The 72,089-nt window shown below is 46.3% G+C and overlaps 2 pseudogenes; both read right to left on the bottom strand.

Moving 5' to 3' along the window:
- Nucleotides 1–43,219: 43,219 nt before the first annotated feature.
- On the bottom strand, nucleotides 43,220–48,742 carry LOC136479137 (probable LRR receptor-like serine/threonine-protein kinase At3g47570; annotated as a pseudogene).
- A 14,837-nt stretch (nucleotides 48,743–63,579) lies between these two features.
- LOC136483343 (putative disease resistance protein RGA3) lies at nucleotides 63,580–68,610 on the bottom strand (annotated as a pseudogene).
- Nucleotides 68,611–72,089: the final 3,479 nt, after the last annotated feature.

Below are 72,089 nucleotides of genomic sequence, written 5' to 3' on the forward strand. Positions count from 1 at the left end.
ATCTAGCTAAACTACAGAATGATGTGGTTCAATGTCTCAGTCAGCTTTGAGTTGGTGTTCCCTCCTTCCTTCTTTGATATCATGACACACCTCCTAGTTCACCTAGTCAAGGAGATTTTCATTCTCGGTCCTGTGTTCCTACACAACATGTTCCCCTTAGAGAGATTCATGGGAGTCCTGAAGAAATATGTTCACAACCGTGCTCGCCCAGAAGGAAGCATCGCCAAGGGCTATGGAACAGAAGAGGTCATTGAGTTCTGTGTTGACTTTATTCCCGACCTTGACTCGATTGGTGTTCCTGAATCGAGACATGAGGGGAGACTAAGCGGAAAGGGGACACTAGGGAGGAAAACATATATTGGTACGGAGGATGATTATTTCAATAAAGCGCACTACACAGTTCTACAGAACTCCTCTTTGGTAGATCCGTATATTGAGACACACAAGGATCTCTTACGATCCGAGTTTCCAGGGAAGACTGAAGCTTGGATTACGCGTAAGCACATGGAAACTTTCGGCGGTTGGTTGCGAAAAAAATGTCAAGGTGATGAGAGCATCCATGAGCAACTGTATTTATTGGCTATGCAACCATCATGGCATATCGTCACATACAAAGGGTACGAGATAAATGGGAACATATTCTACATAGTAGCCCAAGATAAAAGGAGTACCAACCAAAACAGTGGTGTCCGCATAGATGCCACAGACCCGAATGGGAATAAGCAGACATATTATGGCCGCATAGATGAAATATGGGAACTAGAATATGCACCTACTTTGAAGATCCCATTGTTCAAGTGCCAATGGGTCAAGGTGACCGGAGGCGGGGTAACAGTAGACAACGAGTATGGAATGACAACAGTAGACCTTAGTAATATTGGGTACAAAGACGAACCATTCGTCCTTGCCAAGGATGTGAATCAGGTGTTCTATGTCAATGATATGTCTACCAAACCAAAAAGAGGGAAAAACGATAATGACTCAACCAAAGAGCCAAAGCGCCACATAGTTCTTTCAGGGAAAAGAGTCATCGTGGGAATTGAGGACAAGTCGGACATGTCAGAAGATTATGAAAAGGATGACCGAATTCCGCCCTTCAAAGTGAACAAAGACCCTAGCATCTTGGTAAATGATGAGGACACTCCATGGTTACGACGCGATCATAACCAAGGGACATACATAAAGAAGAAGTTCACTGCTGTGCCCACTTGATGATATAGTGATTTAATGTAGTGTGTGTTTGAGATATTATGTAATAATTGTGAATTCAGATGTTTATTATGTCGTGTTTCAAATTAAATCAATGTTTGATTTGGTGGGATTTCTCTCTCGAAAAGTTAAATTAGGATATTGAGTGATGAAAAATTAAAATATTAACGTTAAAATGATGTGAAAACAAATTTCCTGTCCAAAACCAATAGTTTTAATAATTTTAATTAAACACTACATTTTTGCATTAACGAAATAATAAATATTAGTTACATTATGTTTTATAATTATAACAAAAAATAAAAAAAGTTAGGTTATAGATTTTTCCTATGTGCAATAAAGAAAAAGAAAATCCATATTTTTAACAAAATAATTTTATGCCTTTTATTTAATTTACTATGTATTTAACAAGACTATTGCATTTCTATTAAAAAAATTTGCTCAAAACAGGCGGGAAACGAAACTGCAGCCCACCTTTACTCCCGGGTGGGAAGCCCACCCGGGAGTAAAGGTGGGCTGCAGTTTCGTGGCCCGCCAAAAAAAACCTTTGCTCCCGGTGCGTGTTACCAACCGAGAGTAAGGTATACCTTTACTCCCGGTTGGTAACACGCACCGGGAGCAAAGGACCTTTACTCCGGCTGGTGGCTGGCACCGGGAGTAAATCTCCCTGGTATATAACCGCCAGTGCCTGGCGCAGATCGATCCCCTCTCTTCTTCCTCGTCGAACACCGCCGCCCTTTCTTCTTCTTCCTCGCGCCGCCGCCGATTCGTCTTCGCCTGCGCATCAGCCACCGCCGTGACAAGAGCCCGCCTCGCCTCGTGCGGCCCTCCACGCGCGCCATGCGGCCCTCCACCGCCGACGACCTCGCGCCGACGACCTCGTGCGGCCCTCCACCGCGCCCGCTCGAGGTGAGTGAGTTCTCTCGGCTTTCTCTCTCCTGCTTCCCGATGTGGAACGCGATGTCCGATTTCAGCTGCTTCACCCGTCCGCCATACTCGCTCTGCACCCACGTACGAGCGCCACATCCCTGATGAAGGATGAGGAGGTGCACCACCATGGCTGCGCAGCGGCAGCAACCAGCGGCTAGTGCCGCCCATAACGCCTGTCGGTCGCATGCCGCCAGTGCGCTTGCAGGCCGCGGGCCGCCCCTTATGCTTGCCGACGACGCCCTGTCCTCACGGAACGCACGCCGCTCGCTCGCCTCGCCGTCCCGATTTGCTGGCCGTGCGCAGGCCCTTCCCTACCCTCGCAAAGCGAGAGGAACACAATGCGCCACGACGTCCTCAGTATCCTTGGCCTCTTCCTCCTCGCCTCTCCTACCGGCCGCTGCATCCGTTGTGCGCGTCAGCAAGTGGAAGGAGCGGGCGCTATGGTAGGAGCGTGAAGCTGGTGGTGGCTGCAGGCGTGGTATGAGCGTGAGCAGCGGCGGCGGCAGGAGCGCAGGAGCTGCGTGTGCGGTGGTGAAGCATGTTGTCCTCGCGGTCGTGGCTATGGAGTTTCGCAATTTTTTTTATTTTTTTGCCAGTTTGCAATGCTATATATTGACGTTTGTACTGTGTTTTGCAAAAAAGAAAAAAACATGTGGACATGCATGCATGATATATAATATACTCCTTTTGATCACAGCCCCGGCCCGACGCACGGGCCACACCCTCCAGCGCATTGACCGCAGCCCCGGCCCGGGCCGCTCCGCGCCGACGACGCCCTCCACCGCACCGACACCGCCCCGGCCCGCCTCACGTCGTCGTCGTCAGCACGCCGGCCCGCCTCACGTCGTCAGTCGTCAGCACACCGGCCACCGTGCCGACACGTATATATACGTCATTTGTATTCATATGCATGTATATATACGTCGCGGAGCACCGCCGCCCTCGTTCGCCCATGCGTTTCTATGTATACGGCGGAGCACCGCCGCCCTCGTTCACCCATGTGTACAAACATATATACGGCGGAGTGGAGCACCGCCACTCTCGTCACACCGCCCTCTCTCGTGGCCTAGTCGATCAACATTCGTATTATCATTATCGTTAACGCTAAACAATCACACTAGGGCGAATTGCGTCGGTGACTAGGGCGAACCGCGTTGTTGATGTCACCGACGTGGTTCGCCCTAGTCACCGACGCAATTCGCCCTCGGCCGTTTATGTATAGCCCTAATTCGCCCTAGTACCGACGCAGTTCGCCCTAGTGTGGCGAATTGCGTCCGTGACCGAGGGGCAAGATTTAATAATGCATATTGTTCGTAGATTTTACGCATGTAAGCAAAGATTTGACGTACTATATATTGGTTTTGTTTTTTGAAGCTAGATGGCCGACCCGAGAAACATGGATGAGGAGGAGTTGATGATGAATTTGATCAACACTGGCACTCAAGTTGCCGGCGATGATGGTGCTAAAAATAACGTGCAAGAGGATGCAGATGACGGGAGTCAGTACTTAGCTCTTGAACAAAATGAGCAACAACATATTGGCCAAGTATATATTTTTTATTATTAGCTATTTATATTATCATATGTCTTATGTGTGCTCATGACATTAAAAATAATGTTTATGTTTTGTAGCCCTCTGGATCGACATCAACAACTACAACGAAGAGTAAAAATGTTCGAGGTCCCAAAAAGCCATTGGAGGGCCGCTTCATCATCTCGGAGTTCAATGTGGATACAGGCGAACCGGGGGGGCCAAATAAAATGAAATTCGTGCACCACTGTGGTTACCTTGTACGGGACCGGCTCCCGATCAGTACCCGGAATGGAAGAAGAAGACCAATGCTCCTCATATCAGTTTTGTCTCCGATCGTGACAAGACGTTAATTTGGAATGATGTCTTGGAACATTTCACGCTCCAAACAGATGGTTATGATGATATAATAGATGGTGATGAATTGAAGGAGCGAGTTAGGGATTGGGCAATGAAGAAGATGGCCACCCAGTTTCAGACTTGGAAGAAACACCTATACACGACGTATGTCAAGAAGAACATAGCACCAGATTTCACTGTCCCAGGCCCGATCTCAAAGCAGAGGCCCTATTGGGATGAGTTTGTACAGTACAAGACGTCGGAAGAGGGTGTGAGTCGGGTGATAAAGAACCAACGTAATGCCCAACAGAAGACATACCACCATAACTTGGGATCAGGTGGCTACCCGACTGCCATTAAGAAGTGGAACAAAATGGAAGCAGACCTTCTTGCCAAGGGTATCACACCAGAATCACTCGAGTGGGGAGAGCGTGCAAAGAATTGGTTTTTCGCTCATGGGGGAACACTGGACCAGGAGACAGGGAAGTGCGTTTATGGCGCAAGACTGCAAGAAGCAGCAGAAAGATTGTTTTATGCTCAGAGAGCTACTGCTAGTGGTGCGTTCAGGCCCAACAGAGAGAAGGATGAACTGACATACGCCATCGGGACTATTGAACATGGTGGCCGAACTAGAGGCAAAGGAAGTGTCTCGTGGGAGCATGGATTCCCTCAGGACAGACCTTCCTACAGAAGCCGCCAGAGAAAGAAGGAAGAAGAGGCACAGCGGCTCCAGAGGTTGGAGGAAGCGGTGCGTGAAGCACAGGAGCGGGAAAAAAACCTTGAAGCGAGAATGCAGGAGGAAATCAGAAGGCAAGTGCAAATAGCAGTGAGTGCAAGCAAGCAGGCATCAGAGCCAGGAATCAACATTAGCCAATCTGTTCAGTTGAAAAGCAGCTGCGCTTCCATGGAGATACCAAATCAAGGGGACACAGGACTGCGCTTCCCTGTGGATGACGTCACTGAACCTTGTACATCGTGTGAGCTACACATTCCGAAGGGGAATTCCACAATCAAGGTGGCTATCGGTCTTGTTAATCCTATCGACCGAACCAAGACACCAAGGATTCATGGGAATATAATCCAAGAAGGATATGCTACCATCTCGGTAGATAAAGCTGAAAAAGGTTTTAGTGATTTGCCTCTTGACATTCCTGGAGGTGATGGCGAGAAGACTCTAGGAGAAGCAGAGAAGACATTCATTCTATGGCGCAAGCGCTACATCATCATTCCCGGGATGTCGCCTCCACCTCCTCCTGAACTACCTCACCATAGGTGCGGATGAAAACACTACATCATTAATTTATATTGGCTTAAATAATTAACAATCTGCTCATAATAATATGTCATTCCTTTTTTTGTAGCAGATCCTCCCCCAACCTAAATCCAATTGTTCAATCGCCAGATCATCATAGTGCTCTAGTACGATGACAATGTGTTGGAAGGCGAGGCTGCATCCACACCATCTCCAAGGAGGTCTCCAACGCCGCAGCCGCCACCTCCAAGGAGGTCTCCAACGCCGCTGCCACCACCTCCAAGGAGGTCTCCAACGCCTCCCCCGCCCCCGCCTACCAAGAAGCCAAGTACTAGCAAGAGGCCAGCCCCGCAAACGAAGAACCAGTCCCCGCCGGCAAAGAAAGCCACCGTGAAACCAAGGGCTATTCCCAAAATAATATCTGAAGAGAAGGAAGAAGTAACTGATGCATATAAAAAAGATATGTCCAGATTCTATGACAAACTTAAAAAGGATCAAGAAGCAAGGAGAAACCCGGAGAAACCGTACTTCTTCGTAGCTCCAGATATTCTAAGAAAAAAGGTGGCTTCTTACCAGCAACAACAGCGGGAATCTCGTAAGCCGTCCAAATCAACGTTAACGGACTATGACCGCACTCTCACCAAGTCAATTGAGGCGGCACAGAAAAAGAAGCGGGCAGGGAAAGGAGTTGCACAACTCGGACAACAATCGCACCAATCAGTCCCCCCGCTAGTTGTTGGTAATGAATATGGTTCGAATTTAGGATTAATGCATCAGGCAAACATACCTCCGGATGTCGATTTGGATCACCTTGGTGAATTTATTGAAGAGACTGGTCTCGACCTTTACCAGATGTTTGGTGATGGAAACATTGAGAGTGCGGCGGAGGTTGATATTTGGAAGAAAAAATTTGTACTAGGCCAGAGTCTATACAACCCTCAAGCCTTAGGTGATCTGGGGACGCAAATGTACCTGCTAAACAAGTGGTACATGCAGGCGTCTACCGGTGGAGACTTCTGCGTTGGTGTCAGAATTAGAGACGAACATTGGTTCCGTGGCGATGATGTTATGTATGTTGACTTTGCAGAATTTCATCAACTATGCCACCTGACCTCTCTGGACAAAGTTATCATTAGCTGCTATTGCCTGTAAGTAATAATTCTTTCGATCTATTATTAAACTCATCATATGTGTGTATATGCATATAAATTATCCTAACAAGTACTATATATATGCAGATTTACAATGACAGAGCGCAGAAAGGAAGGCTGCAATGAAATTGGTTTTGTTGATCCCCATATAGTATTCAAAGACCCAGTTACTCCAAAGCCTAATTGGAAGTCTGAGTCAGAGAGTAACCTCATGAACTTCTTAGTGAACCAACGCCACAAGAAGGATATACTCTTTCCCTACAACTTCAAGTGAGTGTTAATAATGTCGATCATCCTTAATGGCTCATATGTTGATTCTAGTTAATTAATGAGTGTTATGCGTTATATCCTATAAACACATGCAGCAATCACTGGATATTGATGGACATCGATCTGGTGAAAAGTCACTTGATAATCTATGACTCGATGAGAAAACCACAACAAGACTACCAAGATATGATAGATATTATCCAGAGGTAATTTCGGTATCTCTAGCAACTATATATACACACAAACATGATGATTAACTATATCTGATGACGTGGCAAATTTTTTATTGGGCAGTGTTTGGAAAACCTTTATTGAGAAGCAACACATGGGAAAATGCAAAGCGCCACTGAATGTAATCCCTTTGAAAGTAAGTCCCCTAAATCGCATCATCTTTATTAATTAAACATATAGCTTTCACCGGATCACCAGATTGGATGACAAATCTTTTTCTCGTAAAGTGGTGTCTGAGGCAGGAACAGGGGAACAACTACTGTGGTTACTATGTTTGCAAGTTTATCAAGGAGGTCTCCCAAAGAACTCCTACAGAGAGACTCAAAGTACGTTAAAAATACACTATATATTCATTTAATTATTATTATTGATTGTGTTACTATGTCTTTATATATATATATATATGTACATATATTAATTTATTTTCCTTTAATTCAAACCTGTAGGCTCGATGGTTGGAGGAAAAGGTCATACGACAAGACCAAATCAAAGCAATTCAAGAGTCTATAGCCGGATTTTTAATGACCAGGTCATCGATTCCAAGGGCGAGTTCTACTTCGACCCAACACTGCCATGGAAGCCAAGCTAGAGGATGAGAGGAAACTTGTTATATCACAACAACTGTAATGCAATCTTTTGTAATATATGCACATAAAATAATATAATGTAAAATACACATATGCATGCATGCATGTAATATATATATATATATATATATATATATATATATATATATATATATATATATATATATATTTCTATGCTTGAATTGTGTGATTTAATACGTTCATTGTGCTTGAACCGAAAACATACTATACGCGCGTATAAATGTATTATTAGCAGCGTACAATACGACTTCGAAAACCTATTTTGAAAAGAAAACAAAAAATGAAAAGAAAAGAAAAAAAACATTTAGTCCACGTTCGTATTACCAACCGGGACTAAAGGGTGCCAGCCTCGTGGCATGTCAGGAGGCACCTTTAGACCCGGTTGGTGTTACCCACCGGGACTAAAGGTCCCCCTTTAGTCCCGGTTCCTGACCCGGGACTAAAGGACCCCCTTTAGTCCCGGATGCTTGCTCCCGGGTGAGGAACCCGGACTAGAGGGGTTCCCCACCGGGAGTAAAGGTCGTCTCTGTACCAGTGCTAGTGGGGTCACCGAAGAGGTCACGAGAGTGTCGCTGAGAGCGGCTGGACTTAACAGTTTTTAGCGCTAACACCTTAACATTAGGTGCCCATTGGAGTGGTGGCACCGGAGCTTCAGAATAGTACTCACAAATCACTCAGTTCAAGCTATCAGTGCTCACCGAAGATGTCTGGTGTGAGCACTTGAGTACTCACCAGGGAGATATTCCAGTGGTGATGTTTTTAGTGTTTTTAGGGTTTAAGTTGACTGAAGCTCTCTGGTGCTAACATCAAAGGTGTGACCGAAGCTTAACTCCATAGGCATTATTTTAGTGTTTTCAGGGGCATTGCACTCACCAGAACTATCCAGTGGTGCACTGGATAGGTGACCAGGGAGATGCACATTGCAATAGCTAGTTTATTAGTTGTTGGAATTCAACCGTTGGATGTCTCTGGTGTCAAATTTGGTGCTGCCACTAGAGGTCTTCTCTGTGTGCGCAAAAGCTAACCGCTGCTTCCGACGACTAGTTCTCGTGTAGGCTATAAATAGACCTTCTGGCCAGCAATGGCCACTCTCCTAGAACCCCTTGCTATTTTCTACACACATGAGCTTGAGATACACACACCACTCACTTTGCTCACTTGAGGTTGCATTTGTGTGAGATTAGGAGTGATATAGTGCAATGTGATAGAGTGTTCTCATCTTGTTGCACTATGAAATCATTCTTGCTACGGTGTTCTTCTTACCCGTTCTGTTGTTGCCGCCACCTAGATAGTTTGGTGCAGTGGGAGATCATCGAGCACTGCATTGTGATTGCGCAGGTGCTCCAATCATTGATTGTAAGAGGTTCAGTGTTCATCCTCATAGAGGCTACAAGAGCAATCCTTAGTGGATTTCTCAAGGCTTGTGGAGTCCCTTGTTGGTAGGAAGGCTCATAGGCAAGCGCCCACATCGAGGCCAAGCTTGAGGGCTTGCTAGGCTTGTAAAGGAGTGGCAATCCAAGAACTCGCTTCAACGAGGACTTAGGTTGTTGGCAAGCAACCGAACATCATGGTAAATCACTGTGTCTTGCTTTTCTTGTGTAGTGTTTAGCTTCTAGCTCATTTGCCTTGTGTAGTCGACTAGCCTTAGTTCTTCATTTCGCTCGGGTAGATTCTCTTGCTTAGTTCGGCTAGTTGTAGCTAGTTGCTTATGTTGCTTAATAGCTTGTGTAGGAGTTGCTTGTCTCTAGCTTAGTTTACTACTAGAATTGTGTAGGAGGCTTGCACTGGGTGTTAGTCTAGGTGTGTAGTGCTTAGAGCATCTCTAGTAGTTTCCAAATACAACCCATCATCCCCATAAAACTGTCGTATTAGGGAGATGAGGTTTTTCTTTGCTCCTGTAGCTCCCCAATAGCCTTCCCTTTTTATGGCGATCACCAATATTCTCTCTATCTCCCGTCAAATAAAGGGGAAGATGGCATCTCCCCCAATAGCCTAGGCCCACCATAACTGTCACTTTCCAACCGAGCGCCACCGTTGCCAAATCCGGTGTGCTAGTCAAGTCCGCATGCCGCTGTGCCTCGGCTTGTCACGCTGCACTGTCCCTCTATGTGCTAGAGCCAGCTACGGCCTGTGCTGGATTCCAAGGGTCTAGCTCAAGGTCGGGGACCTCGCCACACTCGATCCGGGGGTGGAAGTCAAGGCCAGGGACGATGGCGATGGTGTGGAGGTTGGGGCTGGCACCTCATCATGCTCGATCCGGGGGCCGAGATCCCTTGGGCGCGCACTCATCCTCATCGAGCTCGGGATTGGGGACTTCGCTAAGTTCAAACTGTGCCCTCGTGGGTTGCAGTGGAGGAGGAATTTGCTGGGGAGAGTATGGTTGTGCTCTAGCAGGTTGTGGTGGAGGAGGAAGTCACTGGGGAGAGGACAACGGGAGATCGAAGAAAGAAGCATGATGGAAGAGAAGGCCGCACGGTAGAAGAGAATCCCGAGGAGAGAGCCAAACTAGTACAGAGAGGTAGGAGAAGGTATTCACATGTGGACCCTATACGTAAGTGTATATTGGGGTTGATTATTGGTGATCTGCTGCAGCAACTCTCCCAATAATCTTAAAAGGCACCAATACTACTATATTGGGGATAGGTTATTGGTGAGCTGTTGGAGATGCTCTTATTAGGAATTAATTTTGTTACTAGTTTGTGTTCCTAGTTTTGAATTGTGCTTTGAAGGTTTTAATAGGCTATTCAATCCCCCCTCTAGCCATCCTAGCAGTCCTTACAATTATGCCCTTATATGAGAGCTAAACAACATTTACCTTGGTGGTTGAATGGCACTTCATGGATTTGCTAATGGGACAATCCAAGTGGAAGTCGGTCCCCTTCCGATGGGGTTCCCGTGTGTCGGAAGAAATAGCTCCGGCAATACCTAGCAGCTAATCGCATAAGATGAATCAGATGGTAGCACACAAGACACTATATTTATACTGGTTTGAACACGTGGGGTGCCATACGTCTAGTTTAATGGCGAATCTTTGTATTCGTATGCTTGGTTACAAGGGTTGCTGCTTCTCCTAGCTAGGTGCTAGAATGAAGTAGATGGGAATGTATTGGATTGCCTATCGGGGGACCCCTACTCTCCCTTATATAGCCTAAGGGAGTAGGGTTACAACAGATCCGATCGGCAATAGATTGGCTTCCTAGTTTGTTACATGGAATGCGCAATAGATTGATTCTACTCTATCGTCTGGATATGGTAGCACCGGATATTCTCAGAATGCCTTGATCTCCAAGTTGGTGGATTCGCCGGGCCTTCGTGGGCCTCATCCTCCGTGGTCTCCAGCTCGATAGATGGACATGGTCGAATATACGGGCGGTGCAGGTACCCCAGGCCCATATATCCAAAAACCATGCGTGGTCCTACATGTGGCATTCTATAGGACCCTGATTGGCTCTCGAATAGTACTCGAGTCTTTTGATTGTCTTGGGGGCCGATTGCCTTTCCTCAATGGGAAAACCTCGTGCAGTTATGGGGTCAGAACTCGGATAAGGTCTGCATTGATCAGAGCGCCTGTGCATTCATCAATCGATCGCTGGAGACGTCTGAACTAATTATGTTAAATCGATTATGGTCAATGGGTGACAACTTGATCTAGTGTAGTTAATTGGAGTGTTCTCACAAATTACAATGGGTCAAAAAAGGAGTCCTAACCACCATGGTCACAACAACTTTTGCAAAGGTGACTACTGGCAAGTTTTAATAGTCTCAATCACATAAACAAGCAAACATCAACAAGAATAAGTACCAAGTGCATATGAGTTTACATAGATGAATGCCCCTTCATCTGAGGGTAGAACAAAGGCTAGCCCATCATTATATATCTTGATGTTGAGCCAAAAGTCCATGGGTGAAACCCTGGGGTGATCTCTAGTGTGGCGAGCTAGTGAATCAATCATGTACTAGAATCGCTCTATATGTTGAAACTGTTGTATAATGAGATCTGATGGTACTCAACTAATCCTCAAACCAACTAACCAAATCAAAGCACTACAAGTGTATAATGAGATCACCACATTTTGGCCTCCTATTGATCATAATAAGCTTGATTAATTCATAGCCACCAAATATGAATAGATTTCCTTCTCATTTTTCCTCTTTCCTCTCACATTGTGTTGTTGGTGTTCTACACTCACTCTCATTGTCCATTGGCAGTAGGTTCTTGTGCATTTGAGACGAGTTTTGGTTAGCTCTTAATGGATTGGTTCAAAGCCACCAAATCTAGATAGTTTTTTGTCTCCTTCCTTTCTTCTCTCACATTGTGTTGTTATTGTTCAGCTTACTCTCACCATGTAATGGTATCAGGTTCTGTTGCGCAAAGGAGGCTAGGGTTGTGTTTTTCACTATTTCTTAAGAAGTAGTCTCAACTACTGATTCAAGCACCAACTCAACAGCGCACAAGAGCTGAGCTTGTGGGCTATTTTTGCTAGGCTACAAAGCATCATGTGTATGGAGGTACAAAACCAATAGGGAGCATTGTCCTAATCATCAACAAGTTTGAACTATATCAGCTAGCTATGTGTGGCATCGTTACTCACATAATTATTTCTTCAAGCTCTAGTAACTAACAACCCATCCTCATTTGTAGTGACCTCATTTGTTCCTACAATATACATGCCATTCTCTTGAATGTAATTTTCATCAGATTCATCGATCATGTCACTCAAATTATACTCCTTTGCTGCATGAATGCTCTCTAGTGTCATTTCCACTTGTCTCATGGTTGGTCGATCCTTGCTTACAAACTTCACACACATTGCTGCTAATAGAGAGATATCGATAACTTCCCCGGCGCCCTCTCTAAGAACTTGCGGATCCAATATGTGAACTAAATTATGTTCTGATAGTAGGGTGGAAAAAATGATTTACAAGACCATGACCCTCAGGGGATCTATATGAAACTGGCTTATTTTTGGTTAGACACTCAATAAGAATCACACCAAAACTATAGACATCTCTCTTCTCATTAAGATGCCCTGTGCTACAGTATGTAGGGTCAAAGTAGCCAAATGTTCCTTCCACAGTTGTATCCAACCCAGTTTCATCAGTCAGAATATACCTTAAAGCTCCAAAGTCGAACAACTTCACAGTCAAATTATCATCAAGAAGTATGTTAGGAGACTTGATATCCCTATGGATTATTGGCATCGAAACAAGTGAATAAAGATATGCAGGGGCCCTTGCAATTTCGATCGCAATCCTCACTCCGTCTTTCCAAGGTAGTGATACTAAACCATTCACATGAAGATGAGTGTGAAGAGTGCCATTGGAAATGAACTCATAAACAAATAGAGGAACTTCTGTCTCAAGGCAACACCCATGAAGTTTGACAATGTTTCTATGGTTTATCTTAGAAAGGATAACAATCTCGCTTATGAACTCATCAATTTCTCTTTGTATAACTATCTTTGCCTTCTTAATTGCCCCGACATGAAAACTTGATAAAATTCCCTTATAGACTGTACCATGCCCTCCGCCACCTAGTTCACGAGCTTTGTCAAAGTTGTTAGTGGCTTTCTCAAGCTCCTCTAAGTTAAGGATCATTCTCTCACTTATGTCTGCCCTTTGGCATACTAATTGTTGTAGCAATTGACCATGATTTTGCTTGAAGAATCTGTCTCATTCTTTTCTTTCGTGTCACAATTTTGTGAATCATATATGTGGTGCTTAACACTAGACAGAGAAGAATTGCTCCACTTCCAATTGCTAGGCCAATGGTTAGCCCTGAAACTCACCCAAAATAAGGTTGTCAACTTTAGAAACATATATAAAAGAGCACAATGTATATAATCTCGTATTTAGAGGATGTGGCTCAAACATTTATGTGTCACCAAGTGTGATTGCTATTCAACTAATTTGATACGAAATATTTCACAATTCATGGATTATCTCAATACTGTAGGTGATGTTTGCTTTCACCATCGACAACATCAAGGCAAAGGGAACATCTACCTAGTAGCAATGGGAAGGGACAGGGGTGGAGCTAGAGAAATATGGTGGGGGTGCGGCTGTCCAGGCTTCCTTCATAGAAATTACTTAGACTTATATGATGTTCACACTACAAGCGCTAAGGGCAAGATTTTAGCACCGATAATTGAACACAAGCAATAATGATATATAATAACAATGTAACAACAGTAATAGTGCTTACCATTTACCAAAATATAGTTAGAGAATGACACAGTTATATATAAAAAAAAGATTGTTGTGGCAAATGCAATCCTAACAAGATATTCATTGGCATATACAGAAAAGAACAAACCATTCAATTCTAAGCAAAGAGTCAATAGTATGATCCATTGAAAAGTAAAAATCACATCTGCAATGTAGAGGCAAAATTGGTGGCTAGGATCTCTCAAATCTCTGGAGCTAGACGGTCTTTCTAGAATTTTTGGGATCAATATATGCATCATTCATTTCTAATATTACAATCTCCCTGTATGGTGCTTTTCTTTGGGAAAATATTTCCATGTTTTTCCTAACATTCACAAAAATATTTATATTTTAGTTGATTTGGTTGTTTTCGTAAATATCATTACCAGATATTAGAGAAATTAAAGAATAAAAAAGTCAAATCCTAGAATCTGGACAAACTACCAAGAAGGCAAGAACTATAAAATTAAAACCAATTTGGATGTTCTGATTGATGGAAATTGAAAAAATGAAGAACCATTGAAGTTGCTTACTTTGCCTTGTGATTAAGATTGAACGGAAAATGGAGCAGAGCTGCGGGCAAACTGCACTCCTAGTGAACATGTCCTAACTCCTGAGTGCTGGCAGCTAGCCGCCTGGACTTGGTCACTCCATGTCAAGGCTAGAGAATGGGTGAGGCGGAACTAAGAAGGGGAGACGGTTCCATCTTTCCTGCGGAGCGTAGCTGATCTTTAGTAGTTTAGCCACCTGTCGACGAAATATGGTCGGCAGTCCACCGAGGGGGGTGCCCGTGGTGGTAGATTATCGGTAGATGGTGCGTGTAATCAGGAACCAGATGGTGACACAAGGCGCAAAGACAGTGATTTAGACAGGTTCGGGCCGTCTGGTCGACGTAATACCCTACGTCCTGTGTCTTTGGTGTATTGTATTGAGATGTATATAGATTAACATGTCCTCTAGGGGACCCTTGCCTCTCCTTATATACTCCGAAGAGACAAGGTTACAAGTAAAGTATCCAATTTGGTACTATTACAATATCTAGTACAACTTGTAATCTTGGTGTGCACGCCTTGATCTTACGGGCCAGGTCACCTCGGATGGTGCAGCCCATGTACCATCTTGTGGTACCCAGGGGTATATCCCCCACAGCTAGTCCCCGAGCGCCATGTATTCTGATGTGACACGCCATTTCAACCTTCTCCGAACAGTGAGGCTTGAGTTCTTGACATCTCCGACCACCGTTGTCGCTGGAGAAGTAGGTTGTCCGAAGAATGTATGGTGCTCTTAAGAAGAAAGAAAAAGATTTTCCTCTTGGGAAGTGTGCCCACTTGTATTTCTGAAAAGAAATGTAAGTGCGTCTTGAAGCGTAGCGTCTTTGATCATCAGAGGCGTAGGGGTCGAAAAACAAACACATTCACCGCAAGGTGAAGTGTGCCCACTTAGTCCCCGAGCCTGGTAGTAGGTGACGTAGGCACGTGGTGCCAGGGTCTAAAAAGAATTCCCAGTTAAGTTGAGAACCCAATCATCGTACAGGCAATACGAGATGCACCGGCAGGTGCATCGTACCGATGTAATCCCCGAGCTTGCTGGAAGGCGAGGTATGAGCCTTGTAGCAAGGTCTAAGTGGGAAAAAATATCCCAACTGTATGCGAGTTGCCAGTCACATGTAGTTGAGACGCAAAGTCCCCAAGCCGTGGTTAGAGAGTGGTCGAGGCAGTCCCCGAGCACAGGTCGAGGAGCGAGCGATGAAGTCCCCGAGCCATGGTCGGAGAGTGATCAAAGCAGTCCCGGAGCACAGGTCGAGGAGCGAGCGACGAAGTCCCCGAGCCATGGTCGGAGAGTGATCGAGGCAGTCCCCGAGCACAGGTCGAGGAGCGAGCGACGAAGTTCCCGAGCTGTGGCCGGAGAGTGATCGAGGCAGTCCCCGAGCGTAGGTCGAGAAGCGAGCGACGAAGTCCCTGAGCTGTGGTCGGAGAGTGATCGAGGCAGTCCCCGAGCGTAGGTCAAGAAGCGAGCGATGAAGTCCCCGAGCTATGGTTGGAGAGTGATCAAGACAGTCCCCGAGCACAGGTCGAGGAGCGAGCGACGAAGTCCCTGAGCTATGGCCGGAGAGTGATCGAGGCAGTCCCCGAGCGTAGGTCGAGAAGCGAGCGACGAAGTCCCTGAGCTGTGGTCAGAGAGTGATCGAGGCAGTCCCCGAGCGTAGGTCGAGAAGCGAGCGACGAAGTCCCCGAGCTGTGGTCAGAGAGTGATCGAGGCAGTCCCCGAGCGTAGGTCGAGAAGCGAGGGATGAAGTCCCCGAACATAGCTCAAAATTCCTGCAATATAAATATGTAGAATGGTAGTACATAATGTACAAAATAATAAATTATGGAGAAAAAATCAGCGATGAAGAAATAACGCTCAGCAGTCAGGAGCATGATGTGATAAAACAGTTGGTGCTTTGTAAACATCAGTGTTAATGTGAAGTTTGTGTTTATACTTAATATAAACTGCCCGACCAGTTAGTATGTAGCTGAGTCTCCAGCCCTAGCTAGTCCGTTAACCATAACGCGGGGCGTGGAGCCCGTGCACGTGTAGGAAGAACAAAGCGTCGCTAAGGAGCCGCTGCCGACCACCCATAACGCAGAGGGCAGACGCTCGTGCACGTGTAGGGAGGAGCCGGAGACAGGGCCTTTTCTGGAGACATCAAGCGTCAACATGACTGGTCGAGGATTTGCATTAAGTATAGCTGTATGTTATATTTAAGATGGTATACATGGACAAACGTTATTTGAAGAATAATCATGACGAGGACGTTGTGGAGAAACGTCGTAACGAAAATTGTGTTAAATATAAATATTAGAAGTGTACTTATCTTTGGATAGAAATCTGGTCAATGGCGATGAAGTCGTCCGGTCCTCAAGCTTTCTGACCTGTCGTCATGACGGTGGTCGCGATTGTCGTAGCGCCGTTCTTCGCGGCGATCATCATTGCGACGTGGTCTGGTGATCGATGTGGTCGGAGCTCGGTGGAGCCGCTTTGGCGTGGTCTTTGGTTGACGTGGTCGGAACTCGGCGGAGCTGCTCGGGACGTGGTCGACATGGTCGGAGCTCGGCGGAGCTGCTCAGGACGTGGTCGATGTGGTCGGAGCTCGGCGGAGCCGTTTGGCATGGCTCGCTCAGCGACTCGGCGGGGCTTGCCGACATCGTACAGGATGGACGCACGCATACTTCACGTACACATATGAGTACATGCACAAATCGCCTAGCTTTCGTGTCTAGTAGATCGCGGCTGGCATGCGTTAGGCTACCGATTGTCCATGTTTCCGTAGAGGTGATGTCGACCAAGTGATCAAAATATGCCATCGTGGAAGAAATAGCGACGTCCTATCCATGGATTGCTAGAGCAGGAGTCCCGTTCTTGTGCCGTATCTGAATAGGCCGTGTGCCCGACCGTGTGCATCGTCTTGCATGCATGTACGGACTCGTCCTTTTGTTGCTTCCTGATCAGCTTGTTGCCACGCGCCGACCAGACAACATGTGAGCCAGATCCTTGTCGCCGCTTGGTGTTCCCACGGGTCGCAGCCAAATCCTATCATCAATAGTCACGAAGACAAGTACATGTATCTAGAGATACATAATAAAATTACTTGGTCAAACAAAAAACTTGACTCAGCTTTTTGATGTGGAACCGGACTGGTTGATTTCGTGGAGTCGGATCCCGAATCCATGCATGCTTGCTCGATGACGATGAGACAAGGCAGGAGGTACATCACGCGGCTGGGTCGAACCTTGTGGCCCATGTGTGGGGGTCTGCTCTACATGCGTGTGTGCTTGGTATGTAGATGCGTACATACATGAGCCTTATGTGCCCATCGTGAGCCTGATAGGATCTCAACAAAGCGCTGTCACGTAGTTCCGTAGTGGAAAGCATCGACCCGCGAGCGCAGCATTGCGATGCACTCTGAACGCCGCCGCTAGCATGCTAGGCATGATTCCTGCCGCCACGACCAGAGATTCGACTCCGGAGAACCAGCGATGTCATCAATTGCCGCCGCATTGCGGCTGAATCATCCGTCGAGCAGAATATTGTTGGTGAAGAAAAAATCCCATCTGATTCGTCGAAAGATCAGCGCGCACAACCCCTAAAGGGGACCCCTACCTGGCGCGCCACTATCGACGAAATATGGTCGGCAGTCCACCGAGGGGGTGCCCGTGATGGTAGATTATCGGTAGACGGTGCGTGTAATCGGGAACCAGATGGTGACACAAGGTGCAGAGACAGCGATTTAGACAGGTTCGGGACGTCTGGTCGATGTAATACCCTACGTCCTGTGTCTTTGGTGTATTGTATTGAGATGTATATAGATTAACCTGTCCTCTAGGGGACCCTTGCCTCTCCTTATATACTCCAAAGAGACAAGGTTACAAGTAAAGTATCCAATTTGGTACTATTACAATATCTAGTACAACTTGTAATCTTGATGTGCACGCCTTGATCTTACGGGCCGGGCCACCTCAGATGGTGCGGCCCATGTACCATCTTGTGGTACCCGGGGGTATATCCCCCACACCACCTGCTGGGTAATTTGTTGGGCTGCTGTGGGCTTTCTCTGTTGGCTGAGTTGGGTTGTGGGTGCAGACGTTTGAATTAGAGGGGTGCGGATATGGTAGAAACCTGTATACTACAACATATTTCATATTTTTGTGTCGAACATATATGGATCCGCCCCAGCGAAGGGAATCAATGCTTAGGCTCTTTGTTTGGTTCAGCAACGGTAACCGAAAAAACATTAATGGGCATGAGGGTGATCAGCTAATATAAGGAAAATAGACCCTGGGCCCATTTACTTTGGATTTTGGTGTTTGATGACCAACACAACCAAATTAGACTAATGAATTTGCAAGTGATTGTTTTATAGTTCAATAGGGTGTAAGATGTGACTTCGACGAAGGCAACATGATGATCTGATGATCAACACCTTAAGCAAGACCCTAGAAGCACAAGAGAGGATCCAAGATATCAAGCAAAGTCCAAGCACGAAGATAGGAACCAAGTCGGACGCAAGATCACGAAGAAACTAGCTTCACAGGGGTGACCGAACACGGTCCTTAAAGCGACCGGACGCGTCTGATCAAGATGCTCGGCAATAGCAGGTGTCAGCAGCAATGACCAGACACTGAGGACTAAAAGTAATTGGACGCGACGATGGCACTGTTCATCATCTCGGCAACACATTCAGCCCTGATCGGACGTTGGCAGATAATCGACCGAACGCAGGAACTGCAGCGTCCGATCGAGTCCAGAGAGATTCCAGAGCGGCGATAGTGCGATCGGACGCGTCCGATCAATAGTGACCGGACTCAGTAGTGCGTCCGATCAACGTGCGTGCTCTAACAGTCAGGACGACAAGACATGTCCGATCAGGACGACAGCAGCGTCCGGTCAGTAGCAGAAAGCTGGGTTTCATTCCCAACGGCTACTTTCTCCATGGGCTTATAAATAGACCCCCCAACTGGCCATTTGAGTATAGTGGAGCTAAGAATCATACCAAGGGTGTTGATACACCATTTTAGTGATCTTCACTTGCATAGTGCATAGTGATTCATTAGGTGATTAGCGTAGATGCTTTGCGAAGTGCTTAGGTTGATTAAACCACCGCTTATGCGCTTGCTCTAGGTTTAGGCCTAGTGTTTAGTGAGGTTTGCATACCTCTTACCACTCGGTTGTTGCGCGCACCATTGTTGTACATCGGAGGGGCTTGTAGTCTTGTGAGATCACACCAACCGCGTTTATGGAGTGGCTGCCACCGTGTACCGAAGGGAACAAGGCCCGCTGTGTTTCGGCCTGAAGCTTGATAGTGAAGACAGCGGGGAGCGGTCCGGGAGAGGCTTGCCGAAAGGCACACCGGAGACCCACTTGCGCATGCGGAAGGCCCGGGGCTATCCACGGAGTTACCCGACCGGAAGCTTGGCCCTTGCGAGGGATTTCTTGCGAGTGGCTCCAACGAGGACTAGGGGAATCTTGCACGTTTCTCAATACCTCACTAAAAATACCAGAGTCATCGATGGGAGTTTGCATATCTCTACGTTACTCTTCAGCTTCTGCATTTACATTGTTTGCATAACTCCTTTTGCGGTAGAGATAGCAACACACTAGCAAAATCATAGTTGCACATTTAGATAGTTTATCCTTTTGCATAGATTTTGCTAAGGTTAGAAAAAGAGGTCATAGTTTAGAGTTAGAGTTTTAAGTTGTCTAATTCACCCCCTGCCCCCTCTTAGGCGTCATGGTCCCCTTTCAATTGGTATCAAAGCAGGTTGGCTCAATTTAGACCTTTGGCTTCACCGCTGTTGAGCCACGCTATTTAGACTGGTTGGGATGGATACCTCTAGGCATCCGCACTTTGACGACACTAACTTCCCCTACTATAAAGCTAGAATGGCTTCTTACCTTGAGATGGTAGATTTGGGTGTTTGGAGAGTCACTCGTGACGGGTTAAAACCCATTAAAAATCCCGATAAACCCACATAGAGTGAAGAAAAAGAAATTCATTTCAATGCTAGAGCTAAAAATTGCTTGTTTGAATCTTTTAGCATGGATGTGTTTAACCAAGTGTTCACCTTAAATATGGCAAATGAAATTTGGTTAAAACTCCAAGAGCTCCATGACGGCACAACTAATGTCCGTGAGCAAAAACATTGTCTAACTAAACAAAATTATGATTCTTTTAAAATGAATGATGATGTGCTTGTTCGTGATATGTATTCTTGTTTGAATCTAATTATCAATGAGCTCCATTCAATAGGATTAACAAAGCTAGATGATGCGGACATCGTGAGGAAGATCATCTCCATGCTACCACAAAAGAAATATGCAAGCATCATCACCATCCTTCACAACATGGAGGACTTGAGCACCATGACTCTGACCATAGTCATTGGCAAAATAGTGGCATTTGAGATGTCACGCAAGATGGGTCAAGAAGAAGCCTCTTCATCAAGCAAAGGCAAAGCTCTCACATGTAGTGAGAAAAAGAAGATGAAGGGCAAGCAAGTTGAGACAAGCTCAAGTTTAAGCTCCTCAAGTGAAGATAATGATGATGGTGATGGAGATGATGATGATGATGATGCTGATGATGATGATTCAAGTGATGATGATCAATCCTCCTCCTCCACCTCCGACCTTGATGAAGAATTAATCAAACTTATCAACAAGGTGGAGAAGATGATCTAAATGCTCAATGTCAAGGGTGTGCCCATCCAAATTCAAGATTTCATCTTCACCAATCAAAGAAATGAGCAAAGAAAGAAAGGATGCTATGGATGCGGCGAGTTGGAGCACTTTGTGGAAGTTTGTCCAAACAAGCCCACACCCAAGACAAAGAAGGCATGCAAGGACAAAGCCCTCACATCAATAAAGTCGTGGGATGATTCTTCAAGTGAAGAAGAAGATCATCACAAGAGACGAGGGCACAAGCACTCATCATCAAGCACCTCACGTGTGTGCCTTATGGCATGAGGTAACAAAAAGTCTATCCCTAGTGATAGTAATAATGATAGTGATAGTGATGATGAGCTACCTTCTTATGATGAAATTGTGCAAGAAACTCTTAACTTTGATAAAGTTTGCACTAGTCAACAAAAGAAGCTTGAAAAATTAAAAGAAAAACTAGATAGCCCACAACAAGCTTATGCCACTTTGCTTGAACAATATAAAACTTTTGCCAATCTTAATATGGAGCTATCTACTAAAATTGAGCAACTTGAGGCTAGTGCAACAACAATTGCATGCACAATCAATGATGAGCAACTTGTAAAGAAAAATGAAAAATTAAAGAAAAAGTTAGCTAGCTCACAAGATGCTTATAAAAGTTTGCTTGCTAAAATGGAAACTATGTGCAAACATTGTGATAAGCTAACTAATAGAGTTGCTAACCTTGAAGCTGTCGGTACTACCCCCACCGAGGCACCTAAAAAGAAAAGTTCTATTTTTGACATGTCTAAAAAGGATGCCTCTACTTCTTGCAATGATTTATGTTTAGACTCACCCTTGTGCAACCAAGTTTGTGTTGAGAAAGTTGTTGTAGATACATGCACACAAGAGATCGCAATGGAGAATTAGCAACTCAAGCAAGAAGTGGCTCGCCTCACCAAGGACTTGACTCAAGTGAAAGGCAAGACGAAGCAAACCCAACTTCATCAAGATAACACCGTCAAGGGAGTGAAGAAGCTTGACGAAGAACAAACCATGATTTGCTACGTATGCCACAAGGAAGGCCACAAGTCCTATGAGTGCAAGGTGAAGAACGGGGGAGGAGAAAAAAAGAAAGAGAAAAACAAAAAGCAAACAAGCAAGCTCTCCAACACCTACACCAACAAGGTGGACAAGAAGGCCTCCACACCATACTTGTTAAAGAAGAAGAAAAATGATAAGGTGGTTGCCATCAAGGTGAACAAGCATGCCAACAATGGGGTCAAACGCTTTTGGGTGCCAAAGGAAATCATTTCAAATATGAAGAGCACCAAGAAGGTTTGGATCGCGAAAGGGAAGTGAGAAGTCCGATGGACTTCGGAGAATTTGAGACTTGGCAAAGTATGGGTGCATTTCATTGGGTGTATCATTATGGACAAGGTAATTGCCAAGTGGGTTAGTGAATACTATGGACCTAAAATCCCCTTCCCATGTTAGGTAACTAGATTTAATCTCTTACAATTGGTATCAAGATTCAAATTCTTGCAATCTCAATTAGCATCTAATTCCTTTTTATGCCTAGGTTTGCATTCGCATGCTTAAATCCTTTGTCATGCATACACTAGGTATATCTTATGGTAGGCTTGCTCGGTCTCACTCTTAACCCTTGGAGCAAACCTACATGGTTTAAATTGTTTAGGAGCACGGCACATAGCTTGTTTTACAATTGTTCATCAAATATGTGCCAAAGTCCAAATTGTAGATAATTTCTCCCGAATATCACCTTGAAAATGATTCTCACATTTATGTGATGTCATCTTTCAAGTGGTATTTTTTATTCTAAAATCAATGTGCACGTCTCCTACAAGTATTCCATACTTGTGTGCACAAATTTAGGAGGAGGTTACTCTACAAGTTGGATGCTTTGAGACTAACACCTTTTTCAAGCTTATCATGTGTGTAGTAGTCTCATTGCAAGGAAAATAGAGTCCCCGGAGTTAAGCATCATACTTCAAATATCCACCACCTATTGCAAGTGGTATAAATCAAATTGGTTTCCAAATGTGGTATTTCTAAACCGATATCATCATGATTGATTTCACTTTGATATTTATATGCTTTCTCCATGCATTATATAGATTAAACTCTCTTGAGCATTAATTTGCCAATTATGCATACACTACATTCTCCATCATATGTATGCATATATTTAAGGGGAGCTTAGTCTATGTAATGTGAGAGTCAAATTTTTGTGACATATTCCACTCCACATACAAAGGATCACAAAGTTTGACCATCTCTTGTGCTACTAATGTCTTCCTTTTCAGTGTTTAATTCCAAAGGGGGAGAATTTGCAGGACCAAAAGCAAGTCCAATCATAATAATTTACAAGTGGTAATGGCCCGAGAAAGGGAGGATAGTGGACTATGGAGTTAGGGGGAGGCTTAAATTCATAATGCCACATGGGGATATTTGCAAGGGCAAGATAAGTTTTCAAAGATGTTTACATGTGGTATCTTTTAGCATCATATAACCTTGCCCTTTGCATTGCATCCTAGCAAGTAGTTAGTTTGTAAAATTCTAAAAATTTTATTACTTGCTTGCTTTGGTCGTGTTGTCATCAATCACCAAAAAGGGGGAGATTGTAAGGAAAATGGACCCTAGGCCCATTTACTTTGGATTTTGGTGTTTGATGACCAACACATCTAAATTGGACTAATAAATTTGCAAGTGATTGTTTTGTAGTTCAATAGGGTGCAAGATGTGACTTGGACGAAGGCGACATGATGATCCGATGATCAACGCTTTAAGTAAGACCCTAGAAGCACAAGAGAGGATCCAAGAAATTAAGCAAAGTCCAAGCACGAAGATAGGAACTAAGCCGGACACAAGATCGTGAAGAAACGAGCTTCACAGATGTGACCGGATGCGGTCCTTATAGCGACCGGACGTGTTCGATCAAGATGCTCGACAACAGCAGGCGTCAGCAGCAGCAACCGGACGCTGAGGACTAAAAGTGACCGGACACGACGATGGCACTGTTCATCATCTCGGCAACACATTCAGCACTGATCGGACGCTGGCGGATAATCGACCAGACGTAGGAACCGCAGCATCCGATCGAGTCCAAAGAGGTTCGAGAGCGGTGACAGCGTGACCGGACGCGTCCGATCAACAGTGACCGGACTCGGCAGTGCGTCCGATCAACGCGCGCGCTCTAACGATTGGGACGGTCGGACGCGTCCGACAGGACGACAGCAGCGTCCGGTCAGTAACAGAAAGCTAGGTTTCGTCCCCAATGGCTACTTTCTCCATGGGGCTTATAAATAGACCCCCAACCGGCCATTTGAGTATAGTGGAGCTGAGAAAACATACCAAGGGTGTTGATACACCATTTTAGTGATCTCCACTTGAATAGTGCTTAGTGATTCATTAGGTGATTAGTGTAGTGCTTTGCAAAGTGCTTAGGTTGATTAGACCACCGCTTATACGCTTGCTTTAAGTTTAGATCTATTATTTAGTGAGGTTTGCATACCTCTTACCACTCGGTGCTTGCGTGCACCATTGTTGTATATCGGAGGGGCTTGTAGTCTTGCGAGATCACACCAACCGCGTTTGTGGTGTGGCTGTCACCGTGTACCGGAGAGAACAAGGCCCGCGGTGTTTCGGCCGGAAGCTTGATAGTGAAGACGGCGGGTAGCGGTCCGGGAGAGGCTTACCGGAAGGCACACCGGAGACCCACTTGCACGTGGGGAAGGACCGGGGCTATCCACGGAGTTACCCGACCGGGAGCTTGGCCCTTGCGAGGAGCTCCAACGAGGACTAGGGGGAAGCTTGCGCGCTTCTCGATACCTCGGTAAAAATACTAATGTCGTCGACGGGAATTTGCATATCTCTACCTTACTCTTTAGCTTCCGTATTTACATTTTTTGCATAACTCCTTTTGCGGTAGAGATAGTAACACACTAGAAAAACTGTAGTTGCACATTTAGATAGTTTATCCTTTTGTATATGTTTTGCTAAGGTTAGAAAAAGAGACCATAGTTTAGAGTTAGAGTTTTAAGTTGTCTAATTTATCCCCTTCTTATACGTCACGGTCTCTTTCAGCTACAATCTAAGATCAGGCATGATCGGGTCACTGAAGCTCCGGACCTATCCCCATGGATTGTATTATCATCGTACGCTAAACAAACAAAAAGTAATGCAATCTCATGACACTGTGTCGGGTCACGCGAGAAACCGAACCAACCAAACAACACTATGCGTGGTGCTAAAAGAGGCCATCATCATGCGCGCTCTCAATAGCTAGAAATATATAGCTAGGTGTTAATAAAAAATAAACGAACTTACATCATTGAATTTTATGATAATCTAAGTTGTATGTCAAACCAAAGATTTTATATCAAATACAAATAAGAATGACCCAATTGTTTTTGTTGTCGAAAGACCCCATATAGAACATATCTGGCATACATGAATAAGAATGAAAATTAACCATAATAATACAATTATATATCAGCTATGGTAGTTTATATACCAGATAATTAAAGAAGGTTTAGCAGAACGAACAGTTACCTGTATTTGATTTGACGCGGCCATTTCGAGTGTATGGGTTGCCCGTGGTTCCCATCGGACATTGGCATGAATAGTTTCCAGGTAAATTTTGGCAGTCACCAAAGCATTTATCCGGTAGCATGCACTCATCGATATCTATAATAAGCAAGGATAAAAGTTATTAAACAGAGGCGGTCATATTGTATTATTAGAAGTTACGTATGAAACAGCGGTCATATTTTATATATGGAGCCTATGACGGATTAACATATATATACTCCATGTAAATCAAAAGACAATATCTAACCGTGTTTAATTTTGGCATCACGGCATCACATACGGAGATGTAATTAATAATTAAGGGTAAAAAATTACCTTGGCATCCGTCCCTGAGGTAAGGATTGTCTTGGTAACCATGATGACATTTGCACACATAGCCGGTACTGTGGTTGGTGTACGGCAATTTGTACGGGCCGGTTGTGGCTTTGCAGGTGCTGTAGCTGCTGTGGCACGCATCGCTGCCCAGATCCTTAGGGCATGTCGCGCCTGTGGCAGCAGCCCTTGCAGCGCCCTGGATCCCACCTCCCAGTCCAGCGACAGGTGCTTGGAGAACAAGTGGCAGCCCGGGCTGCCGTCACCGCCCTGCTTGGGCGGCGGCCGCTTCACCAGAGATGGCTCCATGAATACATGCCGGGAATTGAAATGGATGGTGGAGTCCTTGAGAGAGATGAGGTTGACGACGTAGAACCCAGTGGCGAGCAAGAGGACCATCCGTGGTGGCGTGGTGCTTGTGTTGCAGGTGAGGTTTGATGATAGAAATTATAGGATCCACTGCATAGATCTAGCATGTATACTGACATTTAGGATAAATAGCAAGTCCTAGAACATGAACCCGTACATGATTTAGAGATAGAGGGAGAGAGAGAGAGAGGGTGCGGAGGTGTAAACCATCGGCCGCCTTCGTAGAAGACGAGCTGACCATGGGGTTGCTTGTCGGTGGCGCGGTGAAGCCCGGCGGTGAAGGCACGGTTGCGGTAGCGGCGGTGCAGATGCAGCGGTGGCCGGTGGCGGAACTTCACGTCGGTGGCAGCGCTCCTTTCTAGATCGGCTAGGGTTAGAGGTGTAGGTGGGGTGTCTGGCGGCGCAGGTGAACCACGTGCATTGTGCCCCGGCCCCCACCTCCCTTTTTATGGCGTTGTGCGACGGGAGCCCACCAACCATAGAGCGGTTGGGCGCCCCCGATCAGGACGCGGATCAAGGGTCCAATTGACCGTTGGGCCAGTTAGTGGAGATCAATGTAACAGTTGAAGCCCTGCAGATTATTGCACCCGGGCTGGATGCCGAAAGGGTAGGGCACGCTCATGTTCTCGCACCTGGTCCGGCAGCCGGGCAGCCCGATCGGCGGCATCTGGCCGCCACCCGTGGCGTCGGCAACCAAGATCTGCAGCCACAGCAGCGCTGCCGCGGCCGCCGCCGCCGCAAGCAGTGGCTGCTGCAGTGACACAACTGAACTCACGCAAGGTTTCAGACGACATTGATAGTGGAGCATGGTGGCCTCAACAAGCCCTCCTCGCTCGACCGACTCTCGTTTTCCCTGTGGTAGCCAGGCCTATTACATACTCTGTCATCGACGATACATGCGTACGATATTTATATGTTGCTGCAGCTGCTAATGCTTAATTTAGCAAGTTGCAATATGCATCTGACGTAATGGGATACACATACACCCTCATCAGGTGCGTCTAGCTGGAAAAGAAAACGTAAGCATCTATGCTTATTTCCAACCAGCTGACGTCCGACGGGCAAACCCAAGCATGCATTGCGCACAAAAACCACCGGAGATTTAGCTTGTTCAAACACACACACACACACACATATATATATATATATATATATATATATATATATATATATACCACCGTGGCACACTGCTGATCATGAACGTGTACGCCATCTACAGGACCTGGAGGTGTGGGAGCACCCTGCTGAGTTCAGGTCAGGCGCCACTAGGCTAGCGTACGCTGACTCCAAGACTGTAACGTCGTCATCTATGCGGTGATACCAAATCTCGGAGCTCAGCTCACGTATCCGATACAACTCATTTTCCACTCGGAGGTCACGTGTTCGCGTTCTTTCTAATTCCGATACAAAGGCCAGATCTACATGTCCATGGATCTCATGCATCCGCGTGAGGTTTATTCCCTACCTCATTCAGAACAATGGAGCTCACGCGTTCGCGGGAGGTTTAGTCCAAAAATCTAATGTCCCGGTGCAACGCACGGGTATATACTTAGTATAAGTATATATAATCTTAATAATTAGTAAATAAATTAAAAATTATTAGGACAATATTACATTATTACTTAGTACTAATTATGACGAGTATTAGTTTGATATGGGCGCCGTCAACAGTGGTCGTAGTCATTAGCATGTGTCAGACTTTGTCCAAGGAGGAAGAAAGAGATTGGAAAGGAAAGAGACTAGCGAGCTGCGAAGCGATAGTCTCGCACGTATATCAATGAGCACTGTGTCTTTGCTTCGTCTCGCGTAGATTTACTCTTTATTTTTTTAGTGTCTCTCGCTGCCACATCAGCTGACGTTTTAGGATTGCTGTTGAGGACGCCGTGGTACTATGGTCATAGATGCATTGATTTGTGCGCCAATTAATGTAGTAGTAGATTAGTACATATTTTTTTTTATTTTAGAGGCTTAAACGTTCATGCCTTTGTTTCAAAGCGAAATAGTAATTTTGCTTTGTTTTTTAATCTTTGGGATTTTAACCCTGCATTTTCAAATTGAAGAAAGAGTTTTCTCTTATTTTGTGAAGTCCTCTTATTAACGGTACTGAATTTTGTTAAAAAGAAAGATAAGTTTAGTCATGCAATTTTGCCCCTATTTTATTAGAGGTCTTATAATTTTACCCTTATTTTGGAATCAAATGTTTAGGCTATATTTTGACAGATTTGACAAGGATTTCAACGACAAACCTGAGACGGTTTGTGTACATTTTAAATCTGGATGGAACTTGACACTTTTTTGACCGTGTCCACCAATTCAGAGCAAACACAGAGAGACCATGGTGCAGCCTGGCCCCATGACATTGGGGCTGCCCTTGATCCCTAGCACCTTGTCGCTCCACTCCCGGAGAAGATGTCTATTTCAAGTCTCAATGATCGCTGCACGCTTGCGAAGACACCGACACCTTGGCCAGCACGACGTTGAAGCTCGGAATGTAGAAGAACAAGTCATCTAGGGCCTGTTTGGTTGGAAGCCTGGATAACTTGCCTAGCAAGAAGTGTTGTCTGGGAGTTGCCCGACAATTTAATGAAATCTGCCTGACCAGGCAAACTTGAGAATGGCCTGTTTGGTTGGAAGCCTGTGCCCGAGAAAGTTAATAGTAGAAAACTTTCTAACTTACATCTAATTGATTTTGTTATACACTTTGATTGTACTATTAAATGGTAATACATCAATTAATCTAGCAAGAAACATATTTGGATCAGATATTTTTTTTCAAATTTTTTTGCGAAGTATTTAATCTAGTCATGTAAAAAAAATGCAAGAAAATCATGATAAAGTTGTATAATATTGTGATGTGTATATATTCTAATATTCACGTCGTCTAAAAGCTAACACAGGCTGCTTCATCTTCTATTTATATATGTCTCCTTGTCTCCTAATCATGATGGCGCAGGGTCACTAGCCCAGGCAATCACGCTGCAACGTCCAGGCAGTCGATTTCGATATCCTGGCCACAGGCTGCTGTTGCCTCGTAGGCAACTTTTTAGGGCTCCAAGCAAACACGGTACAGGCAGGGTCTAGGCAACAGTTTTTTTTCAGGCAAACTCAGCCCAGGCTCGTAATGAAACAAGCCCCGTGCCACTAGACTCTGCGCGCGCAAGCCGCGTGCTACCTTTCTCCACGCCTGGCCTCGCGAGCTCATCCGACCGCCCTGTGTCTGTGTGTGCCCCAGCTCATCAACCCATCACACGAGCCTAGCCGGCTGACCGCCACGCGCATCCGCCGGGTGAGCCCACCCGGCCATGTGAGGGAGAGCTGCGCCGCCTCGGATTCTCAACCCGGCCGTTCCAGTCCTCTAGCCATCTAGCGCCATTGCGGAGACGCTCTCCAGAGCGCCACCTCGCCTGTCGCCTCTGATGATGAGAGCTGGCCTGAATCCATCAGAATTGTGAGAATCCTCTGCCGATAACTCTGTAGCTTGCATTGTGAGACACTGTGCAATAGGAATTCTTACCAGGCCATGTATTATTTCACAAAAGCACAATGGGTAGATGAGCCATCTTGCTGTGCATCTCCACACCAAAATGGATCGACACGGATTGGCCTATTCTACCTCAAATCAAGCAGGGTTCATAACCTGCACACAAACATGCATATGCTGTTAGTTGGACATTATGTTAGAGCAAGAGACAGAAGGAGGCTAGATAATAATGGGTAATTAAGGTACCCAATATTTCGTGATCCAATTAATTAAGATGTTTTTATCCTTCTTTGTTAGGTTTAGTCCCACATCGATAATTGATGGTAGGAGAGCACGACATATAAGGCGGGGGCAGCCCTCCCCTATCAGACTTGGTATTTTGGGTTGAATTAGGCCTGAGACCTTGATATGTTGTGGACTTGGGCTCGAGGGAGGTGTCGACTCGTGCGTATAGCAAGCTAGGCCAGATTCGCTGCACACTCTAACATTCTTTTTTTGTCATCCCCATCAGGCATTAGCAGCAGTGCTATTAGTAAATAGCGTCAGGGTATGCCCTTCTCAAAGCCAATTTTGGGTGCCGCTCAAGTCATAAATTCTTCTATTGATAAAGCTTTAATGACTAGCCACAACTGAAACAAGCGAACCCGTTGGCACTCAATAGTGTCTCAACATGGAATATGGGCAACACCAACAAGTTCCTAGCATCAAGGAAGTGTTGGAAATTAATTGGCACAGCAAATGGCGAAAGAAACAAGCAAAGTAGGAAGAAAATGGCGCATGGCTCACTAGAGCCGGCCAGGCTAGCTCGCTAAGCCAGCTAGGCTGGCCTAAGCCGACTCCCCCAGTCAGCTAAGCTGACTGCCCCTATTACCGGCTGAGCCACAACGCTCATGCCCATGAAAACCGGCTTAGCTGACTTGGGATTTGACTAAGCTGACTTTTCTGTTATTTTCGAGTCGGTTTGGAATCGGTTTTAGACCTATTTTGGACGTGGGAAACTTGAAGAACATGTTTTGGACTTGTTTTCTACTAGGATATGACTATCCCCCGCTATATATATGAGATCCCTCTATATATATGAGAGGATCACGGCCGATTAAGGATTCTAACTTCGAATCGTCAAAAACACATCTACTACACCTATTTACCCTCTCTCTCTCTCTCTCTCTCTCTCTCTCTCTCTCTCTCTCTCTCTCTCTCTCTCTCTCTGTATCCTGCTGTTCGTCCCGTCTCTCGGTGAGATTTGGTGGCATTCTAGTGGCCTTGCCGACCCTACGACAACCTCCACGTGCTCCTTTACGATGGGTCTTCTCGGGAGGTGTTCGTAGTCTACCAGACGAAGAATGGGCTCAACATCAGCCTAACTGATCTCTAGATCGGTTTTGTCGATCCTACAGCGTTCTAGCTACGATCAAGGTCATGTGTCGACCGTGGGCGTGCTAGCTCTTGCCGGCGTGTGATCCGAATCCTATTCGGAGTCAACACACTTTTTGGTGACTCTGCTAGGGAAGAAGAAGAACATCAAGATCCAATCTACTAGTGACATGTTGGGCAACAACAAGCCTAAGGATGGTGGTGATCACACTTATCCCTTCAACCAAAGCAACATCAACCACCCGACGTCCATTGAGGAGCTTCCCGATGAGCTTTGCCAGAAGCTTCAGGGCAAGCTTGATGCCGATCTGAAGGCTTTCTTGGAGAGCTGCACCAAAAATCGGTGTGACAAGGTCACCCAATACCATGAGCTTAACTTTGGGGATTCTATTGTCTCTACATCCGATGTGCCCAAGGTAAAGGTTAATGAAGAGGTAACTGATCCTTATTGTACTCATGCTAATTATGCTAATATGTTAGAAGATGAAAGGACAATCAAGGCAAACAATCTCATGAATCTTGCTAACATGGTTTTCATGTGCATGGATAAGTTAAAGGGCAAGACGGCCGATTGTGTAGATTTATTTGCTGATGAATCGGTCATTAAGCAACCTCAATATGGTATGCCTTTCAATTTTTATGAAAATCAAGGTCTTTATGCAACAGCTAACAAAGCCAAACTGGCCGCCTCTTCGACACTTGAAACTGATAAGGTCAATTTAGGTGGAGCAAGGACATCGTTACCAATGGTTACCTTTGCTCCCAATTCGGGTTGTAACACATGAACCGATCAAGGACCAGCTGTGAATCGAGCTTCGGCAGGGTATAATACGGTTCTTCCTAACCCGCCGAAGTCCCCAAGTCAAATCCCTATGCTTAATACTGCACCCACAACTCCTATTACCGATTTTAATGAAGCTATGAATTGGCTTAAAGATGAATTGTCTGGATCCATTAAGAGTAGCTTGGGTGTGCAAATTAAGCCAGTAGGAATACTTATCATAAGTTGTACGCTTCCACTTTTGATTTCTTAAAAGCTCCCGATGGTTGGAGGGTCCGTGTGTTCGAGTTCAATGGGAGCACTGTGTATGGCTGTTGTGAACATGTTCCTATGTTGTATTACTATGTATGGTTGTTGTTCTAGCACTATGTATGGTTGTTGTTCTAGTACTAAGTATTCAATGGTTGTGAAACTGTGTGTTCCTGTGTCTGCTCTTTGTTACTCCCTCCGTCCTACAGTGCATTCTAGCATTCAAAATTTGTCCTCAAATATAATGCATCACTACACCAAATTTGGACATCACTGCCGGCATCATCACTGCCGGATTTGTGAGAACCGGCAGTGATGTACCTTCACTGCCGGTTATGAGCTTGAAAATGAGAAAATGATTGGGGCTGGGCTAAAACCGACAGTGAAGCACCACATCACTGCCGGTTTGTGGCTTGAACCGGTAGTGTTTTGGTGGCCACTTATCACTACCGGTTCAAGCCACAAACCGGCAGTGAATTGGCCCTATCACTGTTGGTTCTACCCAAGAACCAACGGTGATAAGCCTACAGCACAAAAGGCTGCAGCCGTCCTCTTCTTCCTCCACTCTTCCATCCCGAGAACAGAGGCGCGTGTTTGGGCCCTTCCCTCCATTATTGCGGCTGCTCTTCACCATGAAGCTAGCGCTTGGATTTTGAAGAATGGCTTGATCTTTTTGCTTTAAGGTTAGTAACAAACATCTACTCCTTTGATTTTGTTGCTTAATTAGCTTCGTTTTGATGGCTACATTACTTGATTCTCATTCTAGTTCTTTCTCCATTCTAGAGAGCACTTTTCCAATTGGACATTTGTGCAAGACTCAAATTGTGGTAAATCCATCATCCAAACAGTTGGTATCTATGAACACATTTAAATTCCTAGCTAATTATTCCATGGTGGTCAAGATCATTATTGTTAGTATGTAATGTTATAATTAGTTCTTAGAAGTAGAGTAGAATAGATGTTCTTCATTATTGTGCAATAATTGTTTTTTATTACGATTTTCAATTTACAGGGCCGGGGCTACCAATTTCAATTTTCCAATAATTAGTGTACAATAATGTTTTTCAAAAATTGTACTTTAGAGCTACAATTGTTGTTCATGAAGCTCGATTTCTTATTAATTCTTTGTAATTACTGTTTTAGTATTTTTTTTGTGCAGAGATGGATCGAGAGTGGATGCATCTGTCCCGAATAGATAAGCGGTACATGCATGGCGTCAGCCAGTTTATCACCGATGCCAAAGCCCATGCTGGGAATGGGAACCCTGTCTTCTGCCCATGCAAAGATTGCAAGAATCAAAGGAATTTTTGTCAAATTGAGTCTATATGATCGCACTTGATTACCAGGGGGTTCATGCCAAACTATACGATATGGACTATGCATGGTGAGGTTGGTGTGAATGTTCTGCAGGAAAACGATGATGATGTGGACATGCCTGACATAGCCATCCATGATGTTGATGAGGAACCCGGTGTCAATACGGAACCTATGGCCACAGTTAATAATGTGTTTAGGAACACGCTAGTTGACGACACCGAGGATAACGATGGTATTTCTCAGCTGCTACGTAATGTAGAGATCGGATGTCTTAGTGAAAGACAACTAAGAAAGCTAGAGAAAATGAGACAAGATGGCAAAACACCATTGTATAGGAATTGTCCAATGAGCAAACTAGAAGCCGACATTATGCTGTTAGAGTTTAAATCGACAAATGGATTGAGCGATAAAGGCTTCGATCAGTTGTTAGGTATAATAAGGAAAATGCTCCTAGAAAAAAATGAGTTGTCAGAAAAGACATACTTGGCTAAGCAAATGATATGCCCCATCGGCCTCGAGGTTGAAAAAATTCACACGTGTTCCAATGATTGCATATTATACCGCGGAGAAAAATACAAAGACTTGGACAAGTGCCCCAAGTGTGAAGCTCCATGGTACAAGGAAGGTCTGTCAGATGAGGGTACCAAGACCAGAGGAGGTCCCGTGAAGGTCGTTTGGTATTTCCCTATAGCTCCCCAGGTGCATAGGCTGTTTGCATGTGCAAAGTTAGCCAAGCTGTTGCGCTGGCATGGCAAAGAGCGTAAGAAAGATACAATGATGAGGCACCCTGTCGATGGGCATGACTGAAGGACTATCAATACTATGTTCTATAAGGACATCGGTGGAGAGGTAAGACACCTTTGGTTTGCTTTGAGCATAGATGGGATGAATCCTTTCGACCAGGTTAGAAGCAATCATAGCACCTGGCCAGTGACGCTCTGTATATACAACCTTTCACCTTGGGTCTGTATGATGCGGTCGTACATCCAGATGCCACTACTGATCCAAGGGCCAAGACAACCTAGGAATGACATTGATGTGTTTCTAGAACCAGTGATCGATGAACTAGTGGCGATGTTTGAAAAGGGTGTGCCGGATGTTTGGGACGAGTACAAAAAGGAACATGTCACGATCAAGGGAGTACTTATTGCTACAATCACCAACCTGCCAGGTCGAGGTTCGTTGTCCAGAGAGAAGACAAAAGGCTATACTGGATGTGTCGAGTGCTTGGACGACACTGATATGGTAAATATGCCAAATAACTCAAATATAGTTTATATGGGACACCGTAGGTTCCTACCTAAGGATCACCCTTACCGTAGGAACAGAAAAGATTTCAATGGTACTATTGAGAAACGCTTAGCTCTAAAATATGGAGACGGGCCTGTGATACTTCAAGAACTCAACAAACTGGAGGTTGTCCTTAGGAATGGGGATAATGCAGTAACAGCGCCTGATGGGAGCGTTTGGAAGGAAAAATTGGTTTTTTGGAAACTACCTTACTGGCCATTTCTGAGTGTACGCCACTATCTTGATCCCATGCACATCACTAAAAACGTGTGCGCTAACACTCTTAACACCTTGATAGACACCGGGGGGGGACATCGAAGGATTCACTAGCCACACGCCTAGACATGCAACACATGGGAATCAGGAAGGAGCTGCATCACATGGAGCTAGAGAATGGCCAGTTCGAACTTCCGGTTGTGTCATGAACATTGAAGAAGGAAGAAAAGTATGCGCTTATTTCTTTCTTCAATGAACTCAAAGTCCCGACTGGCTATTGTGCGAACCAGAAGAGGCTAGTGAACATGAGAGAACTCAAGTTCAACTATGGCCCTATGAAGGCCCATGACTGTCATGTCATTATGACTCAGCTACTCCCTGTTGCCCTACGTGGTATCCTCCCCCCAAAGGTTCGTGCTCCAATCATAAAGCTTTGCTCGTTCTTCAACACGATCTCAAAAAAGGTCATTGATGTGTCCACACTAGAGCAGCTGCAACGGGACATAGCCAAAACTCTCGTTAGGCTTGAGATGCATTTCTCGCTGACTTACTTTAATATCTCATTGCATCTGCTCATTCATCTTGTTGACCAAATTAGAGCCCTTGGCCCAATATACCTACATCAAATGTTCCCTTTCGAAAGATTGATGAAAGTTTTCAGGAGGTATGTTAGGAACAGATTTAGGCCAAAAGGAGGCATGGTTGAAGGATGGTCAACGGAGGAGGCCATTGAGTTCTGCACATATTATCTGGACATCAAAAGGGTTAGAGTTCCAGAATCTCATCACGAGGGAAGACTACATGGCAAAGGAATGATCGGGGAGAAATATGTTATCGTAGACGACCCTGTTTCTTTCAGACAGGCACAGTTTGCTGTTCTCTAGCAAGCCGAGGGTGTGATGCCATACATTGACGAGCACAGGCAATCGCTGTAAAATCTGTATCCGAGCAGGTCACAGGCTTGGCTGGATAAAAAACATAAGGAGGAATTTATCAACTGGTTGCGACGTCGCTTGCTTGGAATAAAGTTGGGTAATCAATTGGATGCCTTAGCCAAGGGACCTTCGAGTATATATCTTAAGTACCAAGGGTATGAGATCAATGGATTCACATTTTACACAACAAAGTAAGATGGAAAGAGCACATACCAAAATTATGGTGTTCGTTTTGATGCTCATGACGAAAACGGCAACGTGTAGGCGACATACTATGGTTTCATAGAGAAGATATGGGAGCTAGCCTATGGTCCATTGAAGGTAGCTCTTTTTCGTTGCCAGTGGGTCCGGCTCGAGGAAATCAACACTGACAGCGAAGGGTTCACTACTGTTGATCTCACTAAGACCGCATACATAGATGACCCCTTCGTCCTTGTAAGAGATGTTATGCAAGTCTTCTATGCAAGGGACAACAAGACAAAAGGAAGGCTAAAAGAAGTCCTAGAAGAGAAAAGAAAGATTGTCGGTGTCAATGGAGTGACGGATGAAGAAGACTACAGGGGCTATCAGGAAATACCTCCATTCGGGACGAACGTACCCCTACCTATCCTTCAAGAGGGTGATGAACTTGCTTACATATGGCTTGATCACAATGAGGCCCTCATTGTTGATGCACCTAAAGATAGTTAGATTATTGTTAACTATGTAATCATTATGCAGATGTTGTATCAGTAATTCACACTGAATATCTAATTTATATTTTGTGTGCATCTCTATAATTTAATTGTTGACTATGTAATCAAATATTGAGATGATGTTCACAAACACTATTATTTGATAATTATAGACCATTAATTAATTATCATAGAATTAAATAATCAAGACACAAATTTTTGTGTTATTTTAGAATATAAACTAACAGCATTATTTCTATTAATATATAAATAAAGAAAAGCAAACTAACCAAACTCCCTATCCTAGCTCGGCGGTTAAGGCCATACACTTTGTACTCTGAGACCCACGCTCGAATCCCAGGCAGGCCAAACTTTTTTTTATTTTGCGTTTATTATTTAGTAGTGCATTACGACGGTATAAAAGAAAAAGAACAACTAATTCTAACGTAATCCCTATTCTAGCGTAGTGGCTAAGGCTCCAAACTAAGAACCCTAAGACTTGGGTTCGAATCCTAGGCTCAGGAATTTTTTATATTTTTTATAAAAAGGCTGCCAGACAGTGATTTTTTTATATTTTTTTACTAAAGGGCTGCGATGGCGGCAGGGCCCTCCACTGCTGGTTTTGGTTTTAAACCCAGCAGTGATAGCACTGCGATGGCAGGCTCCAAACCGACAGTCATTTTTTAAATATTTTTTTACTAAATGGCTGCGATGGCGGCAGGGCCCTTCACTGCCGGTTTTGGTTTTAAAACCGGTAGTGATATGTTCTATCATAGTCGGTTGCTCGAACCGACATAAAAGGCCTCATTCACTGTTGGTTTTTAAACTAAAACCGACAGTGATGTGCAGATGCTCCTCACATGCCAACAGTGCTCCCACTGACCACAACAGTAGGAAAACTGCTCCCACCTACCCCGACAACTTTAGTTCAGAAACAAAAATATACCACGAATGCTAGCCCTCTATAAAATGGCCCTCGGCCAGGAGCTAGCCTCTCCATGCATGTTGGTTTTAGTCAGGCCTTATCAGCCATGATACAATGTTTTCCTCTCGCAACAAACCACATATATCGTTATGCGTCGTAGTCCACCAAAATGGTGCACACAAGAGGTACTAGAAGAATGCTACTGAAGATAGAGCAACGCTGAAGATTGGAGATGCTAAGAGGTTCACAGAGCCATCCACTGCAGTGCGCATCTGGAAAAAGGCCATGTACAGACAAGGTGGATTCATCGATGCCACCTTGTCATCTCCAACCGATATAGCTCGTAGACCACCTCGGCGCTGCTGTTTGCCCCTACTTGGTGCTAGAAGAATGCTACTGAGGTGGTTACATTATAATGTGTTGATACACATTGATTGTAACATTGTCCTGTACGCAAATAGGTCTTTGTTATCATATATGTAATTTTAGTGTGGTTTGTTGGTGGATAGATTTTGATGGTGGACAGTTTAGCAAGCAGAAGGACTTCTGGCAGGATTTCAAGGATTACAGGTTATCCAAGGGGTACTTAGAACTGAGCAGGAAGAATAAGGAGAACTCACAGAAAGCGATAAATCCTCATCATCTCGGCTCTCGTGGCTACACCAAAAAGATGTCAGAATTTGAAGCAGAACTTCAAAAGATGGATCGCCTTATTGAGGAATGCGTTCAGGTTGAGACCGTCGATTGGGAGCCAAGATCAGTTTTATACTGTATGGGGAGGAATGTACGCCACGCAGAGGATGGGAGCTTTAGCTCCACAAATCAACCCATGAGCAAACTCATCTAGAGGATCTCCCAGGTAACTGAGGAGGTGAGGCAAGGGACTCGCACTTCTAATAGGGAGAAAGATGTGCTCGCCCAAGCACTTGGAACCAAGGAGCACCCTAGTCACACTAGAGGAACCGGTGTTGTTCCTTAGAAACTAGCATTCCCCTAAGAATCTAACACTTACTGGAGCCGCTCGAGGGGTAGAGCGGATCAGGAGGTAGAGTATTTGAGGCGACTAAAAGAGATGGAAGAAAGAATGGACGCATGGATTGAGGCGACTGTTGAAGCATGAGTCCAGCAAATTTTGCTGTCCAAGGGGTTTGGAGTACCATAAAACTCTACTCCTACTGCTTTTAGCCCACAGTTTAGGAGCCACAGTAGCTGCGGATCGACCCTGCTCGACGAAGAAGATGCGAATGTGCCTCATCCGGTGGACGGCATCACTGAACCCGTCAATGTCAAGTTGTACATCCATTAGGAATGGACAAAGGACAAGGTGGCGCTCGGTCGGGCCTGGCCTGCGGGAGACGGGACCATTAATGGCCGCCCAATTCCACAGGGGTACGCTTGTGTCACCATTGACAGAATACTTGATAAGAAGTATAACAAGATACACATTGAGTACCCCATAGCGGAAGACAGGCCGAAACTTGGTCATAACAAGGGCTCTCAAGTGGCCTAGCGCAAGCGCTTCATTAACCTTGACCACCAATTATCCTCTGATGATGAGGACAACTGCGAGTCTTCGCCCACCCTCGATGATCACTCACCATCTCCCAATAGAGATCACTCTCCTCCTCACCCCTTGCCATCACCGCCGAGAAGACAGAGGTCTCTTTCTATTCCTCCTCGTCCGACTCCATCTTCATCAGCCCCGAGAAAAGAGAAGACTCGTCGTCCTCCTCCTCCTCCTCCTCCATCTTCATCAGCCCCGGAAAAATAGAATTCTTGTCGTCATCCTCCTCCTCCTCCACCTCAGCCCAAAACAAGATCAAAGGCATCTTCACAGTCGCAGAAAAGGTCCTTGGATTCGGTCGCTAATGCTCCTAAAGTGGACCAACAAAAAAGAAAAAGGCCGTTCAGTGGCAGCGTTACAAACTTGATGGAAGGAAAATTTACAGCACATATCTCGAAGGAAGATTGTATTAGTTTGTTCAATCTCTGTGCCTCACTGCCTCCGTGTTTGTTGAAGTCCGAATTCAAAAGGCAAACACAGAATCAGTACGCTACAACAAGAGCCGATGAAATACACAATGAAGATTTAAAGAAGATACAGAAGTTCGTCGAAGACATGTCTAGGCCTCCATGGATGTGACGTGGAAGACCTGAAACATAGATTGATTGCTGTTTTTGATGAATTCAAGATGAACAACAAAACCCACATACTTCTAGCCTACAACTGCGAGTATGTGTTCTCGGCTTTTAATTTTATGCTTCTTTTTTCGTTAAGATTATTCGATAATAAGGATTCTGTGATTGCAGCCACCATTTCGTCTTTATTTGTGTTAATCTTGCCAAAAATCTGATCGAGGTGTGGGACTCGAAGAAAAAACCATTTCATCATCTAGATGCACTGGTGGCAGTGCTGAATTAGTAAGCGATCCTAATAACATATTATTTTCTAATCACACATACCGCTTTCTAACGTTTCTCCTTTTAATGTTGCTCAGTGTCCGAAGAAGACATATCGGTGGGACGCAGGTCCCATTCAAGGTTGTCGAAATGGAGGGGAAGTACCTAAAACAGCCGGCGGAAAACAATGAATGCGGGTTTTATGTAAGTGGGCAATACTTCGCTACATCGGTAGGAAATCGGAAGAAACCGATAAGTTAGTGTGTATAATCCCCATTTCATTTATGTCTGTTAATCATTCAACAAAATGATTTACTAATTTCTCTTTCGATATCATCTTTTTTGAACGACAGTGCAAGAAATATAACCACGAAAGTTGTTAGACATGGAGATCGTCGCGCTGCAATCGGAGCTGGCAAAATTCATCTTCGCCGAGGTATTGAAAAAAGATGGAGTATTTTCCATTGCACAATCCATGAAGTTCAAGGACCAGTATGGCCCAGAGCGGCTCGCCAGATTATTGTAAGAAGTCCGAGAAGCATTGCACAATCTGTGAAGTTCGAGAACATTTCTTTTTTATTTTGAGGGATCGAGATCTTGATAAGAACATTTGAACTGTAACCGTAATATTTGTAATGTTTAATATTGATGGACCAGTCGTCTACGTAGCGTATATAAAGCGAAACCCGATTCCACGAAAAAATATAAATTAAAATAAATTATAAAACAATAAAATACGAACGTGACATCACTGCCGGTTAGCAGAAAACCGACAGTGTTGTCGTAAACATCACTGCCGGTTAGCAACAAACCGGCAGTGATGGCACTGCCGGCTGGAGCCACAGGCCGGCAGCGTTGGCTTAGCCATCACTGCCGGTTCTTGTCACAAACCGGCAGTGATTCTTACCACAACACTGCCGGTTGAAACACAAAGCGACAGTGTTGGTAGAACTGAACTCTACCGGATGGTCTTATGAACCGGTAGTGTTGGTGAAACTGAACTCTGCCGGTTGTGTAAAGAACCGGCAGTAAAGTTGAAGAACACTGCCGGTTTGTAGGAACCGACAGTGATAGCTTACCCTCATCAGTGCCGGTATGGTTGTGCCGGTTCAAAATTCGGCAGTGATGGGGTATTTTGAACCGGTAGTGAAGTACTATTCTGACGTAGTGCATTCTAGAGGACAAAAACTAATTTTAAATTAAATACTTTCTACTTATCAACCAATCACCATTAATCACGTTCACGTTGATGACTGATTAGGAAATAAAATGAGGGTACATGCATCTTTTATGATCTCTCTTAATTTGTCTTAGAATTCATAGAATGCACTGTATTACACGACAGAGAGAGTATGTCTTTGGTGAATGCACCCACATCGTTGCTCAAATTTAGTGACGCGTTTCAAAAAAGTCACTACGGTTCTGTAAAACCCATCATTAAAGAGTCACCCTATCCTGTAATATCCATCGTTAAGATATGTAAAACCCGTCACTACTGCCCACTAATAGTGACGCGTTTTCATAATTAATCCGTCACTATTATTTGACTTCAGTGACACGGGTTCTGTAAACCCCAACACTGCTAAATGATATCTGTGCCAGGGTAATTATAACACGTCACTAATATTTCCTATGCAGTGACACTGGTGATTATAACGTGTCACTAGTATTTTTTGTGCAGTGACATGGTTCAATAGGATGCCTTAGGTGACGGGGGATAGTTAGGACCCGTCACTACAGACACATATTAGTGACTGACATTATTTGTTTTCAGTGATGGATCCACATTAGTGATGCAAAATTAGTGACGCATGTGTTTTCCGTCACTAAAGTACGTCTAGGCCTGTCACTAATGTCTATTTCTAGCGTCGTGGTGATAACTACAATGAAAGTAACAACAGGAGAGCAAAAGCAAAAGATGAAATTGGATGAAGCTTTGGTGATGCTAATGCCCTTGAGATTGAAAGTACAGATGAAAAATGCTACACTGATACTTGGATGGAAAATGCTACACTGGACTTATATCCATATATACTTGGATTCCATCCTTACAAAGAGGTGGTCTTCTTGCATCTATTAAATGGAAGAGCCGTGGCTTAGCATTTGTATAGCTTGAGGGTTCAAGATTTGGGCCACTTACATGTGCCTTATCATGGCAGTGTTATAGATACGACTTTTGTGTACACTCATTATTGGGAGAGGGAGTTGTCCAAGCACAACTGATATATATGAAGACGAAAAAAAAATGGTCTTTGTGGGAGTTGCAGCTCTTACTTGGGTAATTTGGTGTACACGCAATGATCTAGTTTTTGAGGAAAAGCGATTCACCACTTTTATGCATGCTACCTTTAGGGAAACATAATGGATGCAATTTTGGGCATTATATTGTTGCAGCATGAGAGCACAAATGAAACAAATTCGCTTGGCGAGTAGAGCACTGAAAGTTGGTCTTTTGAATATTTTCGCCACAGATAGATAACAATAGAATTTGCTTATGATCATTTCCTCTTGCTTGTGTAGTCTTTTCCTTTTTGAGATTAGCGATTGAGCTGACAACATAGTAAGAACTTGGATGCGTGCAATCGCAGAGGACAATGATATTTCCCTTTCTAAAAAAAATGATCCTGAGTTCCTGACTCCTGAGAGTCAATTGCACTTGAAAATATTTTTTCACAATTACGGCAATCTTTTTATTTTTATTTTTTGGATGATCACCTGGCGCCTCCAGCCTTTCAATTCCTTCAAATATTCATGCTCACTCGCTCATTACTCCTGCTTCCATTTGGCGCAAGTACACTGCTAGCTGGAACAACATATTGGTATATTGCATATGATTGTACTAGTATAATATATATATTGTTAAACGCTGAAGGGAAGATCATTTCTTGGGCTCAAAATACTGTATACTTACTGAAGAATTTCCTGTGGGTGGGAATGCATGGTGAAAGAAGTGTTTTTTTTTTTTGTCAACAAAAGCATCCGACTCACCATAGTTAATGGCTAAATCTAAGCTAGACAGTGGTTTTTTCTTTGTTTTGCCTCATTCCCAACCTGCTAGTACGTAGTAACTGCGAATATACCTTTGTTCTGTTGTAGGCTACAACCACAATTACAACAGCGTACAGTAACAAGCTTCTCCTAAACACATAACAGTCGAAGGCTTGAAGCTGACTACAAACCACAATTACAACAGCATCCACACATACCACTGGTTACCCTTCTCGACGCATTGTAACCAAAGCAATGCCAGATAAAGGTTAAGAACTCTCCTCCAGAGTCAGGTCTATACTTGTGCTCTTCTGAGTTCCAACTGGGGGCAATGTGTACAAGTAATTTGGCCCACACCCCAGCCAGAATCTCCCATCGGTTTTCTTAGTCCTAGTTGTCGATAAGGTCCTTGGCTAACATAGCACATTGCTGCACTATGTTCATACTCAGCTTGCCATCCTCACTGTCTTGCACTGCAGCTGATGTTACGCTCCTATACTGCAGAAGCAAGCGACAAGAACAGACAATCGGACATAGTATAAAAATAGGGGTGACCAATTACAGGGCAGCGCTCTACATTGTTACTGATGTCATTTTTGTGTATTCCTCTTTTATCTTCTTCAGTTTCACCACCACGTTCCTCATTGACATCCTTTCTTCAGGCGAGCCACTTGAGCAGAGCAAGCCCATCTCGAATATTGGCACAAGAGAATCATTCAGGTCACGGATAGAAGCAGCTGCCTGCAGAAGCTGGTCATCCAGAACAGAGGCAAGTTCAGATGGAAATGCTTGATGAACCCACTGCCTGATGCTCAGTTCTCCATCGAACAGCAGATCTGTGGGTCTCTTTCCAGTGAAGACTTCAAGGAGCATGATTCCATAGCAGAACACGTCACTCTTGCGTGATGCCTTTCCAAGAGATGCGTACTCTGCTTAAGAGAGTTCACAAAACAGAGATTCAGCATAATTGATGGACACAATAAACAAATTCTAAACTAGGTTTGGCAAGAGTACAAAATGCTCTCGTACCTGGTGCCATGTACCCAAGTGTTCCAGGCATGGTTGCAGTGATCATGGAACTGTCATCACCCAATAGCAACTTTGCTATACCAAAGTCCGCTACATGCGCTGTCATGTCATCGTCAAATAGCATGTTGGCAGGCTTAAGTCACAGTGCAGGACCACCTCGTGGTGCTCGTGGTGTAGATACACCATTGCCATCGACGCATCCAGCATGATGTCGAGCCTCTTGAGGAACCCAAGGTGTCTTCTTCCTTCAGCGTGTAGGAGCATATCCAGGCTTCCATTGGGCATGTACTCAAGCACCAATATTCTAAGGTCCAGGTTGGAGCAGGTGCTTAGTATCTTTATCAGATTCCGGTGTCGAGCCATGTGAAGCACACGGCACTCAGCATCGAAGCTTCTAATTGCTTGTTCCAGTTGCATGTCTAGAACTTTTACTGCAACCACCAATCCGGTGTTCAGTTGGCCCTTGAAAACTTTTCCAAAGCTCCCAGTCCCCAACAGGTTATTGTCGGAAAAATTATCAGTGGCGCGAACAAGCTCATGGTAGGAGAGTAACCTATGGCTCATGTCATCACTTTGGCCAGAAACAGAGGCATGTACTTCTCTCTTGTTTCTAAGTTTCCTTCTAATCATTAGGTAAACAAAAAGAACAATAGAACCAAATGCTATGATGGCAGCAGGGAGTAGATATTTTAGCAAATGCATGTCATTTGAGTTAGACCTCATAAGACATGGTGAAAATCCTAGATGGGGAGCACCACATAGTCCAGCATTCCCAATCAATGATGACAAGGTGATGTTTGAGAAAACGCCTCCCTCTGGTATCTTACCTTCTAGCTTATTAAAGGAGAGATCCAAGATTGTTAAGGAGAGGTTGGCAAGGAACTTGGGAATGGCACCAGAGATATTGTTGGAGGAGATATCGAGTGATGCTAAGTTGATCAGCTCTTGAAAAGATTCTGGGATTGTGTCCTCAAATGAGTTGTGTGATAGATTTAAATCATGGAGCATCCTAAGCTGTCCAAATCAATCAGGGATTTTTCCGGTCAAAAAGTTGGAAGATATAAAAATTTGATCCACCTGTTTTAGACCACTAACATCAGCCGGTAGGGCACCAGAAAAATAATTGTAAGAAAGATAGAGTCCGAGAAGTTTATCAAGGTGGAATAAGCTAGCCGGTATTGTTGAATTTAAGTGGTTATACGCCAACACGAGGGACTCTATCTTGGTGAGGTTTCCTATGCTATCGGGTATAGGACCAAACAATTTGTTTCCCAAGAGATACAAACTTTGTAAGCTTGTCAACATACCAATTTGTGTTGGGATAGGGCCTGACATATCATTGCCTGAGATATCAAGGTATCCCAGATTTTGCATCAATGTGATCGATTCTGGTATTGCTCCCGTTAGTAGGTTGTTGCGAAGATCAATCTGGTAAAGATTACTTAAGTTTGCCAAGGTTGGTGGAAGCACACCTGTTATCTTGTTGTAGCCTGCATAAAACCCTTTGAATTCTGTGGACAGGTTTCCCACATGGTCAGGAAGTTCCCCAGTGAAAGAATTAGAAAATATGCGAACCTCCTGGAGCTGCCTACAATTGGAAAGAGAGGACAGGAAGCCAAGATTTCCGTTGAAATTATTATATGACAGTTCAAACGTGATCAGAGCTCGGATGTTCCCAAGTGTGGATGGTACTGATCCAGACAAGTGATTTTGTTGAAGATTTAGGTTATACATATTAGATAAATTTGTGAGACTGGTTGGCATTGGACCTGTTAGCTGGTTGGTTCCAAGATGCAGATACGAGAGTCCTCGCATTAGGCCTAATTCAGTTGGAATATCTCCTGTCAGGTTGCAGAAAGCTAGGCTTAGAACAGTAAGACTGGTGAGATTACTAAGAACAGCTGGGATAGATCCAACAAGGTGATTATTGCCCAAAAGAATAGTTGTGAGTTGGGGTAGTTGAGCCAACCATGTTGGCACAGTATCAAAGAAAGAATTGAAGGCCAATGAGAGAAATTGCAGTTTTATGGCATCCTGAAAGCGCTAGTGGTATCCCACCTACAAAGTTGTTCTTAGGCAAGAAAAACCTCTCCAACACCGGTAGGCTAAAACTTTGATTGCTAGGAATTGACCCAGATAGATTGTTTTGTCCTAGTGACATGACTTGCAGCAGTGACATGTTGAACATGGTCGTGGGTACTGTGCCAGAGAGCTGATTGAGTTGCAGGTCCAAGTACTCTAGCCGGGGCAAGGAGCCCACACCGTGAGGTATCGTACCTGATAGCATGTTGTTTCCAAGGTCGATGTACCTCAGTGAAGGTGTGTTATTGAAAAGATATGGTGGTATTTCACCACTTAACTCGTTATTTTTCAAAGAAAGGCCCTGAAGATTGGGCAGATTCTGTAGCAGCTCCGGCAAGATCTGCTTGGAGAGACTGTTGTAACTAAGGTCAAGAAGGTACAGCTGTGAGAGATTGCCTATGGTACTAGGAATGGCACCAGAGAGGCCATTTCCAGGGAGACTTAGTTCCCTAAGTGAAGGAGAATATAATTGGTGGAGATTGTGTTATATTGCATTGGGCCTCATGGGCTGATTATATAGAGTACATAGGACTAACACCTCACGTGGTTAGACAATGTGGTACTATTCCTAGTTACTCTAACATCCCCCCACAGCCACAGCGGGAGCGCCGCAGACGGTGACACTGGAGAAGAAGCTTAAGCTGAAGCTAACATCCCCTGCAGTCATAACAGTCGATGCGGCCCATATGATGTGGCTGGAGAAGAAGCCGATGAGTCCTCATGCAAGGCGGTAGCCCTTTTGTGCCGATGTCGAGGTAGCGAGCGTGAGGGCGCAATAGCCGTGGTCGAAGAAGCCGTGCTGAAGATGGCCGAGGTCGACGTAGTTGTGGTCGGATGCCTTGTCGATGGAGCTGCAGGCGCGCGAGGGGCGCCATGATAATGACGGAGACGCGTCGAGGCAGTCGTCGTGGAAGGGGGCGATGCCGAAGTCAACGCAGTCAAGGCCGTCGTACACGTAGAAGAAAGACGACGACGCAGTCGAGGCAGACGGGGTAGGAACGGGAGGGTCGATGCCGAAGTCGATGCAGTCAAGCCACCTGTGCGCCGAGGCGTGGGCTGGGTTTGCCAGTCCCAGCAACGCATCGAGGACGAAAGCACGCGTCGGTGTTGCCAATACCGGGCGTACAAGGTAGAGGGCCCCAACCATGGTGATGTTGTCGACGTGGTTGTGCTGGACGAAGAAGAAGAAGCAGTGCGAGAGTGCGAGAGCAGACGCATCGGTGAGCAGGGCTCAGCGACGATGCGAGGGGTGCGACCGGCGAGCATGGCTCAGCGACGGCGCGGGTAGCGGCAGCTCGATGACGAAGGCCTAATCAGCAGGATGAAGACCTTGTGCAGACGGATGGCGCAGCAAAGAGTGCGCAGTACAGTCGTCGATGCACAGGGGACGATGATGTAGATGCAACGGCGAAGCGGACACACGGGCGGCGGTGCTGCAGCCCGACGAGGCGACACGGCAGCAAGCCAGCAACTCTGTTGCTCGGAGAAGATGCGCATAGTACTCGGCGATGGACGTCACGGGAGCCAGGTGGATCGCGCATAATCGGTTGTACGGACCGAGTACGCGCGAGGTGGAGCGACGATGGAAGAAGCCGGCGGAGGCGTCCCAATCTGTGGTGGTGATGACGAACCGACGATGTAGACATGCGGACTGAATGACCGAGAAGCGACGCGGGAAGGCGTCCCCTCGGCATCGCCTGCCCCGGCCAGGCCGCACAGTCGAAGATGTAGATGTCATTGTAGTCGATGCCGATGCCGGAGTAGGTATGCGCGAGGTCGACTGGCGATGGGCGACTCAATCCCGATCAGTGATCAGGCAAACCAAAAAGATACAGCAACAACGGATCAGGTGTACCCCGGCAACAGTGCACCTCAGCGTGGCTCGTCCCGGCTCGCGGCACGAGCTGCTAGAGTCGGACGGGGCGGGGAGCACGGCGGGTCGCGAGGATGACGCAGATTGGCCGGCCGCCACCATAGCGGCACGATGTTGGGGTCGATCTGCCCGGGCCACCACCACGGCGGCGCGGGATGGGGCGACGCCCAGCATCCTCCACGGCGAGCGTGGAGAGGGCGGCGCGCGCCGCGAGAAGACCCGATCTGCCGCTTGACGACGACAAAGAGGGCGCGGGATCAATAGGATCCGACGCCTAAAGAGGTGGCGCTGCCCCCGGCGGAGATCGATTTCTCCCCGGGGCGCGTGGTGTGGAAGCGGCGGCGGCTAGGGTTAGGATCTAAACCTAGGCGAATGATACCATGAAGAAGGATATAATTGGTGGAGATTATGTTATATTGCATTGGGCCTCATGGCCTGATTATATAGAGTACATAGGACTAACACCTCACGTGGTTAGACAATGTGGTACTATTCCTAGTTACTCTAACACTAAGCCGATGTAGCCTACCAAGATCGGAAGGAATTGTACCGGAGAGGTCGGTGTTTGTGAGGTTGAGCAGCATGAGGAAAGAGAGGTTACCGAGATGTGGGCCGAGCTCTCCTTGGCGTGACACACCTGGCAAAGATAGCGTGGTGACGCGCTGCCGGCGGCGGCTGCATGAGACTCCGACCCAGCGACAGAAGGACACCTTGGTTGTCCAGTTGCTGGCAAGGACACCGAGAGGATCGGCGAGTTGGCCTTTGAAAGCCAGGAGCGCCGCGAGGTCAGTGTCGCTGCCATTGATGTTGTTGGGAGTCAGACTTGGGCCCGGAGAAGACGAAGAAGCAGAAGCAACACCAGAAACTAGAACTGACAGTAAGGTGGCCAGCAATAACACCAGCACGAACGAGCTGCTTGCAGGAGCCATTGGAGCTGCTTGCAGAAGACAGAAATGCATACAGAGATCGAGTGTGTTGTGGTGCACCTCCATGGACTGCTCCGTAGCAACATTTTGTAGGAAAGTAGTAGCCCGATTATATTGGTCGGATGGCCATATTGGTCGCTTGCGCCTTGGCTGGGCTTGTTTGGCTAATATGTTGACTGATGATTACCCGTTGCCGGCCAGAGGAATGAAGAAAGAAAGGCTTGTTCTGGTATAGTTGTACACTACTTGTACTTGGTGACACCTGGCTGCCCGTAATGCCTGTAGGTTTGTATCTGTTGAGACTTGCTATCTCAGACGGTGAGGAAGTGGTAGGGGCCTCCGCCCGATGAGTGCAGTAATCGGGCGGGAGCTTTGGATGGGTTGGCACGGCAAGTGGGCGTGTAAGGGAGTGACACGTAATGCTATGGTTTCATTAATACATTTACCAACCTCTCCGTACTGTTACAAGTGTTTCCTATTTATAGGGCTCACCTACCGCCTTTGCGGTGCTTACAACAGTGCCCCTCAACTGCTACAGTACATTCTGTGAATATTCCTCTACTTGCTCTTCGTCTCGGGTGTAATCTTGCCACGCCGCTATCAGATACTGGGCCTGCGTGACCAACCGGTCCAGCAGGCCTCAGGATTCATTGATGGGCCTTTGGCCCTCTGCCGTCGGTCTCCGCCTCAGGGACGCCGAAAGCCACCGACCTCCGACGCCTGGTTCAGTCGTGCTCCTGCTCGGGCCTCCGCCCATATGAGCGGAGGCCGAACCGGAGTGCCAGCGCCGTCCATGAGCGCCTTCCTCTGCTTACCTGCACACACATATTAGACGTTGGCATTTGATTAGCCTGTCAGTGGGGCGGCCTCCGCCCTCTTCGTCCGGAGGTGCCTGCGCGCCTAACGGGCGGAGGCTCCGCCGAGGTTGCATGCAGCGTCCTACGAGCACAGTCTAAGAAACTGTCATCTTTCCAGGGTCAGGGTCTGGAGGCGTGGTGGCTGGGCCTTCGCTTAGGTGATCGGTCGGAGACGTCTTTGCGAACTGCTGACCGCGTAGGTCTCCGCTACTCTCGGAGGCCATGTTACAACAGTTCCCCCCTTTTGAGACCACGGTCCGCCTGAGCGTGTCGTGAGCTCAAAGCGCCTTAAGCAAGGACGTCCGCAGGGGCGGAGACTGCGCGTGGTCGTGTCTCCGACCGATCCTCGCCGGTTCCCCCCTGGCCCGCTCTAGCATGGCCGCTGGTCTTGTTAAGGTTGCCGTTGGGCTACAAATCTAGCCGTTGTGCACCTTGCAACTTATCCAGGGGTTACCGTTGGGCGCCAGGCGCACTATCCGGGGGTGACCGTTGTACGTCGAGAGCTGAACCGCCCGCCCGCGGCCTATATAAGGGCGGTGTTGGTGGCAGGGTCCCCCCCCCCCCCCGCACGAGTCATTCGTTTTCGTTGCAACGCCTGAAATCGCTCTTTGCTTTCTTTGCTTTTGCTTGAACTGCCTTCGCGCGTTCCTTCTTTCCGCTTGCGCCTTCCTCCCAGGTTGCCGCCGCGGTGGCTTTCTTTTCGGCCTTCGCCCATACTCGCCAGCCCGCCTTCTTCGGACCCTATCGCCACCTTCTTGGTGTTAGGGCAGGCGGCTAGAGTGCACGTTTTGAGGAGTGCATGATTGCCTCCGCCTCTGCGCTGGAATTTGAGAAGCTGGTGGAGGAGGATTTGGGGAGTGTCTCTGCGTCTGTCGATGACCTGGTCGCTGCGGATTCCGGAGACATGGCAATAAAGTCATGGGATTTCAGCCCGTCCTCCATTACTGAAGAGGCGGTCGCGGAGATGTTGAAGGAATCGTATTTTCCTTCTTCGAGGGTAAAGATCCCTCCGCCCGGCCAGACCGTTCCAGAGCCGGAGGAGGGATATGCGGTGGTGTTTCGGGACTTTTTCACCTGCGGCCTCCGCCTTCCTTACGTCCCCTTCCTCCGCCGGGTGTTGGAGACGTTCAACGTCCAGGTTCACCATCTGACCCCTACGGCCTTCCTCACGCTCAACAAATTTTGCTGGGCGTGTGTTTCTTATGGCGCCGAGCCGGATGTGGACACCTTCTGCGCGTATTACGAGCTGTAGAAGCAGCCGGAGAAGAAGAAGGAGGTGCGGGAGGGCAAGGAGGTGGAGGTGACCTACCAATATGGTAGTTGCACCTTTATGTCGAAGAGGAACCAAGGCGTAGACCGCCTGGAGATTTCTTTTTGCCAGAAGGGCAAGTGGGACCGTGGCTGGCTTGAGCAGTGGTTCTACGTGAAGATCTACGGGGTCCGCGGCACTACTGAGGATAGTGCGGAGGTCGTGGAGTATCCATTGACTTCAAGAATGGAGGTGATGGCGCCGCATACGCGCGTGGATCCACCGGAGGAGATGTCTCCGGTGAGGAAGGCTTGCGACCGGGCTTTTGCGGCAGCGTGCAGCTACTCCGGGGGCCACGACCTGGTGGAGGAGATTATGGCCTCCAACTATTGGCCCCTGGGTAGAGACAACCCAGCCTTTCGGCTGGAAAAGGTGAAGGTTCCCGTTTTTGGGCCGGAGGCCGGGATTCCATTCCCCCGCTTTGGTCGGTCTTTGGGGGAGGGGTGACGGAGGACAGCTTCGTTGCCGACGTTGAGGAGGCCACCGTCGGGTTGGTTGGCAAAATTCCCGAGCGTGAGTACACATCTCAGAGAGTCGTGGCAGGCACCATGCCACGGCTCAATCGAGTTTTTGAGGAGCTCGGGATCGTCTACCGGGAGCACGAGGTTCCCGCCGAGGTCCTGGCTTCGATTGACAAGAAGAAGAAGAAGGCCTCCGTGAAGAATGTTACGGCAGAGGCCGAGTCCAAGAAGAGGAAGGGCGCCGCTATTGCTCAGGCGCCTGCGAAAAAGAAGAAGAAGACCGGTGCTCTGGTGATCACACCGGCCGCGTCTTTGGCCGGTAGTGTGGGCGTTGCCTCCGCCGGCAGTGAAGATGTTCAGAGCTCCTCCGTCCCATCAGTGGACGTGCGGGTCGCGAGCGGCGGGGATCGCGGCTCTCTTGGAGCTCCGGTGCGCCCTGTGCGCGGCACTGTGAGCGGTGCGGAGCGTCCGGAGGCCAGCGCTGCTCCGGCACGCTCCTTGCACGGTGCTGCGAGTGTCGCCGAACAGTCGGAGGCTAGCGCCGCCGATCCTATGCCCGACATTTTTGGCGGGTTGTATTCAAGTTCTGAAGAGGGTGCGGAGGTCATCTTGCAGCACGCTCCTTCGTCTCCCGCCGTTGTTGCGCCATCTCCCGCCGTTGTTGTGCCTTCCTCCATGCTGGAGGCTGTGCTAACTGAGCAGGCCCCGGCAGCTCAGTCTTCTTCGAGCCCTTCGCCCGCCAGGCCGCTGGCAGAGGAGAGCCGGCCCTTTGGGCCTTTGCCGCATGATGGGGCGGAGACTTCTGCCCAGGGGGCTCGGCAGGCGGCCCAGCCTTGGCTTTTTATGAGTGAGTTTGTTTGGCGCACATTTTTGTGTTTACTGTCTTCGCCTGGTTTATCTGTTTATGTATTATATCAAGTGCTAATAATGTGTACTTGTTGCTTTGTAGGTGATGTCATGGCTGGACTCCTCGCCCCAGTGGAGCGAGCGGCCGCTGCCAGCGTCAGGTTTGGTCCAGGGCAGCCGGGGCCGATGGCGCCGGGTCCGAGTGAGTATAGAGTGTTTTTTATCTTACTCATCTTTTGGCCTGTTGTTATTGCCTATTTCTGATCGACCCTCTGACCTGAGTTGTTGTTGTTGTTGTTTTTTTGCTACGCAGGCTCCTCCGACACTTCTATCTCAGGTTGGGAAGAGTGCTATCTTGGGGTTCTTGGAGACGTCGGAGGTGGTCTCTGGCGGTTGGTGTATTTATTGTGAGATTTGTTTTTCTCACCTTATGGTTTTGTGTTTGTTTGTTCTTCTTTGAACAGATCGCTTCAAATAGCGTCTGAGGGAATGGATTTCTTCCAACTTCTCCGTGTTAATCTAGAACACCAGAGCTTGGTGCGTCTTTGGTGGTTTGCCTTTTTTGGTGTATGTTCGCATTTAGACTTGTTTTTGTTTCTATTGCTGATCGCCTTGGTCTTCTTCTTTCTGATCGCAGGGGTATCACACGGCCGTTGTTATGGAAGAGCGCTGCACTCGCAAGGTCTCCGACCGAGATACTGCGATTGAAGCGCTCAAGGCGGAGAACGAGCGCCTGGATGGTGAAAAAGGGGATTTGGCCAACTCCCTTGCAGCTCTCCGCCTTTCTCTGGCGGAGAAGGAACAAGAAAAGGAGGCTTTGAGGGTCGATCTCACCAAGGCTCGGGATGCAGAAGTTTTGTCCGCCGAGCAGGCCCGTAGGGCGAACGAGTTGGCCGAGGGTCTCCGGCGAGAGCTGGCCTCTGAGAAGGAATCCGCGACTGTGGTGGGGGAGCAGCTGTCTTTGACGACGAGGCGTTTGGACTCGGTCAAGGGGTCCTTGCTGCAACCGTTGGCCATTACCAGGCCATCGTCGCCGAGTTCGGAGGCGAAACCTCCGCTCCTCTGGAGGAAGACAGCGTCTACGCCCTCACCTCCTGGCTAAAACGTCACCTTGCGAAGCTCCCCAGTCTGATCAATGGCTGCACGGACTATGGGGCGCTGGCGGGAGTAGCGAATTACGCCAAGCTTTTGGTGCGCGGCGGGTGTACGCATACCGAAAGTATTCCAGAGGGAGCGCTGCCGGGTCCGGAGGAGCTTGGTGAGACTTCTCTTGGTTTGCGAAAACCCTTGAGAAATTTCATTGGGTACTTTTGGGCTCCATTTGGGAGACCTGCTGCCCGGAAACTGGCGGAGGAAAAGAGGGCGAAGGTATTTCTAGTCTTTGTAGCCACTATTTTTCTCTCCTTGCTTTTTGTGAAGCTGCGAAGGCTTTCATTGCCTGTGCCACTGATATTTTAGCCTGTGCTACAGGATGCGCAGAAGAGTCTTGCGGGCAGGCCTCCGCCAGTTCCGCGTTCGTCGACCACGGGCGACGCCTCCACCACCGCTGGCGCTCCGGTGGGTGCTACGATCGGCGGTGTTGATGGTCGGAGGCCGTAGGCGCCGTCCCCGCCCACAGTTGATGCGGGCTCCGTTCCAGGGACTTCTGCTGCGGCCGAGGCGCCGGAGGTCTAGGCTCTTTGTAGGACTTAGCTGTTTTGACTTGTATATTGTAGTCCAGTTGGACTCTTATAAATAAAGTTTCTTTTGTTCTGAATGGTTTTGTGGAAAATTTTAACCTCGCGCAGGTTTCGAATCGGGAGCCCGCGTAAGATGTTGCGCCTTTGACTCTCTACAACGATGGTATTTATGTGAGCGGAGAGCTTTGGGAGTATTGGCGTTCAACCTTTCCCTGCAGCGTTGCGCGCGACGTGTTTGAGTCAGTTAAGTTTGACATAGACGATGAGCGCGCTGGGTTTACTCGCGCGCTTGCTTGGCACGGACCTCCGCCACAATAGTTTGGATTTTATTGTAAGTTTGTGTCCTGTAAGAATGCTACTTAATGTTTTATGGAATACAAAACAGGTTCACTTTCTTGATTGTTTGTGCGGGGGCTTATGTCTATTGTGTTAGTTTACATATCTCGTCTAGTCCCGAGCTTGCACACCGTGGGCCTTTGCTTGGGCGAACGTGCGCGATACAGAGGTGGTGGCCAGGACCTCTGCCCCATGTTCTCTCCTTCTCTGTGCTTGCTTGATGGCCGGGGTAGGAGTGCTTGCATTTTTTTGGCCGGCGGAGGCATACTTGAAGTTCGCCTGGCGAGGGTTGCTGAGTCGGTGTGGGATCCGATAGGAGGTTTGGTGCGGCTTGTGCATGAGGCGGAGACTTTTGGTATTTGTTTAGCTGGGTGTTTTAGCTGTCTGGTGGTATAGGCCTCTGACGCTGCACACCTGTGGAACATGTTTCATTTGTGGAGATGGTAGGTTAGGTTTCTGGCGTCAGGGGGATGTTACGAGATTTCGTACGATGTCCCCCCTCTTCCGTAGGCCTACGCTGTTCATCACCATGTCGTAGGTTCTGTCTCTATTTCCGCTGTCTCCGACCATCTACTGGTGCCTCCGATTTTACAAGTTTTCGTACAATATCTACGGCTGACTTAGATATCTAAGGAGACCCCTGCCTCCATGGCTGTTGCTGTGGCTTGTGCTTATGCTCTGCCTTCTTCACCCCTTGCGCCCTATGCTGACTGAGGTTTTAAGGGCATGGGGGGAGCCTGTTTTATAGTGGGGTGGTGGCTTTTGGGTGTTAACTTTTTGGTACATTGTTAGTTGGAACGTATCTTGGCTTTAATGGCCTATATCTTGCTTGAATTATTCGTTCCTTTTGAGATTTTTTGAAGTAAATAGGCCTAGCGCCATAATGGTGACAGTGTTTTGTCAGATATTTTTCTCTTTTTGCTATTTTCGATGGCGGAGACTTCCTTCCTGGTTCTAGCGCCATAATGGTGTTTTTCCTGATGCTTGGGGTAGGTTTTTTTGTTAAGGTTGGAGGCCTGTTTGGCCGAGGTTGTTTTTGCCTTGATGCCTGGATTTGTTCAGGTCTTCGTCAAGGTCGGAGGCCTGTTTGGCCAAGGTGGTTTCTGCCTTGATGCCTGAATCTGGTCAGGTCTTTGTCAAGGGTCAGAGGCCTGTTTGGCCAAGGTTGTTTTTGCCTTGATGCATAAATCTGGTCAGGTCTTCTTCAAGGGTCGGAGGCCTGTTTGGCCAAGGTTGTTTTTGCCTTGATGCCTAAATCTGGTCAGGTCTTTGTCAAGGGTCGGAGGCCTGTTTGGCCATGGAGGTCATTCCAAATTGCCAAAGCCTGTGGTCGGCGCTTTGAAAGGACCTGTGCTTGTTTTTGTTCACCGAATATTGCGGCGCGAGAGCTGGCGGCTTTCGGTTTTTCGACTTTTCAAGCGTTCTTTTGGGGAATTACCACTTTATACTTCTAGAGGATTTTTATATTGAGCCTGCCTCGTTAAAAACCTCACCTCCGCTTGGAGTTCCCCTATGAGGAAAAGAGTACAGGCTCTTTTGCATTTTTTGGGTTAAAGAAAAAAAAGGAACTGAAAAGTAAATGAACAGAGGGGCCTCCGCTTATTATTTGCAGAGGTTGCCCTTTGGTACATTGCCTAGATGTAGTATCTGTGGAGGCTGTCAATATTCCAGGTGTGGGTTGTCGTGACACCTTCGCTGTCGGTCAAGTGGAAAGAGCCTGGGCGCCCTGCTGCCGTTGCTGTGTATGGGCCTTCCCATTTCGGTTGCAGTTTGCCAACAAGTTGTGCGTTGGGTTTTCTTCTGAGTATGAGGTCTTCGTGTTTTATGTCTTTTCTTACCACCTGAGAGTCCCTCCACTTCTTGGTTTGGGACTGATATTTTGCAATGTTTTCGACTGCTTCCAGTCTTGTGGCTTCTATTGTTTCTTTTGCATATTCTTCATCTTGCAACATTAGCTGTCTCGTTGTGCGGAGGCTTTCGTGCTTGATTTCTTCTGGCATCATGGCCTCTTCTCCATAGAGCAGTTTGAATGGTGTGAATCCTGTTGTCCTTGAGATAGTTGTGTTATGTGACCAAATCACTCTGGGTAATTCATCTACCTATTTTCCTTTGCGGAGGCCCAGCAATGTTTTTGATATTGCCGAAAACACTACTCTGTTTGCTCTTTCCACAGCACCATTGGACTCTGGGTGGTATACTGAGGCGAAGGCTAGTTTTGTCCCAATGCTTTTGCAGAATTCTTTAAAGTTCTCTGAATCAAATTGCTTTCCATTGTCTACTGTCAGAATCCTCGGTACACCGAATCTGCAAATGATGTTTTGCCAGAAGAATTTTCTGACAGTTTCTGAGGTTATCTTCGCCAGTGGCTTTGCTTCGACCCATCTTGTAAAATATTCTACTGCCACTACTGTGAATCTGTTTCCTCCTTGGGATGGTGGTAATGGGCCGACCAGGTCCATACCCCATCTTTGTAGCGGCCATATCAGCGGTATAAGCTGGGTCTCCGACGATGGTTTTGTCTGCCCAGGAGAGAATGTTTGGCATGCTTTGCATGTTCTGACTGTCTGCTCTGTGTCTTGTATGTGTGTTGGCCAGTAAAAACCTTGCCTTATTGCCTTTGCTGATAATGCTCTAGAGCCAATGTGGGACCCGCAAATTCCTGAGTGTATTTCTTGAAGCAACTCTATGCCTTCGCTCTATGATATGCATTTTAGGAGAGGCTAGACTACTCCTTTCTTATACAGTACACCATCTATGATTGTGTAATTTCTTGCCCTGGCCTGTATTCTTGCTGCTTTTGCTTCATCTTCTTCGGTGGTTTTGCCTTCTAAGAATTCTGTTATCGCCTTTCTCCAATCTTTATTTTGCAGGTGTAGTATGGGCTTAGGTGCCTTAGATGTCTCCGCAGTTGCCGGAGACTTCAGGATCTGGTAAAAAGTGTTTGGTGGCAGTGGCAGGTTGTTTGCCGCAGCTTTTGCTAGTTCATCTGCCTCTGCATTTTCTGATCTTGGGATGTGCTTCAGGGTGAAGTCCTCGAATCTCCGCTCCAAATTTTTTTACAACGGATAGGTATTTGATGAGTTCTGGCTCTCTTACTGTGTATTCTTTCTCTACTTGGCCAGTAACCACTTGAGAATCTATTTTGACTATCAATGTTTTTGCCCCTAGGGCCTTTGCTTTACTGAGGGCTAGGATCAGGCCTTCATATTCTGCTATGTTGTTTGTTGATTTGAACTCTAGCCTTGCTGCGTATTTCAGTCTGACGCCGGAGGGTGCTGTTAGGACGGCAAAGGCTCCTGCTCCGGCTTGGCCCCAGGCTCCATCCGTGAATGCTATCTAGCTTTGAGTGGTTGGTTGTACCTTGGGCTCTATCGGAGGTGTCCAATCTGCTACAAAATCAGCTAGTGCTTGTGATTTGATTGCTGTTCTGGGGATGTACGAGATACCAAACTGTGATAGCTCTGTAGCCCATTTGCCTATTCTGCCAGAGGCTTCTTTGTTTCTGAGCAAGTCTTGCAGTGCAGCGATGTTGGAACTGAGATTTCATTGGCTTGGAAATAATGCTTTAGTTTTCTTGATGCCATCAGCACTGCGTAGGCAACTTTTTCTACCTCAGTGTAGTTTAGCTTGGCTCCGGACAGTGCTTCTGAGATAAAATAAATTGGCTTTTGAGTTTTGCCTGATTCTTTTTCCAGCTCGTGAACTAAGACTACGCTGACTGCATGGTCGGAGGCCGCCACATATAGCAATAGGTGGCTGCCCGATTCTAGGACGGAGACCACCAGTGAGTTTGCCAGATACTCTTTCAAGTTATGAAATGCCTCCGACTGCTTGGACCCCCACTCAAAGTTGTCTCCGCCCCTCAAGGCTTGGAAGAAGGGTAGGCTACGTTCTGCTGATTTTGAGATGAATCTGTTGAGCGCTGCTATTCTTCCCGTCAGCTTTTACACTTCTTTCTTGTTTTTGGGTTCTGCCATTGTCATTATTGCTCTGGTTTTGTCTGGGTTCGCTTTGATGCCTTTGCTGCTTATGATGTATCCGAGCATCTTCCCTTTTGTGACTCTAAATATACATTTTTCTGGGTTGAGGCGAAGGCCAGCTGTCCTGAGGTTGGCGAAGGTCTCTTGTAAGTCGGAGACATGATCATCCTTGTTCTTGCTCATGACCACTATGTCGTCGACGTAAGCTATGATGTTTCTATCTAGTTGTGAGCCCAAAACTTCCTTTGTCATTCTGGCAAAGGTTGCTCCGGCATTTTTGAGGCCCTCCGGCATTCTGGTGTAGCAATATGTCCCGAATGGAGTGGTGAAACTTGTCTTGTCTTCGTCTTCTTTTTCATCCAGATTTGGTGATACCCAGAGAAACAGTCGAGGAGAGAAAACCTCTGGCATCTGGTTGCCTTGTCGATGGAGGCATCTATTCTTGGCAATGGGAAATGGTTTTTTTGCAAGCTTTATTCAGATCTGTGAAATCTATGCACATTCTCATTTTGTCATTCTTCTTTGGTACCAGTACTATGTTTGCAAGCCATTCTGAATACTTGACTTCCCTAATGACTTTTGCATCTAGCAATCTTTGCACCTCCGCCTTTGCTGCTAGGATTCTGTCCTCCGATATTTTTCTCTGTTTCTGCTTTCTTGGCCTCATGTTTTTATTGATATTCAGTTCATCCTGTATGATGTCCCTGCTGACTCCCTAGAGGTCGGAGGCTAACCAGGCGAAGATGTCTTTGTTTTTTACTAGAGTTTCTATGAGCTCTTCCTCCTCTGCTTTGCTCAATTCTGAGTTGATTGTTACTTTTCTGTCTGGTAACTCCTTTTCTAGAGGGGTCACCTTTGTCTCTTCTTGACCTGCCATATATGTTTTTCCTCTGGGCATATCTGGAGGCTCTAGTTCTTTGTCTGCCGACTCGACTGCATTGATGTTTCTTTGGGCTCTGTAGATTGCTTTTTCTATGTTTCTTGCTTCTTTTTGGCTGCCTCGGACTGTGATAATACCATGGAGTGCTGGTATTTTCATGCACAGGTAGGCCATATGCAGGGCTGCGTTGAATTTGGTCGTGAATCCTCTGCCCAAGATGGCTTTGTATGGGTAATACAGATCGACGACGTCGAAGGTTATGTACTCGGTTCTAGCATTTGCTTGGGTTCCAAACGACACTGGGAGTGAGATTTTTCCTAATGCTTGTATCTGCTTGCCTCCGAATCCTATCAAAGGGGATTCAGAGGGTTGTAGTTGATTTCTGCTGAGCTTCATTTGGTCGAAGATATTTGTGAAGATGATATCTGCTGAACTGCCAGTGACAATCAGTACTCTGCTTATCTCCCATGCTGCTATGTTGGTCTTGATTACCATTGCGTCTGTGTGAGGGTAGCTTTATAGCTGGAGATCTTCTTCTATGAAGGTGATTGGGACTCTAGACCAATCTGTGTGTTTTGCTGGGCCTTGGACTGCTACGTTGTTTACTAGGCGGAGGTGATCCTTTTTCTGCTTTTTCGTTTAAAACTCCATTGATGATCCTCTGGCGATTGGTAGTATCATGCCTATTGTTGGTAGTGGTCCATGGGGGTTGACTTGGTTTTCTGGGTTTGGCTCATTTTTTGGTGTTGGTGGTTGTTGTGAGGTGGTGGCGGAGGCAGTTGCTGCATGTGCTGCTGTTACGGCGGAGGCTCGAACCTGCTTTGGTTTTGTGACGGTGGGTTTGTTTTGAGGTAGGTTATGTGGGGAGGTTTTGGGTTTATGTAGGTCAGGCTTGCCTCCGACCTGTAGTTACCTGCCGGAGGCTGCTGCGAAGGCGCTGACCGCCATGCTGGTAGGAAGTTTGGGTAATAGGCAGAGGCCAGTGTGGAGGGATGTATTTGGTTTGCGTTTAGCGCTGGGTACATTGGGCATACTGCTGGTGGCCAGTTGTGTAGGTGGTGCTGACCTCTCTTGCACTTTGCTGTGTCCGAGGTTGGGCAGCCTGTTTGTTCTTCATCTTTTCCTGTGTCTCTTTTGTCTCCGGACAATCTTTGGTGCTGTGCCCTACGCTTTCGCCGTGAAAAACGCAATATGGCCTGCGTTGTTTCTGCTTGTGGTTTTTGTTCCAGTTTTTGCCTTGGTAACCTTGTCGACCTTGGTTCCTGGTCTGGGTCTCCGGCCCTGCTGGCGCTGCCAGTTGCCCTTGTTCGGGGTAAGGTTGACCCTCGATACTGAGCACTTGCCCCTGGCCTGGTTTCTAATTTGATGCATTCTGGTTCATATAGCTTTTCTGGGAGTTTTTGCTGCTGTTTTGCTGTCTGTTTTGACCCTGCTCCTCCAGCCTTTTCCGAAGGTCATTGTCTGATCTGCAGTATTTCTCGAACTCGTCATACAACTGTTGTATGGAAGTTGGTTTCTTTCTTGCTAGGTGTGCTGCGAATGGTCTAATTCGGAGGCCTTTGATCGCTGCTTCGATGGCGATCTCGTTTGGGATGTCTGGTGCCTTCGCCTTTAGTTGCACGAATTTTCGGAAGTAGTCGTGTAGTGTCTCTCCCTGCATTTGCTTGCACTGGAACAGATCTATGGAAGTCAGCGACTGTGCTGTTGCAGTTCTTGCTCAAGTGTTGTGCCTGAATTTGGTTGGACCTCCGGATCTTGAATCTCTGGATCTTGGGGTTCCGGTGGTTGACCCTAGGCATCTGCTCTGGTGTCATCCTCCGCTGGCGAGGTTGCGTAGGTGCTACGAGTGGTGCGCCTAGGCCTTTCTCTCTGACTCGTGGTCGTTGCTGCTCTGGTGGTGGTTTTTCTTTTCCCTGCCATTGTTGGTTTGCCTTGGCCAAACCACGGTGGGCGCCAGTGTTGAGACTTGCTATCTCAGACGGTGAGGAAGTGGTAGGGGCCTCCGCCCGATGAGTGCAGTAATCGGGCGGAAAGCTTTGGATGGGTTGGCACGGCAAGTAGGCGTGTAAGGGAGTGACACGTAATGCTGTGGTTTCATTAATACATTTACCAATCTCTCCGTACTGTTACAAGTGTTCCCTATTTATAGGGCTCACCTACCGCCTTTGCGGTGCTTACAACAATGCCCCTCAACTGCTACAGTACATTCTGGGAATATTCCTCTATTTGCTCTTCGTCTCGGAGGTAATCTTGCCACGCCGTTATCAGATACTGGGCCTGCACGACCAACCGGCACAGCAGGCCTCAGGATTCATTGATGGGCCTTTGGCCCTCTGCCGTCGGTCTCCGCCTCAGGGACGCCGAAAGCCACCGACCTCCGACGCCTGGTTCAGTCGTGCTCCTGCTCGGGTCTCCGCCCATATGAGCGGAGGCCGAACCGGAGTGCCAGCGCCGTCCATGAGCGCCTTCCTCTGCTTACCTGCACACACATATTAGACGTTGGCATTTGATTAGCCTGTCAGTGGGGCGGCCTCCGCCCTCTTCGTCCGGAGGTGCCTGCGCGCCTAACGGGCGGAGGCTCCGCCGAGGTTGCATGCAGCGTCCTGCGAGCACAATCTGAGAAACTGTCATCTTTCCAGGGTCAGGGTCTGGAGGCGTGGTGGCTGGGCCTTCGCTTAGGTGATCGGTCGAGACGTCTTTGCGAACTACTGACCGCGTAGGTCTCCGCTACTCTCGGAGGCCGTGTTACAACAGTATCTGAGATAGACGTGCCCATACTAAATTCCAGGTCCGTCAAAGTCATCCAGGGTCCAACCAAAACCCGACGATCATGATGGAAAATATACTAGAGCCTGCAGATTCTCACATAAGAAGAGAGAGGAGCAGCATGAATGTGCTCCTTGATAAGTAATAAGTTACTGATTTCATTTCCTTCCTTCGCCGGCTGCTGCCTTCCTTTTCCCCTATGCTAATCTGCATCTGCTATGTGCGCACACCAGAGCTTCCACGATCGCCTCTGCTAGCTTGTGAGTTGTGGTGCTTCCTTGTGAAGTAATCAACTGCCGACCATGGCCGGTGATAGGACATGAGGATGATGTGGTCCACTAGCACCACTGAATGGAGAAATTCTAACACAATATTACGCTTTCAAACCTTGCCAGTTTGTCAAGGATGGAGTAAAGAGAGTGATTTGGACCTTGTGCAAACTCTGTTATCTAAGCCTATCATCCATCTCTATCCAGATAGACATGCTCCTGTGTGTGCTCTCCGTTTATAGGAACCACATGTTTCCTGTGTTTATTCTTGTTGTCATTACATGTCTGAGTGTCTGACTGAATTAAGGGCCTAAGCATCAGGATTTGTAATGAAGGCTTACGGGGTCCTGCAATTCTTCCACATAACGTGTTTCACTGCAAATGTTCACGCGCGGCACTGTTCTTTGTGACAAGAGTGGTTGATGACTGACTCAAAGTCTTTGTCAAGTGTGGAGGGAGAGGTATGCTGAACTGAGAACACGTACCAAAGAGTAGCGAAGGAAATATCTCGGGGAAGATGCCGATATGTCGTGGAGCAGTGGCACGTAGCGTGGTGACCGGCGAGCCCGCTGCTCTTTGGATGACGACCTGCCTCCGCTCCAACTCTGCAGTCTCCAGTCTCCACCTGTGCCGCATTTTGTCGAACGAATGGCGCGCACCGCCTACTGTTTGAGCGTTGCAGGGACGGCCAGCAGCCCAGCATAGCAGGACGCTCGGGCCATCGCCACTGCGTGGTCGCCGTCGTACTCGTACCCAGCAGGCCAGCACAAGGCTCCCGCGCCCCCCTTGCCCGCTTCTCCACCATCCTAGGCCGGCCGGTCGGCACCATTGCCCCTCTGCAGTGAAGCGAGGACACGGCCTCGCCTGAGTGGCAGGGTGGATACGGCACGGACCACGGAGACGGGAAGAGAAGCGGCGCGATTCAGGGTGAGCCTCCATAGTCGGCGGTGAATTCACGAGGCTGCCGACAAGTCGGGCCATGTATCGTCAGACAGACGCACTATCAGGCAAGAAAAACGCATCGTGCTGCTACCTGTACTTTTGGTGGTGAATAATTGTGACTGACGACAAGCAGCACCATCATGTAAGGCCATGCTCACATCCAAGGCGTAAAGTTTTGGAGCGTCACATCGATGTTACACAGGGATGTCGCATGGTGTGTTTGAACACTAATAAAAAACAAATTATAGAATCCACAAGTAAACCATGAGACGAATTTATTAAGCCTAATTAATCCGTCATTAGCGCATGTGTTACTGTAGCACTTTATTGTCGAATTATGAACTAATTAGGCTTAAAAGATTCGTCTTGTAAAGCAGCCACAATCTATGTAATTAGTTATTTTTTAATATATATTTAATACTCTATGCATGTGTCCAAACATTTAATGGAATAGGGTATAAAGTTTTGACGGAGGATCTAGATAAGGCCTTAACTGAACAGCAGAACAAAACATCTGTCGCTCTGAAATCTGAGACTTCATATGCAAAGGAGATCAAACAAACGCTGCATGTTCTGATCAAAACGCAGGGTCTGTCTGACAAAGCAGAGTAAGCAGTTAATACAGCAGAATGCTGCATGCCTCCATGGAGAACAAACAGTACAGTTCAACAATTTCTGGTAGCAAAGGAAATTCATTCGCAGTAGCTCGCTTGAGTACAGGCAAGATGGAAGTTTCTTTCTTGCACCGCCTCTCCAGATCAGGGCAGCTACGGTGTGGCCTTTTATGCCCTCAGGCAAGGATTGCATTCCGGGCAGTAAGAGACCCGTAGCTCTCGAAGGGAGAGGAGGCCTTTCATCCCCTGCGCCAACGATGTGAGGCCCACACAGTCTCTGACTGAGAGCTTTTCAAGGGAGGCGAGGCTTTCCACCACCTGCGGCAAGGATGCGATGCCCGGGCATTCATTAATTCCAAGGACCGGAGGGATGTGAGGCTTCACAAGCTCTCTGGCAGCTCGGTTTGCACTCCAGAGAAGTAATAATATCCAATGACTTCAAGTGCCATCATGTGTTGTAGCAGCTCCCACCCATGCCCAAATCGTAATCCTGTCACATCCCGTAGCTCTAGCTTCTTCAGGTGGCTAAACTGGGGGACGAAGAGGACCCCTGGCATTGACCTGGTGACTGCAGCAGCTGCTCACTGCCTGTCAACTGGAAGTGGTACAGGGACCGAGGAAGTTGCGGCTTCATCTCCAACTTAGGACAACGAAATATCTCTAACTTCGTGAGCAGATTACCAACTTGGAATTGTCCACGCCCTGTTTGCTTGGCTTATAAGCCGTATTTTTTCAGCCAACGAACAGTATTTTTCTCTTACAATAAATCAGTCAACAGTACTTTTAGCCATTGCTTATCAGCCAAGCGAACAGTGCATGAGGGGTGAAATTGCAGCAGCCTCCCCCCTCTCCTCCAACGGGCATGGTCTTCCCTGCTACCATCCACACCTCTCCCAAACAAGGCAGTCCAGTCATCTCCAACTTTTCACTAGCGAAGGAAATGGGCCCTCACTTATGCTCTCGAGAGAAGGCACCCCTTCTAGCTCAAGCAACTCCAAACAAGGCAACTCCACAAGCCCATGTAGATTCTTCAAGTTTGGGAAATCATATAGCTTCATCACCCTCAAAAATGGGAAGGAAGCAGGCCCCTGTACTCCATCACCAACTTGATTCTGCTTCTACCGTGTATATCGCCTGCCTGGATACCAACGAATTCTCAGTTCTTTAATCCCAGGTGGTGGTTCCAGACCATCAAGGACTGCCTCCTCCAACTCAGTGTTCGCCTCACCTGCATCATATTTCATCCACCACCATAGGTCCAGCATCTGTATATTTGTCTTCTGTTTCAAGCATGCCATGTGTGCATCATTCGGGTCCATCACATGTGAAATACCTCTGATTCTTAGTTCCCCACCAATCCTAGATACATCTGCTAGCCCTGAGATTCCTGCAAACTTTTCCCCTTACCCACAACAAATAATCCCAACTTTTGTAGCCGACTGAGCTGTCCAATGCCTACAGGCATTCCTGCCAATTTATTGCAACCTTTTAGGTTCAAAACTTGGAGATTTACCATGTTGCCGATGCCTTCAGGCAGCTCTACCAGCTTACCACAACCCTGAAGGTCTAAACACTCCAGATTTCTCAGTTTTGTGATACTTGATGGTAGCCTCTCAATGTTGGTGTGACCTAGTCTCAACACTGTTAGCTTCTTATTTCTACCAATAGACTCTGGCAACCCTGTAAGGTGACTGCAACGGCATAGATCAATGCTTGAAATCATTTCACAATCACCAATAGAATCTGGCAAACACTTTAGTCCTCTACACCTTCACAAGTTTAGTGTTCTCAACTTTTTCAGCTTACCAATGGATTTTGGTAGCTCGAGAAGTGAATAGCTTTGTGTTACATGAAGTGCTTGTAGGCTCCAAACATCTGAGATACCCTCAGGAAGCGTTTTACAACTTCGTAATAATGACATGGAAAGATATTTCAGATATTTAACCTGAGATATGATGTTGGCTCCTTCTTCATCGAGATAGCCCACCATGACACTACGCAAGTGCTTTGCATGATTCAGTGCCATGACATTTGTATAATCTCCAGACCAAGGCATATATACAGCACGTGCCTTCCTAAAAATATGTTTGGGTGCCAGATTTTCTGGCCGTTCAATCAAAGAGAAGTATCTGCAGCTATTGGCGGAACTGGTTGCCTCCTTTGGCACAACAGGTGAAATTTTGTCATCCAAAATGGACAGGGCAAGATCATGAACCAAATCATGCATCCTGCATTTGACTCTTCCATACCAGTTTTCAGCCACATCTTGAAGAAAAGACATTTGCACAAGAGAATTAAAGTACTTGTCACCAATATCCAAGAACTCAACACCAGCTTGTGGAGTTATCATATCATGAGCAATCCATTGGTCAATCAATTGTTCTTTATCTATCATGTAACCTTTAGGAAAAACTGAACATATTGTGAAACATGATTTCATATGCGAAGGCAAATGGAAATAGCTCAACCTCAAGCATGCAGATACTGATACACTAGCTTCTTCATCCTCAACATTGAGTAAATTGCTGTCTCTCATGGCCTGCCACTCTCCAATGAGTTGCTTGCCACTGAGGACGCCTGCAATAACTTTAATTGCAAGTGGCATACCACCACATTTATTCACGATTTCTTTTCCAACCTCTACAAATTCAGACTCCAAATGCTTCACAGGCATTCCAAAGCTTTGTTGGAACAGTTGCCAGCTGTCACCTAGAGACAAGAATGGCAAACCAAATTGGTATGTTGATCTTACAGTTCCCGCAACTTCATTACTGCGCATAGTCAGTAAAATTGCACTTCCAGGTGTACCACTCTTCAAATGGACCATGAACTGGTCCCATAGAATTTTTTCCTTAGTCCAAACATCATCTAATACAAGTAGATACCTCTTCCCGGTCAAGTTGTCTGATATTTTTTTGCTCATTTGCTGCAAAGGATATTGTTCAGACTTCTCACCAGCAATAGCTTCAAACAACTTCCCAACAAGCTTTGCAACATCAAACTCTTGTGATACATGAACCCATAATTTAACTTCAAAATGCTTGTCTATAATGTTCCCATCATTGAAAACCAGATTAGCCAAGGTACTTTTCCCTGAGCTACCAAGTCCAATGATGGAAACTATGTTGATTATTTGTTGGTCTTTCACTTCTACAAGTTTAGATATTAACTCATGCTTCACTTTGTCTCTTCCAACTACAGATGCTGCATCAATGTTGGGCAATAATGGCATCTCCCCAACTGTCTTGTTCATATGAGGAACAGGGTGACCAACCGGTAAACTATTTGTTATTGTGCTAAAATCTTTTCTTTGTTTCACAAATCCAGCAAATTCCGTCTTGATTGCCTTGATCTTGCTAGCAGCCTTGCACTGAAATATAATTGATTTTGGTTTTGTGCATAGATATTTGGACACAATACCACCACTAGCAGTAGCTTCATGTTTTTCAGCCTTCAGCTGGAATTCATCGACAATATCATCAACATCGTAAGCAATATTTTTCAATTGTTTGAGCCAAGAAAATGATGGATCATTCCCCACAGCTTTATCTCCTACACTTTCCAACCAACTGTTGATCTCCACAACTTGACCATGGAGCTCTTAGAGATCTTTTTTCACTCCCACTATGGAGCTGTACTCCATCATTAGCTGTGGAACTAACTTGTTGCCAACAATCTTCAATATTCCAGATGCTACAGCAGCTTCCATAGTTTAAGGCGGCTCTTTTGCCCAAATTAAACCCTATATAACGAAATTTACTGTGACCAGTTAGAACAACAGAAATTATGGAAAAGTAGACAGCTGAACAATGGTATATATATTTTTTTATTACATTCAACGTAGCTACAAGTTTCAATTGCTTGGATCTATAGTGTTTGCTTTTGCTGACCATATTATTTGTTTCTTCTTTTTGCTGTCCTGAAGTATGACTAATTGAAACAGTTACATGATAGCATCGGATTAATCAGTAGTCGATAATATTATCTACCTGTGGTAAACAGTCAAGCCTACGACCTCTGCTGCCTCTTTGCAGATAGATTTAACCAGCCTTCTGGTTCCTAACATAAGGAAGCAAAAAAGAAGAAATATATTTGTGAGGGAATCACGAACATATAAGATCATATATATTTTATATGCTGCATACAAAAAATAGAAAATAAATATTGTTTTCCTTCAAATACATGATAAGCCTTTGATTAAGCAAACTCTTTATACTCGAAGTGCAGCAAAATGAAATAGATAACATAACATGAAAGGGGACAAACTATGTAATGATGTTAAGGTTAGCATACCACAGAGTCAAGCACTAAAGAGAGCGTCTTTGTAGTTGGTATGATCTGTGACTTCGGAGCATTCAACCTTCAGTTCCTGAGAAGTCAAAGGCCAAGTTATTGTCCAGAACTCCAAATGATTACCGTTGACAGCAGAAAGCGTAGAAGACAAAATCCAAATGGACAAACGTAGCAGGAGCAATGAACAAAACAATATAATAACATATTCTTGGTAAAGGAAACAATATAAAATACCTGGACCTCGGACAAATAAAGTATTCTTCAGTTTGGTTTCCAATGCCAAGTAGGCGGATCAGATCTTTGTGGAGCTAAGATGTACTGCATTTATTCGTGCCATCTCCAAATGTGGCCTTTCTTTTCTCCTCTGCAATGTACGCACACCAAAGCTTGAGCCCAGATCTAGATAGCCAGGGATGAGAGCACTTGAGATTGGGAGCTTCTGCTAGCTTGTGAGTTGTGACCTTCCTGGTGAGCTAATCAACTGAGACCAAGGAAAGCAATGTAACAAGGACACAAGGAGTAATGCAAATCTGTTTGGCCAACTGTCCGAGGGCCCCCATGGACCATAGTCATAATTTAGAGGACTGGGACAGCACGCTGAATGGAGCAATTTTTAAGTTGGTCCCTCATGTTAGAATCAATTCGAGTATGTTACATAACATTATGCTTTCAACTTTCAAGCACTGTGAATTTGTAATGGATGGGCAGATACAGTGTTTTGGACCTTTTACATCTCTGTGATCTCAATGGCTCAACCTATCATTTTACCGTAGCGTCCATGGCTCATGTCCTCAGATTAGAAAGCAAGATTTATTGGGTTTAACCTTGTATAACTTGTCTGAGGCCAAAGGGCTTCTAGACCAGATGGTCGGAGCTCCCTGAGGCACCCCTCAGGTCCTGAGTTCGATCCCCCTCGGGGGCGAATTTCAGGCCTGAGGGTAAAAAAAATCCCCTCGTCTGTCCCACGTCAAAGTACAGGCCTGTGACCGTCCCGTCTCACAGGGATGCGGTGCCGCTATATATGGGTGGGGCCGGGGTTCGGGGATTTTCTCGATCTGCGTGAGAAGATCTCCTTCTTAGTGAAATACCCAGTGGGACATCGTCCCCCCGCGGATCGAGTTTTTATAACTTGTCTGAGTGTCTGACCTTACAGCTTGTATGTAAGGGCCTAAGGGGCAGCATTGATAAGGCTTCTAGAATGTTGCAATTCTTCCATAGTAATGTGTTGTCATTGCAAACGTTGAGGACAGGAGAGAATCAGCCAAGGATGATTGACCGGCTCTGAGTCTTGGCATCAAGTGGCAAAGAAATTGAGGAAGCTGAGCTGGAAAGGTGGAGCAGGGATTGCCAGAATTTTCGCAGAGAGAAAGGCCTGCCTCCATGATTGATGCCACCATTAAGATGGAGGGACCCAAACAAAGCAATCATGGATTCACTCTTCTTCAAAAAAAGAAAATGACATGTTGAAAAATATCGGGGAAGATGCCGTGGAGTTGTGGCACACGTACCATGGCGACTGCTGACAAACCAACTAACCAAGTTCAAGTTCACACTCACTTCACTCGGCGCTTTGTTTGACGTTGAAGCAGCAAGGCTCCACCAGTGGGTGGTGGCACATTTCGTCGAACGGGCAGCGCGCACTGCGACTGGTTTGGGTGCTCACGCGGCCGCTCCCACCGCAGGACAACGCTCGGGCGTTGGCATTGCACGTACTCCCAATCCATGCCCGTGCGGGCGTGCCCTGCTGCTGGCGGCTGCTACTTCTGCATCTTCCACCCCTCATGATCCTAGATCGCTCGCGCTCGGCACGCGGCCTAGCTTCGTCTCTCTGGCACGGATTGATCAACCATGGCTCCACGGTCTCTGTACTGGCTACTGAGGACAAGCACTCTGCCTCGCTTGAGTGGCTGCGACGAAGACGATAACAGAGGAGCGGTGGCAGCGCTGTGGACAGAGTGAGGTTAAACGCGACGCGACCGCGAGGAGTCCGTAGTCGGCGACGACTCAACGAGACTGCCGACAACTCAATTCCTAATTAAAAAAAAAACTGCGGCGTCAAAATTATGCCTTAAATTGTGTTCAACCATATGGGGTAAACCACCATTCTTTGATGACATATACTATGATTATTGGAAGAGAAAGATAAAGATGTATCTAAAGTTTGGGATATGACTGAGAGTGACATGTGATTTTTGATCCAGACAATCTCACTCACACCGACAAGGCCAAAAAGCAATGCAATACAATGGCTCTCAATACCATCTACGATGCCATTGATTCTAAAGTGTTTGAGCAAATCATGAATTATGAAAAATGTAGTGAAGTGTTAAAGAGATTGGAGAAGATCTATGAGGGCACACCGACGATGAAGAGTTCCAAGCTATACATCCTCAAGGACAAGTTGATAAGCTTCAAGATGAAGAATGATGAGAGCATTAAGGAGATGTTCCATAAATTGCAAGTAATTACCAATGACTTGAAGGCTTTAGGAGAGAAGATCAATGGTAATGATGTCTCTCATCGGTTTTTGATGTGCTTACCTTCTAGATTTGAGACATTTAGATTGATCATCATTAGAGGAGGATTAAAGCAACTCACCCCTAACCAAGTACTAGGTGATATTATGACACAAAAGATATAACGTGTGGAAAGAGAGAAGGTTGACAAGGATGACAAGAAGAAAGATGAAGATAAGAAGAAGAAGAGTGTTGCAAAGGCTAGCTCATCATTCAAGAACAAGGAGTTCAGGAAAGAAGAATCAAGTGATGATGAAGATGCTAATGATATTGGTGATGAAGTCATGGCTCTCTTTATGCGCAAGTTTGGAAGATTCATAAAGAAGAAGGGCTATGGTGCAAGAAAGAGAAGAGACAACAATAATAGCAAAGAGTATGTGAGGAGATGCTACAAGTGCTAGAGTCTGGATCATGTTGTAGCGGATTGTCCCTACAATAGTAACAATGATGATAATAAGAAAAAGAAGAAAAAGAAGATGACCTTCTAAAAGAAGAAGGATGGAGGCTATGTGGTGACATGGGATAGTGATGGCTCTTTGGATAGTGATGATTCAAGTGATGATGGCAAGAAATATATCAAGAAAGCAATAGCAAAAATCACCATCAACAACAAGCCTTTCATCTTCGACACTCCATCGACTGCCTTATGGCAAAGCCTACCAAGATAAAATATGACGTGAGTGATGATGATTGTGAAAGTGATGAATATAGGAGTGATGACGAGGAGGAGTACACCAAGGAGGAGCTCATAGACATGTGTGAGCAAGTGCACATTTGCTTTAAGATGAAGAGAAATGAGTGCAAAGAATTATGCAAGAAGATCAAATCTCTTGAGCAATCCTTTGATGAGTTCAATGCCTCTCATGAGAGTCTAAGGGAAGACCATGAGAGTCTAAGGAAAGACCATGACATCAAGTTGTACTAAATGGATGTGAAGAGTTTATTTCTCAATGGATACATTAATAAGCTAGTGTATGTTGAGCAACCTCCCGATTTTAAAGATGAGAAGAAGCACAACCATGTCTACAAGTTAAAAATGTATTATATGGATTAAAACAAGCACCTAGAGCATGGTATGAGAGATTGAGGGATTTCCTACTCTCTAAGGGGTTCAAGATGGGAAAGGTTGATACCACTCTCTTCATCAAGAAGCTTGATAATGACTTGTTTGTGTTGTAAATCTATATTGATGATATCATATTTGGATCAACCAATCAAGATTTTTATGAGGAGTTTGGAAAGATGGTGGCAAGTGAGTTTGAGATGCCCATGATTGAAGAGCTTAGTTACTTCCTTAGTCTTCAAATTAAGCAAATGAAGAATGGCATATTTATGAGTGAAGGCAAGTACATCAAAGACATGCTCAAGAAGTTTGGCATGGATAAAAGCAAAGCTATTAGTACACCAATAGAGACAAATAGAAACTTGGATATTGATGCTAGTGGCAACATGGTGGATCAAAAGATGTATCGGTCAATGATTGGAAGCCTACTCTATGTGACCGCATCAAGGCCGGATGTGATGTTTAGTGTATGCATATGTGCAAGATTTCAAGCCTCACCAAAAGAGTCATTTGAAGGCAACCAAGAGAATATTAAGATA

This window comes from Miscanthus floridulus, chromosome 9 (genome assembly GCF_019320115.1).
Source record: "Miscanthus floridulus cultivar M001 chromosome 9, ASM1932011v1, whole genome shotgun sequence".
NCBI lineage: Eukaryota > Viridiplantae > Streptophyta > Magnoliopsida > Poales > Poaceae > Miscanthus > Miscanthus floridulus.